The sequence below is a fragment of the Cervus elaphus genome, chromosome X (assembly GCF_910594005.1).
Source record: "Cervus elaphus chromosome X, mCerEla1.1, whole genome shotgun sequence".
NCBI lineage: Eukaryota > Metazoa > Chordata > Mammalia > Artiodactyla > Cervidae > Cervus > Cervus elaphus.
Window position 1 is genome coordinate 169,751,237 of NC_057848.1, and position 72,089 is coordinate 169,823,325.

General features: G+C 44.0%; 1 protein-coding gene, 1 long non-coding RNA gene and 1 other non-coding gene across 3 annotated transcripts; all 3 read left to right on the plus strand.

The window, feature by feature from the left end:
• Positions 1–13,241: 13,241 nt before the first annotated feature.
• Positions 13,242–29,313, plus strand: LOC122689626. The gene is made up of 3 exons (XR_006339863.1): positions 13,242–13,379; positions 28,578–28,634; positions 29,271–29,313. It is a non-coding gene; the product is annotated as an uncharacterized LOC122689626 (long non-coding RNA).
• An 18-nt stretch (positions 29,314–29,331) lies between these two features.
• LOC122690599 (melanoma-associated antigen B2-like) lies at positions 29,332–31,998 on the plus strand. The gene is made up of 3 exons (XM_043897491.1): positions 29,332–29,635; positions 29,696–30,436; positions 31,985–31,998. The coding sequence occupies exons 1-3, from the start codon at positions 29,332–29,334 to the stop codon at positions 31,996–31,998; spliced, it is 1,059 nt and encodes a 352-aa protein (XP_043753426.1).
• A 20,652-nt stretch (positions 31,999–52,650) lies between these two features.
• Positions 52,651–52,757, plus strand: LOC122690959. Its single transcript, XR_006340212.1, has one exon. It is a non-coding gene; the product is annotated as a U6 spliceosomal RNA (small nuclear RNA).
• Positions 52,758–72,089: the final 19,332 nt, after the last annotated feature.

Sequence of the window (72,089 nt, forward strand, 5' to 3'; positions counted from 1 at the left end):
GATGTCAGGGCTAGAGCGTGTGATCTGTCGCTACTGGTTACAAAGTGTAAATTAATGACCTTTTGCTCTGCAGAGTGGCCCGCCTTCCAGGTTGGATGGCCTCCAGAGGGAACTTTTCAACCTTCTATTATTCGGGCGGTAAAAGAGAAAATTATGGCTCCTGATCCCTGGGGCCACCCGGGCCAAGTCCCATATGTTATGGTCTGGCAAGATCTAGTAGAAAATCCGCCCGAATGGTCAAAACATTTTGTTCACAAACTCCCTGATTCTTCTAATGTACAAGCCCTGGTTATGGAAACCCCCACTCCCCCAGAAGAAGCCGAGAAGAACAAGGGCCCAAAACCGGTCTTGCAGGAATCCTCATACCCGAACATGATTGACTTAGAGACGGAAATTAGGCCCCCGCCATATGGCCCTCCTCTGTTGCAGGTTCCCCCGGGGGGAAGAGCCCTCCCCTCCGATGAATCAGAAGGGATAAGGGAACGCTGACCCCAGAGAAGAAATAGAGGAAATATGGGTGAGCAAGATCATGGGGACCCAGAGTTACCTTCATCTACTGTACAGGCACTCCCCGTCTGAGTGGGACCAGCTAACCCAGACAGAAAGTGAACCTATCAATACTGGCCCTTTTCCACGAGTGATCTGTATAATTGGAAAACCCAAAATCCTCCTTTTTCAGAGAAACCCCAAGGCCTCATTGACTTCTTCGATTCCATTTTGTTCACTCATAACCCCACCTGAGATGGTTGCCAGCAGCTGTTGCAGGTGCTCTTCACCACGGAAGAACGGGAGCGAATCCTGGCAGAGGCACGGAAACGGGTCCCGGGGGTCGACGGGAGACCAACCGTCCAGCCTCATCTCGTGGACGAGGGGTTTCCTCTGTTGCGGCCTAACGGGGATTTTGAGCGAGTGCAAGGTAGGGAGCGTCTCCAAGTATACTGCCAGACTCTATTGGCTGTCCTGAGGGCCGCAGCTGGGAAGCTGATAAATTTGGTGAAGGTAAATTTAGTAAGGCAAGAGCCCACTGAGAGCCCGTCAGCCTTCCTAAAGAGGCTAATGGAAGCCTTTAGGCAATATACACCTATAGACCCCCAGGCTGAGGAATCACGCCCTGCAGTTCTACTAGCATTTGTGAATCAGGCAGCCCCAGATATTAAGAGAAAATTCCAAAAGATAGAGGGGTTAAGAGAACAGACATTACAAGACTTACTGAAAGCAGCTGAAAAGGTTTTTAATAATAGGGAGTCCCTAGAAGAAAGGGAGGAATGACTTCGTCGGGAGGAAAGGGAACTAGCTGAGAAGATCAGGAAAGAAGATAGGGAACATAGGACGAAGGACAACCGGAAGAACCAGAGAGAGCTAGCCAAGATTCTTTATGCAGGGATGATCGCCGGAACAGAATTGAGGGAGCCTTGAGGCCCCCAGTCAGGAGAAAAAAAAGAGAGACCAAAAAGGCAGGCCCTAGAGAAAGAACAGTGCACTTACTGCAAAGAACAGGGGCACTGGAAAAATGAGTGCCCTAAGAGGGACCCGAAGAGAGGAACAACCCAGAGAGAGAGAATTTCCCATGGAACTCGAGTTCTATATGCGGGGGAAGACAGTGACTAGGGGAGTCAAGACTCGGCATCCCTCCCCTAGTCCTGGGTAACCATACATGTGGAGGGGAAACCCGTTGGCCTCATGGTGGACACTGGCACCCAACACTCTGTTTTAAATCAAAAACTGGGACCAATGTCTAAGAAAACCAGCTTGGTGCAGGGAGCCATGGGGAAAAAAAGATATTGTTGGACCATGGAACGGAAAGTAAATCTGGGGACCCATCAGGTGTCCCATTCGTTTTTGGTGATACAAGAATGCCTAGCCCCTCTACTTGGATGGGACTTGTTGACTAAAGTTAATGCTAAGATCCATTTTGACCCTGGGGCAATGTCAGTCACGGATGGACTTGGAGAGCCGATACATGTCTTGTCTCTAGCTTTAAGAGATGAATACAGACTTTTTGTGCCTAAGCCCTCAGAGGTTATAGCACCAGATATACAACCGTGGGTCCACAAATACCCGTTGGCATGGGCAGAAACAGCAGGAATGGGACTGGCTAAACAGAGACATCCGGTTGTCATTGAACTAAAAGCCGAGGCAACTCCTGTGAGGGTGAGGCAATACCCTATGAGCCAGGAGGCTCGGCGGGGGATCACTCCCCACATTTGATGGCTTGTGGATGCCGGAATTCTCAAGTGGTGCCAATCCCCTTGGAACACCTCCTTACTACCGGTGAAGAAGCCAGGGAGTACGGATTACAGACCTGTCCAGGACCTACGAGAAGTCAACAAGCTAGTGAGTGACATACACCCTACTGTCCCCAACCCGTACACCCTCCTGAGCTGTCTGCTGCCTGAGTACACTTGGTACACTGTGTTGGACTTGAAAGATGCTTTTTTCAGCCTACCTCTGGTCGCCCAGAGCCAGGAGACATTTGCCTTTGAGTGGACTGAGGTGGAAGGCCAACCGGTAGTACAACTAACTTGGACCCACCTCCCACAATTGTTCAAAAACTCCCCTACCTTGTTTAATGAGGCTTTGAGTGAGGACCTCTATGAATATCGGACTTGCCACCCAGAGGACATCCTGCTGCAATATGTGGATGACCTTATGTTGGCTGGAACCACAGAGGAGGCATGCAGCCATGCCACCAGTGACCTCTTACAGACTTTAGGCACCTTGGGATATCGTGCTAGCTTAAAGAAGGTGCAAATATCCTGGCAAGAGGTCACCTATTTGGGGTATAAGATCAGGCAGGGGCAAAGGTGGCTAACTCAGGCCATGAAGGAAACAAAATTTCAGATACCAGAGCCCAAGACCCCCTGCCAGGTGAGACTTTTTGGGGACTGTTGGATATTGTAGACTGTGGATCATGGGGTTTGCTGAGAAGAACTGACCCCTGTATGAGGGAAGTAAAGAGACCCCAAACTGGACTTGGACTGATCCAATGAAACAGGCTTTCCAGACACTCAGACGGGCCCTACTAGAAACCCCAGCCCTTGCCCTGCCTCACCCAAATAAGCCATTCCAGCTGTTTGTAGATGAAAAGCAAGGAATAGGAAAGGGGTTCTTGACGCAACAATGGGGACCATGGAAGCAGCCGGTGGCAAACCTTTCAAAGCGATTGGACCCAGTGGCCTCTGGGTGGCCCCCTTGCCTCCGCATCATTGCAGCCACTACCCTCCTCGTCCACGATGCCGACAAGTTGACATATGGACAGCAACTCTGGGTTTACACCTCCCAAGCCATCGAAGGAGTTTTAAAGCAGCCGCCGAGTAAGTGGATCTCCAATGCCCGTTTGACACATTACCAGGCCCTGCTGCTTGAGGCCCCACGGGTGCGTTTTCAGACCCCTTGCTTCCTGAATCCAGCCACGCTTCTACCTAGCCCAGAGAAGGACCGCCCTCTCCATAATTGCAGTGAGATACTGGCTGAGGCCCTGGCGGCTTGAAAAGACTTAACTGATGTGCCGCTAAACAACAGTGAGCTAGTATGGTTCACTGATGGGAGCAGCTATGTAAAAGATGGACAAAGGAAGGCAGGAGCTGCTCTAGTTGATGATTCAGGACAGACAATATGGGCTGAGACACTTCCCCCAAACACGTCTGCACAAAAAGCAGAGTTGATTGCCCTAATACAGGCTCTGGAGCAAGCAAAAGGGAAGAGAGTCACCATTTTTATGGACAGTTGATATGCTTTTAGCACTGTCCATATTCAAGGTCTGATAGAGCAGGAAAGGGGATTTAGAACAGCGGAGGGAAAAAAAGTCAAGAATTTGCCCAAGATCCACAGGCTCCTGAAAGCTGTTCAACTGCCCTGGGCAGTAGGAATTGTACATGTCCCCGGTCACCAGAAAGGAGAGGACCCTAGGGCATGGGACAATCGGGCTGCTGATGTGGATGCTCAAGAAGTGGCCAGCCGGGACTACGCTGCCCCCATATTAGCCGTGGGACTTCCACCTCCTGGTATGGAAACTCTGCCACCAGTCCCTGACTATTCCCTCCCTGACCTCGTTTGGATCAACGAGGATACCACCCTCCAGAAGGATGACAAAGATGGATGGTACCGAGATCAAAACAACAACCTGATATTGCCTGCCATCCTGGGTCGTCACCTATGTGAACACCTGCACACAACTACACACTTGGGGGAGAAAAAGACCTTGACACTTCTCCAGACAGCCTGCCTGAGTTTCCCTCGACAAAATGCAACTCTACGAGAGATAATCCAGGCTTGCAAAGTGTGCCAGCTGATGAGGACAGGGAAAAGGCAGCACACTGGAACAAGGTACCGAGGGGAAGAGCCAGGGCAACACTGGGAGATAGATTTCACTGAGGTAAGACCAGGCAAGTACGGGTATCGATATCTGTTTGTTCTGGTGGATACCTTCTGGGGGTGGGTAGAAGACTTCCCCACTAAGGGAGAGACAGCAACAGTGGTTGCTAAAAAGATCTTAGAGGAGATAGTGCCTAGGTACGGGTTGCCAGTGACTATGGGCTCTGATAATGGACCTGCCTTTGTGAGCCAGATTGTACAAGGGCTGGCCCAAGCTCTGGGGACAAAATGGAAGTTACATTCTGAATATAATCCCCAGAGCTCAGGACAGGTTGAAAGAATGAATCGGACCCTAAAAGAGACTTTGACAAAGTTGGCAATAGAGACTGGCGGGGACTGGGTGACCCTCCTTCCCTTCGTGCTCTTTTGAGCACATAACACCCCCTATAAGCTGAATCTTACCCCTTTTGAGATTCTGTATGGAAGACCCCCTCCTGTGTGTCCTATGTTCGAGAAAAAGTGCCTACCACCCCATACCTTGGGACAATTCCAGCAAACACTGATGGCATTAAGTAAGGTGCATAGCCATGTTTGGAAATTAATTCGAGAGATACACGATGGAACAAGCAAGGTGACAATCCCCTCACATAATATTGGCCCGGGTGATTGGGTTTGGGTAAAACGACACCAATCTAAAGCATTAGAACCTAGATGGAAAAGCCCTTATGTTGTTCCCCTTACCACTCCTACTGCTGTTAAGGTCGACGGGATTGGGCCCTGGGTTCACTGCAATCACGTGCGGCAAGCCGCCCCTGAAGAACAAGAGAAGGCGCAAGCAGAATGGGAGGCAAGACCTCACTCGTCAAATCCTTTGAAACTGAAACTCGTGCGACAGGAGCCCTCTTAATTCTCCTGCTGATAACAGTATTCATCGGCCCAGGAGCAATCAGCCACAACCCCCATCAGCCAGCTAACCTGACTTGGGCTATCTACAATCCTGAGACTGGAGAAGTGCTTAATTCGAGCTCCAACGTGGCCCCCAAAGGGACATGGTGGCCAGTACTGACCTTTGATTTGTTCATGCTGGTGGCTGACGGTAGTGGATTTTGTCCCCACCAACTGACCAAGTTCTTTGCCCACGGCTCTTTTGGTCTGTTCACCCGTAACTGTGAGCGAAAAGGCCCACAGTACTACAAACAGGTGCCTGTCTACGTCTGCCCGGGGGGAGGAAGGGCTCAGAACCAAATTGAAAAATGTGGGGGAGTTGACTCTTTTTATTGCGCCGCTTGGGGTTGTGAAACCACGGGAACAGTCCATTGGCTCACTAACTCCGACAAGGACCTCATTCAGGTAAACTCACCCCCGAATTCCCAGAAATGTCCAACAAAGGGAGTATCATCCAAACCCGGGCAATGTTTACCATTACAGATCAAATTCACAGACAAAGGAAAGAAATTTACCAGGTGGGATGTTGGCCGAGCTTGGGGCCTCCGTCTTTACAAGACTGGCTATGACACAGGATTCCAGTTCGAGCTTAAATTAAAACTGGGACAGCTCTATTTGGCACCCAAAGTAGCCTTAGGACCAAACCAGGGAACAACCCCAAAGCCTCCCTCCCAGAACCAAAGTGAGGCTAATAGATCGACTCCACGCACCGTGGAACCCCCCAGGGTTGACATGTCCCCACCTACAGACCCCCTTATGAAAATGATCTCCTCAGCTTATCTCACCCTAAATGCCTCTCGTCCGGACTTAACAAATGGTTGCTGGCTTTGCTATATTAGGCCTCCCTATTATGAGGCGGTTGCCTTTTCTTCAAGATTCAATGTGACCTCTGATATCTCGGTCTGCAGATGGCAGCCACAACCTGGGTCAGGCCGGTTGACAGTAGGCTCCATTACGGGCATAGGCACCTGTATAGGAACTATCCCTAAGACTTATCAACACCTATGTAATAATAATTCAGTCCCTAGGACTAGCCTCCCCAATTCTACTCATCAGTGGGTACTTCCCCCAGAAAATGGGTGGTGGGCTTGCTCCGCCGGAATAACCCCATGTGTCCATAAGGCAGCACTTAATGCCTCTGTGTCCTAGTCCATCTGATCCCCCAGCTAAACTATTACTCAAAGGAAGAGCTGCAACCAAGGTTAGACCCATCGGGTCAATATAGGGTAAAACGAGAACCAGTCACTGCCCTGAATTTAGCAGTCCTATTGGGTGCTATAGGAACGGGAAGTGGGATCGCAGCCTTAATGTTGCAAGATGAACAGTATAATCAACTAAGGGCTGCAATAGATGAAGATATTGAGCAACTCGAGAAGTCCATTTCACACCTCCAAGAATCCTTGAGCTCCTTGGCTGAAGTAGTGTTACAGAATAGGAGAGGTTTAGATTTGTTGTTTCTGCAACAAGGAGGATTGTGTGCAGCACTGGGAGAAGAATGTTGTTTCTATATCGACCATTCAGGGGTGGTACAAAAATCTCTCCAGAAAGTAAAAGAGGGACTAGCCCAGCAGAAGAGAGAATGAGAAGCCCAACAAGGCTGGTTTGAATCTTGGTTTCAGCGCTCCCCCTGGTTGACCACTTTGATTTCCAACCTCCTGGGTCCACTCAGAATATTAATATTGTTACTGACCTTTGGTCCATGCATTTTAAACCGTCTGGTCTCATTTATTAGAGAGCGCCTCAATACCATCCAAATTATGGTATTGAGACAACAATATCAGTCAATTTCGCAGGGTGAAGAGAAAGATTCCTCTACAAAAGTACAAGGACAGGGGGGAAATGTGAGGCTGTAACGCCATGACAGGCAGCCTAGATTAGGAGTAGGCCTGGTTTCCTGGGGTAACATAATTATCAGGCCTCCTGGAGCTAGCCAATCAACATATGCCTAGCAAGAAAAAGGGAACCTATCAGGGGAAAGCTGAAAGCCCCACATTGGGCCAACAAAAATTGCCTTGCAACTGTGTAACCAATCCGCTTGCGCCAACTACCCGTTGTGTAACCTACCCGCTTGCGCCAACAACCTGCTGCTTTTTTTGACCTAATAAATACCAGAGAGAACTGGGGCTCGGGGCCTTTCCGTCCTCACATACTTGGTGAGGGCGAGAGACCCTGGCTCGAGTCAGTAATAAATTTCTCTATTGCAAGTTGCATTGTTTTGAGGAGTCTTCTTTTCCAACTGGAGACTCAGATTACAGGCAGAACAGAATCCATTCTAATGAGGTGGATGAAACTGGAACCTATTATACAGAGCGAAGTAAGTCAGAAAGGAAAACACCAATACACTATACTAAGGCATATATATTGAATTTAGGAAGATGGAGATGATAACACTATATGGGAGACAGCAAAAGAGACACAGATTTACAGAACAGTCTTTTGGACTCTGTGGGAGACGGCGAGGGTGGGATGATCTGAGAGAATAGCATTGAGACACGTATATTATCATATGTAAAAGGGATAGCCAGTCCATATTCGATACATAAGACACGGTGCTCATTCCTTCTGCTAACTCTGGGGTTCTTCATTTCTTCCTTCTCTAATTGCTTTAGGTGTAGAGTTAGGTTATTTATTTGGCTTTTTTCTTGTTTCTTGATGTAAGCCTGTAATGCTATGAACCTTCCCCTTAGCACTGCTTTTACAGTGTCCCATAGGTTTGGGGTTGTTGTGTTTTCATTTTCATTCATTTCTATACATATTTTGATTTCTTTTTTGATTTCTTCTATGATTTGTTGGTTATTCAGAAGCGTGTTATTTAGCCTCCATATGTTTGAATTTTTAACAATTTTTTTCCTGTAATTGAGATCTAATCTTATGGCACTGTGGTCAGAAAAGATGACTGGAATGATTTCAATTTTTTTGAATTTTCCAAGACCAGATTTATGGCCCAGGATGTGATCTATTCTGTAGAAGGTTCCGTGTGCACTTGAGAAAAAGGTGAAGTTGATTGTTTTGGGGTGAAATGTCCTATAGATGTCAATTAGGTCTAGCTGGTCCATTGTGTCATTTAAGGTTTGTGTTTCCTTGTTAATTTTCTGTTTAGTTGATCTATCCATAGTTGTGAGTGGGGTATTAAAGTCTCCCACTATTATTGTGTTACTATTAATTTCCTCTTTCATACTCGTTAGTGTTTGCCGTACATATTGCGGTGCTCCTATGTTGGGTGCATATATATTTATAATTATTATATCTTCTTCTTGGATTGATCCTTTGATCATTATGTAGTGTCCTTCTTTGTCTCTTTTCACATCCTTTATTTGAAAGTCTATTTTATCTGATATGAGTATTGTGACTCCTGCTTTCTTTTGGTCTCCGTTTGCATGAAATATTTTTTTTTTTCCAGCCCTTCACTTTTAGTCTGTATGTGTCTCTTGTTTTGAGGTGGGTGTCTTGTAGACAGCATATATAGGGGTCTTGCTTTTGTATCCATTCAGCCAATCTTTGTCTTTTGGTTGGGGCATTCAACCCATTTACATTTAAGGTAATTATTGATAGGTGTAGTCCTGTTGCCATTTACTTTGTTGTTTTGGGTTCACGTTTATACAACCTTTCTGTGTTTCCTGTCTAGAGAAGATCCTTTAGCATTTGTTGAAGAGCTGGTTTGGTGTTGCTAAATTCTCTCAGCTTTTGCTTGTCTGTAAAGCTTTTGAATTCTCCTTCATATCTGAATGAGATCCTTGCTGGGTACTGTAATCTAGGTTGTAGGTTATTCTCTTTCATTACTTTCAGTATGTCCTGCCATTCCCTTCTGGCCTGGAGGGTTTCTATTGATAGATCAGCTGTTATCCTTATGGGAATCCCTTTGTATGTTATTTGTTGTTTCTAACATCACTCATTATCAGAGAAATGCAAATCAAAACCACAATGAGGTACCATTACACACCAGTCAGGATGGCTGCTATCCAAAAGTCTACAAGCAATAAATGCTGGAGAGGGTGTGGAGAAAAGGGAACCCTCTTACACTGTTGGTGGGAATGCAAACTAGTACAGCCACTATGGAAAACAGTGTGGAGATTTCTTAAAAAACTGGAAATAGAACTTCCATATGACCCAGCAATCCCACTTTGGGGCATACACACCAAGGAAACCAGATCTGAAAGAGACACATGAACCCCAATGTTCATCACAGCACTGTCTATAATAGCCAGGACATGGAAGCAACCTAGATGCCCATCAGCAGATGAATGGATAAGGAAGCTGTGGTACATATACACCATGGAATATTACTCAGCCATTAAAAAGAATTCATTTCAGCCAGTTCTAATGAGATGGATGAAACTGGAGCCCATTATACAGAGTGAAGTAAGCCAGAAAGATAAAGACCATTACAGCATACTAACACATATATATGGAATTTAGAAAGATGGTAACGGTAACCCTATATGCAAAACAGAAAAAGAGACACAGAAGTACAGAACAGACTTTTGAACTCTGTGGGAGAAGGTGAGGGTGGGATGTTTCGAAAGAACAGCATGTATACTATCTATGGTGAAAGAGATCACCAGCCCAGGTGGGATGCAGGAGACAAGTGCTCAGGCCTGCTGCACTGGGAAGACCCAGAGGAATCGGGTGGAGAGGGAGGTGAGAGGGGGGATCGGGATGGGGAATACGTGTAAATCTATGGCTGATTCATATCAATGTATGACAAAACCCACTGAAAAAAAAAATAAAGGAAAAAAAAAAAAAGACACGGTGCTCAGGGCTGGTGCACTGGGCTGACCCAGCGGGATGGGATGGGGAGGGAGGTGGGAGGGGGGATCAAGATGGGGAACACATGTACACCCATGGCTGATTCATGTCAATGTATGGCAAAAAATACCACAATATTGTAAAGTAATTACCCACCAATTAAAATTAAAATGAAGTAAAATGCATTCCTTTGCCAAAAAGGGCCTAATCAGTATTAGCTTTTTGACCTCTATAAACGCCATTCTTTTCCTTCCTTTCTTCCCTCCTTCCTCCCCCCTCTTTCTTTCCTTTTCTTTCTGATTATACAACTGTTAAAGCTTGCTTTCCATTTATAGTTATGACAAAGTCCTGGCTCTATTCCCCATGTTGTACAATGCATACGTGAGCTCACCTTCCACCAAATTAACACTGTGTGCCTCCCACTCCCCAACCTCTGTATTGTGCCTCCTTCTTCCCCTCCATGCTGGTAACAAGTAGATGCTTCTCTATATTTGTGCACCTCCATTTTTATCATATTCTCTACTTGCAGTATGTTTAGATTCTATAACTGATATCATATAGTATTTGTCTACCTCTATCTGAGTTATTTTACTCAATATTCTACGTTCCATGTTGCTTCAAATGTCAATATTCCATTCTTTTGATGGGGCAGCTCCTTTGTATGCCTTTTGAACAAATGGCACTGCCCCCCGACACAGGACACAGCTTCCAAACTAAGTATCCATCTCTGCACTCACACAGAGAAACACCAAGTCCTCTTCTTCTTTTCCGATGGGAAGTGTGTCTTTGAAACTCAGTCTGGAACTAGATCTTCCCCCTAATTTCTGGCAAACTGGACCTTCTGGTCCCATCTCCATCTCCACAGAATCCATGTCCCTCCCTCCTCACTCACTTATCCCTTCCCTGCCCACTATGCCCCTCACTATCAGAGAACTCAGAAACAAATATAATTTCATATCAGGTTGATTTTATTTTATTTCCCTTATTAATGTATGCAGTTGCTATAACATTCATCATCTGTACTTTGGCCTGTACTCAGCGGCGAGACCCCCCGAGGATTTGTGAGGTCTCTAGCCATGCCCCAAAGTCACTGGCTGTCCACTGGTCCAGCTGGAATGGCAGGGGTCTCCATGGTCTCCAGGACCTCCTCTGGTTCATTCTGATTAACTGGAATGACTGGGGTCTCCATGGTCTCTGGGACCTCCTCTCATTCGTTCTGATTAGCTGGAATGGCAGGAGTCTCCATGGTCTCTGGGACCTCCTCTGGTTCATTCTGATTCAGCTGTTCATTCGCCTTGGAACACTGGCTACAGAGCTTTGAGCATCTGATTTTCTTAAGCTTTTTTTGGTGGGAGTTTTCTGAGAAGTTTTCTTGGGCAGCTTTGCTGGAATTGGATTATTCACCCTCATGGTTACCCTGACCTCCTGGAGAAAACAACATGTGTGCTCCTCAGTTGCTCTTTGAAAGTTAGCTCCGCCTGAATCTAAGATAGCTTCCTCTTTCACTTTCTTCAATGTCATGCAATCACTATCTCAGCCTCCTCCTCACTAGGTAAGTATCTCTACGTGGAGAGTGAGACAGAGCCTGAACTTCCATAGGACTCTCTTTGAGGACAAGCTTCTCCTCATCACATGGCAGCACAGAAATTTTGGGAGCCTCTGACCAAATGGGCTCCAGTCTTGGAACTGGTGGGACAATTCCTTGGAAGCTGTGTAGCATGTGTGCCTTTCAAGCTACAGTTTGATAACCACATGTGATGGAAAACTTTTCAGGGTTCTTTAAGTGAACCCTCAGATCCAAGCTGGTCAACTTGAGACTGTCCATTCTTCTCAGTGGTTTCTCCAGGGAATTCATACAGCCAATTCCTCCCAGAAACCAACCTAGGAGATGGAATTGGGTCCTAAATTAAGGGACAGTGCCTCTAGTTTGCCCATTTTCTTCCTAGAAAGGAACAAAGCACTCTGAGCCACAGAAAGACAAGCCCTGAAGGCCTTCCTACAGCTCCCATGAATGCAGGGGTTTTCCAGGGGAAGCCAACATTTCTGCCTCATCCAGAGACCTCAAGTTCCTGATAAGAGTGCTGGTTGATGTTGACTGCAATCCATGAAGGCTAGGAAGAGGCAGCAAGCATTGGTTAAATGCAGGTGGTCCAGGCTCTGTTTGCTGGCCAAAATGTAAACTAATTTTGAAAGAGTCCTACAGTAGAAGAAATTAATCATTCAACTGCAGAGCTCAGGTTGGGCTGATGAGTGTCCAGGAAAAGCCAAGACAGCTGACCCAGTAGTGATAAATTCCATGCAGCCACCAAAATGCCAAATTTAAAGCAATATCCTGTAAAGACACATGTGAAGGAAACAAAGCCTCTGATAATCACCTTTCTTAAATACCAATTAATCCAACGTTGTCAATGCTTATATAACACTCCAGTCCTGTTGGTACAAAATCTGTGACCTGGGATTATCATTTTCTGCACAATTTGAGATTCATTAACCAAATTGAGGATGGTTTCCCACAAGCTTGAAGAATGTACAAAGAGAAATGGGGGGATTGAAACATAAAGCACTGACCAGTTTAAACTGGTTTTTCCTCCTTAAAACAGGTTATTGATTAATCAAACCTTGAGTTATTTTTAGAGGCAGCACTATACAAGTGCAAAAAAGGAGCCCATTTCCAGGATGAGCCCTGGACCAAGAGGGTTCAGTCTGTGCAACTCTCAGAGTAGGAGTGTTGCCATGGGAGAACTGTATGAAGTCCTTCAATAGGGACAATTTGGCTTCTAGCAGCATGAATAGCTCACATGAACTAATTCAAGACTAGCCAATTAGCTTCCAAGTTTGCAGTTCCACTAAACCCTTTAATTTTACCCCAAACTCTGGATTGAGGAGACAGATTTGAGAGCCCGACTTCCTGTCTTCTTGCTACTCCACCTTGGGTTAAAGTTTTTCTCTCAAAAGCCCGTTCCATAGTCTTCACTTCCATGTGCATCAGGCAGTGAGCCCTTGCTGGGGAACACTCGTAACTGATAGGCCTGGAATTCGATTCTTCTTTGAATTACTCTAGATCCTATTCTGTTATACTCCTCTTGTCCTAAAGCAGAGCTGTGTTCCTTACCACTTAAATGTATCTTGGGATAAAAGTAAGGCCTCTGGATATATTCCAGTGCACTTCTTTTATTTTATTTTTTCCCAATGCACTTCTTTAGGCACAAAGCCTTGAAGGCTACCTCAGGAAATGACAGGAAAAAGGAAGAGAAACAGATGACAGGGACAGTCAGATCGTTTCTCTGTGCAGTGTCAGATGACCTCAATCAGAATACCACAAAACCATCTTGGATGGCTTTTTCCTTTAGAATTGTACTCATATCTCAGATATGGTGAGTTGGGTTCTAGATCACTGCAATAAAGTGAAAACTGCCATAAGGTAAACCATTAGGAATTTGGGGGATTCCCAGTGCTTATAAAAGTTGTTAATCCTATTATAGGTGTACTAGAAGATGTCTTAAAAATGCACATATCTTAATTTACAAATGTCATATTGTTACAATAGTAACAAATACAACTGATCAGAGCACCATAAGAAATAAAATAAGGAAAGAGTTTAAAATATTTAAAGAATTAGCAATATGTGGAAAAGGGACCCCAAGTGAATACATGATGCTGGGAAAATGGTGCCATAGACATGTTCAATGCATGGTTACCATAAACTTTCAGGTTGTAATGAAACACAGTATTTGTGAACCATGATTACATGCAGTACAATGTTTTAAAAGTATGCCTGTAAATCATTAAAACAAGTCATGAAAAGAGACTGACCCTGGCTTTCGAAAGGATGGGTCAGCATTTTTTTCTGGGAGCACACCCCATCCTGCCCCCTAACTTCTGTGTTATTTTCCCCATCTCAGGTCCAGTCTGGGACATGAAACTGTAAGGGTTGCATTAGGGACACTGCTCAAGAGTTTGCAGGGATGTGGTTTTCCCCAGGAATCTTTTAATCCAAGAGATAGACAAAATTTGGGCCCCCATAAGTGAGGACTGGAGAGACAACCACCCTAAAATGCAGGTCATTCAGAGACCTGCCCAAAATTGCCCTCAGGCCTAGAATGCCCAGACAGGACATTCCCTCTTAGAAGCCTTGTATTTCACTGTGAGGTCAAAATCTGAGTCTAAGAAGAATGGCCTCGGTTCAGAGGAGGGAGAATCTCAGGTTGGAAGGTCAGGTCCCAGGACTGGCCAGGATCATGGTGAGACCCCTGAGTGAAGAAAGAAGTATCACTAGACCCACAAATGAGGAGGCTTTGCAGACCCCTGCCCCTATTCTTAACCCCAGAGGTTCCAGGCAGAGTTGTAGGGATGAGAAGTCTCTTCATTTCTATCTGGTCTCAGCGAGGGAAGGACTTTTTCTATCAGGCTAGAAACCCCAGTTCTTAGGAGGGTGGCGTCTTGGCCATCACCACTGGGAAGATGAGACCCATCAGTGCTAATGAGAGGGTCTCTGCCACCAAGGAGGAAGGCTCACAGAGTGGCGCTCCTCCTGTCAGGGAGAGATGCTCAGAGCAGTGCCCTGACTCTCCACTAGGGACTTGGAGAGGTGAGGGCTTGTTTGGGGGCTGGAGGACTCAAGTCCGTAGGGCAAAGTGTACCGGGCTCTGACAGACGGCATGTTCAGGACCCTAAAGGATGACCCAGGGACCGCTGAACACTGAACGACGGGGTCCCCACAGAGCCCTGGTCCTGTCATCATCCCTAAGAGATCCTGCACAGGGCAGCCATAGCCGGAAGTGTCTCCGCAAAACTTCCAAGCTGGTGGTGAAGAGCTTGGACTGATGTTCAGTGCATTCTTGTGGCTAGGAGTGGATTCCCAGGACTGAGCTGAAGGCAAGGTGAAGACCTGAATGTAGTCTCAAGGGACCATTCCCCCGTCCTGTAACAAAGAGTATGCCCAAAGTCTCAACTCTGTGATCAGCAGGGGACGGTTCCTACAATTCTCTTAGGTTGATTTCTTGCATATACCTTGATCTAAGGCATTCTGTAAGATAAGTGATTACTTGATTCTGTAAATGAAGGAAACCTACGCCCTAAGTCCAGTCCCGGGAGAGTGCCGAGTGCTAACGAGGCATGGGGCAGTGAAGATGGTGACACAAAGCGGCACCCATGTGCTCAATTCCCGCACTTCTCCCCTGCCAAACTGTAAGAGGTGAAACTTTGTTTGGAGGCTTGTGGATACAGTCCAGTAAAGGGAGGACTGTCAGGCTCTGATAGATATGAAGATGGGGACTGTGAATGAGGACTGTAGAACACCCCATCAGGCTTCTCCCCACACCCACTCCCAGCCCACCCACCCCAGCGGACCCACCCCCACCCCAGCCCACCCAGTCCCACCCCCGCCCACCCAGCCCCACCCCCACCCCTTCTGTGAGCTATCGGAGATCCTGGGTATCACAGCTTTGAAAGATGAGGAAGAGAGGGCCCAAGCCAGTGATGTCCCAGTGTTCCTCCACCAATTCTTCCCAGGCCTAATGAAGCTTAGGCAAGTTCCTTATTTATTTGGCTATTCTTGGCCTTGTCTTTGGCATCCAGGATCCTTGAATTTCCATGCAGTCTGAGAGTTCTTTAGTTACAGCATGAGGAATGTTATAGTTGTGGCATATAGGATCTTTTACCTGTGGTGTGTGGAGTGGGGTCTAGTTCCCTGATCAGGGATGGGACCCAGGCCCACTGCATTTGGAGCACAGATTCTCAGCCACATAGCTACTGGGCCAGTAGGCAAGTCTCTTCTGCTGCTGCTGCTGCTGCTGCTAAGTCACTTCAGTCATGTCCGACTCTGTGCGATCCCATAGATGGCAGCCCATCAGGATCCGCCGTCCCTGGGATTCTCCAGGAAAGAACACTGGAGTGGGTTGCAATTTCCTTATCCAAGGCAAAACAAATGTAGGAGTTGTTTAAATGAAAGAGCAGTTTGGAAAGAAGGAAGCATTAGTCTCAGAACCAAATTCTAGACTATGTGAATTTCATTCAGCTAAAAAAAAAAAAAAAAAAAAAAACTACCACCACACTCAAAATATGATTTAGTAGTGGAAATGAAAGATTCTTTCTAAACAGCATTTTGGACTGATTTGGTGTTTGATGTCTAAGAATGCCACAGATTCTCTGACATCTCCTGGATTTAAAACTTCTTCAGGGTAGGTGGTATCCTCTGGGAACAAAATAATCATAATCATAGTAAAAACAGATATTGTGTAAAGTTTCAGTGTGGTCCAGGCACTGTGCCAGGTGCTTCATGCCACTAGCCCCTACAAAAGCCACTTCACCTGAGGCTCCCAGAGTTTGGGGATGGACCCAAGTCCACACAACTGACAAGAGACAGAGCTGGGACAGGAGCGCTGGTCTGAACTTGTCCAGAGCACATTGCTTCCATTTGCCCCGGCCTGAGGTGCTCATGAGGCAGTTAATTCACTGTCTTCTAGCACTCCAAAAGATATCTTGAGTGATAGAAAGAAGAACTCTGTGACCAAAACACTGGGTTGGGATACATAGCCAAGGCAATACAAACACCAAAATAATTAAGAGGTATGAATAAAGGAGAGAAGGAGATGATGCTCAGCAACCACATGATCATCTTCATGTGCAAATTCAGACACCCTCAAGTGATCGAGGCTTACAAGACTATGTGGCACTATCCTTCTATGTAAAAAGTAAACATTTTATTTTTCAATGAAAAATAGTTATTTTTTGGCTGCGCTGCATTTAGTTGTGACACTCGGAATCTTTGGTGCCACATGCAGGCTCTTTAGCTGCAGCATGTGATGCTTTTTGTTGTGGCACGTGAACTTTTAGTTCTGGCCTGTGTAATCCAGTTACCTGACCAGGGATCGAACCCAGGCCCTATGCATTGGGAGTGCAGAGTCTTAACCACTGGACCAACAGGGAGGTGCCGAGACTAAATACTTAAGAACTACCCTAAATCTACTGGCTCAGAAAGTAAAGAATCCATCTGCAATATGGGAGTCCTGGGTTCGATTCCTGAATTTGGTAAATCCCCTGGAGGAGGGTATGGCCAGACACTGCAGTATTCTTGCCTTGAGAATTCCCATGGACAGAAGAGCCCAGCAGGCTACAGTCCATGGGGTCACAAAGAGTCAGACACAGCTGAGCGACTAAGCAGACCCCCTAAATCTGGCTGAAGAGAAAGAATATATCAGCTCTTTTTCTCTGACAGCATAACATATGTCCTGAGTTCCCAGATTTCTGCTCTGATTTCCTAATTTTACATCACTTTTGGGCCCAGGTCCCCTTTTCTCCAAGATTTTCTAGAGGGTATCTGCTCAATGTGTGTAGGAATATGCATTTCCCAGGAAGCCTTTAATCAAGGGACAGAAGCTGATATGGGAACCTCCATTAAGGAGCGCTGAGGAGACAATCACCCCTGAATACAGGGGTCACCCAAAGACTAAGAAGAGGAATCTTAGATCAGTAGAGGGAGCAGTCCCTGGCTGTGGTAGATGTAGTGAGGATGCTGAGCAGGAGGAATCTGGAAGGACTCAAGTTGCATCCGCACTGTCTGTTCTCAGAGGCCCTGATGGACTAGGATCACAAGAGGATCACCCTGACTTCCAACGTGGCATTCTCAGGAGACTAGGACCTTGATGTAAGACAAGAAGCTTCATCAAGTAGAGAGTGGAGTTACAGGATTTATCATGTGTCAATATGAGGACCTGAAAGTGGACTCATGGTAGCATACACCATAAAAGGAGGCCCTGGAAAATATCTGATGCTGGGCTCCCTGGGAAGCTCTGGGGACAGATGTCAGGTTGATTTCAGTCTGGCAAGCCTCAGTGAGGTGAGATCTCTGTCTAATATGATCAGCTTCTGTTTCACAGAGGAATGGACCTGAGCCCAAGCAGGACCTCAGATGACAATGCTGACTGTTAGAGGGGACCCCTGGAGAGGGAGCCAGACAGAATTCTGTAAATTCTCAGCCGTGAGAGATGAGAAGAGCTACTTCTAAGTGGTCCCCTCATTCCACCTGTGTGATCTCGGGGAAGGCAGGGCCTCCTCTAGCAGAATTAGGCCCCAGATCTGCAGAGGGGGACATCTTGACCATAACCGGACTTAAAGTGAGGACCATCAGTGCTAGTGAGAGGGTCTCCCCCAACGAGGGAGGCTCACAGAGTGGCGCCCCTCCTGACAAGCAGAGATGCTCAGAGCAGCGCCCTGACTCCTCCCACTAGGGACTCAGGGAGACGAGGGCTTTGTTTGGGTGCTGGAGGACTTGGATTCATAGCTGGAGACGTCCAGGGCTCTAACACACTGCACAAGGAGGACCCGGGGACGGATGAATTCTGAGCTACTGGGGTTCCCGTAGTGCCTTGCCCCTCCCGTCATCCCCAGGAGACCCCGCGTAGGACCGTACGCAGCTCCCGTCCACTTCCGCTTCAAAGGCGAGGAGATTGACCGGGAGTCGTGGCGTCTCTTTGGTGGCGTTTCAGTGTCTAGGACTTGTCCAGAACCAAGGTGAGGACCAGAATGTAACTGAAGGGACTTTGGGAACCCACTCTTAAGAAAAGTGACCCAGCCCGCATCCCAACCCTGTGGTCTGGCTCTTTTGAGTCCCTCACAGCTATTGGCTGAATGCGGTCTAGCGTGTCTCAGGTGAAGGCGTTGGTCTGTGGGGGTAGGCCCGGATTCTACCCTCGAAGGAACTCTTGGTCCTAGATAACGGCCCTGAGGGCCAGTTATCAGACTTCAAAACCGCATGGGGGCCACACTGAGCGGCCCCCCTGCACTCAGCTCTAGGAGGCCCCACGTGGAGCTGGCCGACAGTGGTGCTCCCTATCGTTTGCTGGAGGTGGGATCAGGGAGGTGAGAAGCTTGCTCTAAAGGAATAAACTTAATTCAACAAAGGGACCTAGTCCCCAACACATTCATGGTTGTGACGCTGAGTGAGGATGGGGGCTCCTCCCATAAAAAATGGAGTCACAATCGGGCATTTTGACATGACACTTCCCAGATCATCTCAGGGAAGTGAGAGACCATGTCAAAGCGGGGAGCGTCAGGTTGGGAAGGGAGAGTTTCGGGTTCCCTGGTGGGATGGTGAGAACCTCGGGGGCTGTGGGGATGTTCCACACCACATCATTCAGACCAAATCCTCCCTGTCATCATCCCTTTGAGACCTCAAAAATACATGGCGGTTCCCACTGCAGCCTAAAGGGGAAGCAAGTCCCCTCTGAGCACTCTGCCCCGGTCTGAGGGGCGTGGTCAGCACACTGAGAAATCTTAGATCCTATCATAAATCAAATGTAGGCCTTGGTTGCTTCTATGCCCCAGCTATTGTAAAGAGTGCTGCAACGAACTTTGGAGTAGAAGTGTTTTTTAAGTTACTGTTTCCTCAGGGGACATGCCTAGTATGGGATTGTTGGCTCATGTGGTAATTTATTTTTTAATTTTTTTTCATTTATTTTTATTAGTTGGAGGCTAATTACTTTACAATAATGTAGTGGTTTTTGCCATACGTTGAAATGAATCAGCCATGGATTTACATGTGTTCCCCATCCCGATCCCCCCTCCCACCTCCCTCCCCATCCCATCCCTCTGGGTCATCCCAGTGCACCAGCCCCAAGCACTAGTCTCATGCATCCAACCTGTGCTGGTGATCTGTTTCACCCTTGATAATATGCATGTTTTGATGCTGTTCTCTCGAAACTTCCCACCCTTGCCGTCTCCCACAGAGTCCAATATTCTGTTCTGTACATCTGTGTCTCTTTTTCTGTTTTGCATATAGGGTTATCGTTACCATCTTTCTAAATTCCATATATATGCGTTAGTATACTGTAATGGTCTTTATCTTTCTGGCTTACTTCACTCTGTATAAGGGGCTCCAGGTTCATCCATCTCATTAGAACTGACTCCAATCAATTCTTTTTAATGGCTGAGTAATAGTCCATGGTGTATATGTACCAGAGCTTCCTTATCCATTTGTCTGCTGATGGGCATCTAGGTTGCTTCCATGTCCTGGCTATTATAAACAGTGCTGCGATGAACATTGGGGTGCACGTGTCTCTTTCAGATCTGGTATCCTCGGTGTGTATGCCCAGGAGTGGGATTGCTGGGTCATATGACAGTTCTATTTCCAGTTTTTTAAGAAATCTCCATGCTGTTCTCCATAGCAGTTGTACTAGTTTGCATTCCCACCAACAGTGTAAAAAAGTTCCCTTTTCTCCACACCCTCTCCACCATTTATTGCTTGTAGACTTTTGGATAGCAGCCATCCTCACTGGCGTGTAATGGTACCTCATTGTGGTTTTGATTTGCATTTCTCTGATAATGAGTCATGTTGAGCATCTTTTCATGCGTTTCTTATCCATCTGTGTCTTCTTTGGAGAAATGTCTGTTTAGATCTTTGGCCCATTTTTTGATTGGGTCATTTATTTTTCTGGAATTGAGTTTCAGGAGTTGCTTGTATATTTTTGAGATTAATCCTTTGTCTGTTGCTTCGTTTGCTATTATTTTCTCCCAATCTGAGGGCTGTCTTTTCACAATGCTTTTAGTTTCCTTTGTTGTGCAAAAGCTTTTAAGTTTCATTAGGTCCCATTTGTTTATTTTTGCTTTTATTTCCAATATTCTGGGAGGTGGGTCATAGAGGATCCTTCTGTGATTTATGTCAGAAAATGTTTTGCCTATGTTCTCCTCTAGGAATTTTATAGTTTCTGGTCTTACATTTAGATCTTTAATCCATTTTGATTTTTTTTGTTTGTATGGTGTTAGAAAGTGTTCTAGTTTCCTTCTTTGCCATAAAGGTATAGTGGTTAGTACTCTGCGTTATGTGCCACAGCTTTCTTATCCATGTCTGCTGATGGGCATCTAGGTTGCTTCCATGTGCTGGCTATTATAAACAGTGCTGCGATGAACATTGGGGTGCACGTGTCTCTTTCAGATCTGGTTTCCTCGGTGCGTATGCCCAGGAGTGGGATTGATGGGTCATATGGCAGTTCTACTTCCAGTTTTTAAGGAATCTCCACACTGTACTAGTGGCTATCCTAGTTTGCATTCCCACCAACAGTGTAAGAGGGCTCCCTTTTCTCCACACCCTCTCCACCATTTATTGCTTGTAGACTTTTGGATAGCAGCCATTCTGACTGGCGTGTAATGGTATCTCATGGAGGTTTTGATTTGCATTTCACTGATAATGAGTGATGTTGAGCATCTTTTCATGTGTTTGTTAGCCATCTGTATGTCTTCTTTGGAGAAATGTCTGTTTAGATCTTTGGCCCATTTTTTGATTGGGTCATTTATTTTTCTGGAATTGAGTTTCAGGAGTTGCTTGTATATTTTTGAGATTAATCCTTTGTCTGTTGCTTCGTTTGCTATTATTTTCTCCCAATCTGAGGGCTGTCTTTTCACAATGCTTTTAGTTTCCTTTGTTGTGCAAAAGCTTTTAAGTTTCATTAGGTCCCATTTGTTTATTTTTGCTTTTATTTCCAATATTCTGGGAGGTGGGTCATAGAGGATCCTTCTGTGATTTATGTCAGAAAATGTTTTGCCTATGTTCTCCTCTAGGAATTTTATAGTTTCTGGTCTTACATTTAGATCTTTAATCCATTTTGATTTTTTTTGTTTGTATGGTGTTAGAAAGTGTTCTAGTTTCCTTCTTTGCCATAAAGGTATAGTGGTTAGTACTCTGCGTTATGTGCCACAGCTTTCTTATCCATGTCTGCTGATGGGCATCTAGGTTGCTTCCATGTGCTGGCTATTATAAACAGTGCTGCGATGAACATTGGGGTGCACGTGTCTCTTTCAGATCTGGTTTCCTCGGTGCGTATGCCCAGGAGTGGGATTGATGGGTCATATGGCAGTTCTACTTCCAGTTTTTAAGGAATCTCCACACTGTACTAGTGGCTATCCTAGTTTGCATTCCCACCAACAGTGTAAGAGGGCTCCCTTTTCTCCACACCCTCTCCACCATTTATTGCTTGTAGACTTTTGGATAGCAGCCATTCTGACTGGCGTGTAATGGTATCTCATGGAGGTTTTGATTTGCATTTCACTGATAATGAGTGATGTTGAGCATCTTTTCATGTGTTTGTTAGCCATCTGTATGTCTTCTTTGGAGAAATGTCTGTTTAGATCTTTGGCCCATTTTTTGATTGGGTCATATATTTTTCTGGAATTGAGCTGCAGGAGTTGCTTGCATATTTTTTAGATTAATCCTTTGTCTGTTTTTTCATTTGCTATTATTTTCTCCCATTCTGAATGCTGTCTTTTCACTTTGCTTATAGTTTCCTTTGTCGTGCAAAAGCTCTTAAGTTTCATTAGGTCCCATTTGTTTATTTTTGCTTTTATTTCCAATATTCTGGGAGGTGGTTCATAGAGGATTTTGCAGTGACTTATGTCAGAGAGTGTTTTGCCTATGTTCTCCTCTAGGAGTTTTATAGTTTCTGGTCTTACATTTAGATCTTTATCCATTTTGAGTTTATTTTTGTGTATGGTGTTAGAAGGTGTATTAGCTTCATTCTTTTACAAGTGGTTGACCAGTTTTCCCAGCAACACTTGTTAAAGAGGTTGTCTTTTTTCCATTGTATATCCTTGCCTGCTTTGTCAAAGATAAGGTGTCCATAGGTACGTGGATTTATCTCTGGGCTTTCTATTTTGTTCCATTGATCTATATTTCTGTCTTTGTGCCAGTACCATACTGTCTTGATGACTGTGGCTTTGTAGTAGAGCCTGAAGTCAGGCAGGTTGATTCCTCTAGTTCCATTCTTCTTTCTCAAGATTGCTTTGGCTATTCAAGGTTTTTTGTATTTCCATACAAATTGTGAAATTATTTGTTCTAGTTCTGTGAAGAACTACCAATACCATTGGTAGCTTGATAGGGATTGCATTGAATCTATAGTTTGCTTTGGGTTCAGTTCAGTTCAGTTCAGTCACTCAGTCGTGTCCGACTCTTTGTGACCCCATGAATCGCAGCACGCCAGGACTCCCTGTCCATCACCAACTCCCGCAGTCTACTCAAACTCATGCCCATCGAGTCGGCGATGCGATCCAGCCATCTCATCCTCTGTCATCCCCTTCTCCTCCTGCCCCCAATCCCTCCCAGCATCAGGGTCTTTTCCAATGAGTCAACTCTTCGCATGAGGTTGCCAAAGTATTGGGAGTTTCAGCTTCAGCATCAGTCTTTCCAATGAACACCCAGGACTGATCTCCTTTAGGATGGACTGGTTGGATCTCCTTGCAGTCCAAGGGACTCTCAAGAGTCTTCTCCAACACCACAGTTCAAAAGCATCAATTTTTCGGTGCTCAGCTTTCTTCACAGTCCAACTCTCACATCCGTACATGGCCACTGGAAAAACCATAACCTTGACCAGACGGACTTTGTTGGAAAAGTAATGTAGTATACTCATTTTCACAATATTGATTCTTCCAATCCTTGAACATGGTATATTTCTCCATCTCTTTGTGTCCTCTTTGATTTTTTTCATCAGTGTTTTATAGTTTTCTATGTATAGGTCTTCAGTTTCTTTAGGTAGATAGAGTCCTAAATATTTTATTCTTTTTTTGCAGTGGTGAATGGTATTGTTTCCTTAATTTCTCTTTCTGTTTTCTCGTTGTTAGTGTATAGGAATGCAAGGGATTTCTGTGTGTTAATTTTATACCCTGCAGCTTTACTATATGCATTGATTAGCTCTAGTTATTTTCTGGTAGAGTCTTTAGGGTTTGCTATGTAGAGGATCATGTCATCTGCAAACAGTGATAGTTTCACTTCTTCTTTTCCTGTCTGGATTCCATTAATTTATTTTTCTTCTCTGATTGCTGTGGCCAAAAGTTCCAAAACTATGTTGAATAGTAGTGGTGAGAGTGGGCACCCTTGTCTTGTTCCTGATTTCAGGGGAAATGCTTTCAATTTTTCACCATGGAGGATAATGTTGCCTGTGGATTTGTCATATATAGCTTTTATTATGTTGAGGTATGTTCCTTCTATTCTTGCTTTCTGGAGAGTTTTAATCATAAATGGATGTTGAATTTGTCAAAGGCTTTTTCTACATCTATTGAGATAATCATATGGTTTTTATCTTTGAATTTGTTAATGTGGTGTATTACATTGATTGATTTGAGGATATTAAAGAATCCTTGCACTCCTGGGATAAAGCCCACTTGGTCATGATGTATGATATTTTTAATATGTTGTTGGATTCTGTTTGCTAGAGTTTTGTTAAGGATTTTTGCACCTATGTTCATCAATGATATTGGCCTGTAGTTTTCTTTTCGTGTGGCATGTTTGGTTTTGGAATTAGGGTGATGGTGGCCTCATAGAATGAGCTTGGAAGTTTACCTTCTTCTGCGATTTTCTGCAAGTGTTGGAGTGAGATAGGTGTTAGCTCTTCGCTAAATTTTTGGTAGAATTCAGCTGTGAAGCCATCTGGTCCTGGGCTTTTGTTTGCTTGAAGATTTCTGATTACAGTTTTGATTCCATGCTTGTGATGGGTCTGTTAAGATCTTCTATTTCTTCCTGGTTTAGTTTTGGAAAGTTATACTTTTCTAAGAATGTATCCATTTCTTTCATGTTGTCAATTTATTGGCATAGAGCTGCTGGTAGTAGTCTCTTATGATCCTTTGTATTTCAGTGTTGTCTGTTGTGATCTCTCCATTTTCATTACTAACTTTGTTGATTTGGTTCTTCTCCCTTCGTTTCTTAATGGGTCTTGATAATGGTTTGTCAATTTTGTTTATCTTTTCAAAAAACCAGCTTTTAGATTTGTTGATTTTTGCTATGGTCTCTAGTTTCTTTGCATTTATTTCTGCCCTGATTTTTAAGATTTCTATCCTACTAACCCTGGGGTTCTTCATTTCTTCCTTCTCTAGTTGCTTTAGGTGTAGACATAGGTTGTTTATTTAACTTTTTTCTTGTTTCTTGAGGTAAGCCTGTATTGCTGTGAACCTTCCCCATATCACTCCTTTGACAGTGTCCCATAGGTTTTGGGTTGTTATGTTTTCATTTTCATTCGTTTCTATGCATATTCTGATTTGCTTTTTGATTTCTTCTAAGATTTGTTGGTTATTCAGAAGCATGTTATTTAGCCTCCATATGTCTGAATATTTAATTTTTTTTCCCTGTAATTGAGATCTAATCTTACTGCACTTTGGTCAGAAACGATGACTGGAATGATTTCAATTTTTTTGAATTTACCAAGGCTAGATTTATGGCCCAGGATGTGATCTGTTCTGGAGAAGGTTCCGTGTGGCCTTTCTGTATTCTGGTGGTCTGTGGTTCTTTTTTATTGTGGAGTTTTCTCCCAGTGGGTGTGGTTGGACGATTGGCTTGTCAAGGTTTCCTATTTAGGGATGCTTGCGTCGGTGTTCTGGTATGTGGAGCTGGATTTCTTCTCTCTGGAGTGCCATGGAGTGTCGAGTAGAGAGTTTTGAGATGGGTCTATGGGTTTGGTGTGACTTTGGGCAGCCTGTATGTCGACACTCAGGGCTATGTTCCTGTGTTGCTGGAGAATTTGTGTGGTATGTCTTGCTCTGGAACTTATTGGCTCTTGGGTGGTGGTTGGTTTCAGTGTAGGTCTGGAGACTTTTGGATGATCTCTTATTACTTAATATTCCCTGTAGTCAGGAGTTCTCTGGTGTTCTCAGGTTTTGGGTTTAAGTCTCCTGTCTCTGGATTTCAGTCTTATTCTTCCAGTAGCCTCAAGACTTCTCCAACTATACAGCACTGATAATAAAACTTCTATGTTAATGGTGAAAAGATTCTCCACCGTGAGGGACACCTGAGAGGTTCACAGAGTTACAATAAGAAGAGGAGAGGGAGGAAGGAGATAGAGATGAGCAGGAGGAGAAAAAGGGGGACTCAAGAGGAGAGAGACAGATCTACACAGTACTATGTTCCCTAAGTGTTCTCCATAGCCCAGAACACCCACAGAGATTCACAGAATTGGATTGAGAAGAGAAGGGGGATGGAGGAAATAGAGGTGATCTGGGGGAGAAAAAGGAGAGTCAAAAGGGGGAGAGAGCAATCATCACACTCCTGAGTAAAAATGGGTACTGAATATTGGATTCTTCAATGTCCAAAATTGATATCAAATACTGGAAAACAAAGATTAAAAATCTAGAGTAGAGGTTAGACTCTTAAAAACACAATATTAAAAACAAAAACACACAAAAAATAAGAAATATATATGAAGTTTGCTTTAAAAAAAGGGTCTTTTATTTTTGAAAGGTTATAGTGGGTTATGAAAATGAAAATTAAGGAGTAATAGAGGAGTAATAGAAAGTGAAAGCGAAAGTGAAGTTGCTCAGTCATGTCCAACTCTTTGCAACCCCATGGACTGTAGCCTATCAGGCTACTCCCCCCATGGGATTCTCCAGGCAAGAATACTGGAGTGGGTTGCCATTTCCAAAAAAAGAAAAGAAAAACATTAAAAAAATTTTTTTTAATTAAAAAAAAATAGTAAAATTACATCTAGGCTTTTCTTTTCAGCTGTTGCGGGCAGTGTGGGTTTGGTTCAGTTTCAGATAGCTCCTTTTTCAAGCTTACACTTCTCAATATCTATAGACTCCTTCCAGTATAGTCAGTGTTAACTACAGGGATTTTAATCTGTTGCACCTGTCACTTCTGAAGCGGTTCCTTTTGTTTATTTGGCTTCTGTTTGCAGGTCTCTTCAGTTTCTAATTTCCGCCCTGACACATACGGGCGGAGGTGGTCTCTTGTTTAGGTTCGCTTGTTCAGTCGTGCTGTGGGGAGGGGATGGCACTGCAAACATATCACTGGTGTGTATGGGGAGCACTCGCAGTGTTCCAGCCACACTGGGTTTGTCCCCGCTCACGGCGTGTGTGCTTTCCCCATCTACAGTGCCAAGGCTCCAGGTTGCTCTACAGGGAGCGGGCCCTGAGGTGCGTGCACTTCTGAGGCCTAAGCCACTCAGGTTCCAGTTTTCGGGTCCTCCACAAAAGTGTGGACTCAGTTGTGCCTGCGTTTTGTGCCTTCCCCAGCCTGAGCAGCTCAGGCAGCCAGGAGCTTGACGAACTCACTCTCCCTGGGTGCGGTGCACCTTCTCCCCTCCGTGGTCCCAGCCTCAGATTCTGCCTGTCTGGCACACCTTGTGTCTCTTCTGGGGAGCTGGTCTCTAGCTGCGACCCTCCCGGCAGATGTCAATCCTCCAGAATCTCAGAAAGTCTTTGGTTAGAGACTGGAAACCTATTTGCAGTTGTTAGGGGATGCTGTCTCTGGGGCCAGGTTTGCCCCTTTCCCCTCCCCCCTGCCTCCTGCCACTGGCGGGGGACAGGCCAGTCCACAGCTGGTTAGCTCTTCTCCGGAATTGCTCAGTCCTTCCTTTGTTCTGCCAACAGCCGGCAGTGTCTTCAGTTACGGCTTTTCGCAGGTTAATTTTCTCTCTCTCTCTTGCTATCCCACAGTTTAAGTTGCCATCTCCGGTTAGCTCCTTCCGATTGCCCACAGGGCATTCAGGCCAGGTTTTTACCATAAGCAATGCTTCCCGCTCCTCTCCGTTCAGCCCCCACTAGCTGGTGGCGGATGCAAGCGTCTGGGGTACTTTTCTGCTGAAAGTTGCTTTTAGGCATGTAATCCGTGGGTTTTATTTATTTTTCCTCCCAGTTAGGTTGCTCTCTGAGACTCCAAAACTTCCCCCATACCTGTAAGTGAGAGGGTTTCCTGGAGTTTAGAACTTCCTCTATTAAGACTTCCTTCCCGAGACGGGTCTCCGTCCCTAACTCTTTTGTCTCTCCTTTTATCTTTTCTATTATGGCCAACCTCCTTTCGAAGACAATGGGCTGCTTTTCTGGGCGCCTGATGTCCTCTGCTAGTGATCAGAAGTTATCATGGAGTTTGCTCATCATTCAAATGTACTTTCGATGAATTTGTAGGTGAGAAAGTGGTCTCCCCGTCCTATTCCTCTGCCATCTTAGCTCCACTTTCCATGTGGTAATTTTAGTCCTAATTTTCTATGTAGAGTGAATTAAGGCAGAAAAAGGAAAGCCAATATTGTATATTAACACATATACATGGATTTCAGAAAGATGGTACTGATGAACCTATTTGCAGGGCAGCAGTGGATTTGCAGACCTAGAGAACAGGCTTGTGGACACGGGGGGAAAGAGAGGGAGGGACAGAATGAGAGAGTAACATTGAAAACACACACATTACAATATGTAAAATAGATAACCAGTGGGAATATTCATATGATACAGAGAGCTCCAACCCGGTGCTCTGTGATAGCTTAGAGGTGTGGGATGGGCTGGGAGGTAGGAGGAAACTTCAAGAGGGAGGGGACATACAGTATACCTATGGCTGATTCATATTGATGTGTGGCTGAAACAAAAACAATACTGTAAAGCAATTATCCTCCAATTAATAGTAAATAAATTTAATTATGAAAAGAGAGAGAGAAGAAAAGAGAAGCAAAAAGATATTGTAGACCTTGAATTGGGATCCTGTGTGGGAGCACAGGGACATCAACCTGCCTGTAATAGCACCTGTTCTTAGAAGACCGTGTTTGGTAAGATAAGGTCACCTTACTTCCTCCTGTTGGGACACAGGCTGATTGACATTTACTATCTCACAGGCATCAATTCAGGAGAAACAGGAGCTTCTCTGCCAGGAGCCCAATTGAGGAACCTGAGTGACTACTCAGTTCATTTATCCCATCCCTTGGATTTGAGCCCAGGAAATCTCAGGGAAGGGCTGTGAGGTTGAGCATCTACTTCACCGCTTTATACCAAGTCTAGGGGAGGGGAAATGTCTAGTCTGAAGGTGCAGCCACCAGTCAGCAAATGGAGAATGGTGTCCAGTGCTTTAAGGAGCCAAGGTAAAGACCATGAATGGTGATCCCAGTGAACTCAGGATGGAAAAAAGCCTACTGAGCCCTCAGCACTGGGTATCCCATGGGAGAGAGGTGGCCTGAGATATCCCTTCACTTGGCTTCTGGATGATGTGGAGGTCTAAAGTTGTCTGCATCAGAGTAGCAGAAGGGAGGGTGCCCAGGCTCTGCCAAGACTTGACATGGTAATAAACGATGAGCTGAGAGGACCCCAATGCTGGTAAATCCAAAGCAGGGCTGAGAGGATGCAGAGGGAAAATCGAAGGCCTCTGTTCCTCCTCTGTGGGATTCTGTGGGTACAGGTGAGCATGAAACAGGAGCCTTGTGGGTTCCTTGGGCAGTGTCCTCAAGGACACCTGCAGAGGCGGCCTTTGATAAAGTCAAGGTGGAATCTCCCCATTTTAAGTTGCTCACATCGCCTCATTCTCCATCCTCCAGGTGCACCAATCTCCTGTCCTTTGACCCAGACTCCTGCCTGTAGTTCCTGTCCACGGCCATCATGCCCTGTATGCAGAAGAGTAAGGTCCGTGGTCACAAGAAACATCACCAGGCCTGGGCTGAGACCCAGGGTCTTCATGGTCAAGCCACCACATCTAGGGGAGAAGAGACCACCTCCTCCTCCCCTCCTGATTTAGAGAGTGCTCCCTCAAGCTCCTCAGCTGCTGGCACCCTGAAGGAGCCTCAGGGAGCCCAAGGCACCACCAGTGCTGCTGCAGGTGCTATACCCAAAAGATTTGGTGTCGGTGCTGCAGCACGCTCAAGATCTGATGTCAGTGGTGCAGCATGCTCAAGAGCTGGTGTCGGTGCCACAGCATGTGCAAGAGCTGGTGTCAGTGCCACAGCATGCTCAAGAGCTGGTGTAGGTGCCGAGGGCCAAGGTCAGGGAGGTGAAAATTCCTCCCAGGCCTCAGCTGCTGCTGAGAGCTCTCACACAGATCCTCTGACCAAGAACGTCGAGGTGTTGGTGCAGAAGATGCTGTATAAGTATAAGGTGAGGGAGCTCATTAAGAGGTCAGAAATGCTGAAGACTATCAATAAAAGGTATAGGGGCCAGTTCCCTGAGATCCTCAAGAGAGCCTCTGAGCACATAGAGATGGTGGTTGGCCTGGTCCTGAAGGAAGTCAGGCCCAATGGTCACTCCTATATCCTGGTGAGCAACCTAGATCTCAGCGACAGTGAGTCTATGAGAGGTGACCAGGGGCTGCCAAAGAATGGTCTTCTGATGCCTCTTCTGGGTGTCATCTACCTGAATGGCCACCGCCTCTCCGAGGAGAAGATCTGGAAGATCCTGAATTTTCTGGGCATCTATGATGGAAGAAGGCACTTCATCTTTGGAGATACCAGGAAGTTCCTCACAGAAGATCTGGTGTGGGAAGAGTACGTGGAGTACCGCCAGGTGCCCAGCAGTGATCCCCCTCTCTATGAGTTCCCGTTGGGTCCGAGAGCACTCATGGAATCCAACAAGAAGAAAGTCCTGGAGTTTCTGGCCAAGGTCAATGATACGGTCCCTGCTACCTTCCTGGAGCATTTTGAGGAGTCTTCCAGAGAGGAAGTAGAGAGCACCAGCGATGACCTTTTGCTCTGCATAGTGGCCCGCATTCCAAGTTGGATGGCCTCCAGAGGGAACTTTTCAACCTTCTATTATTCGGGCAGTAAAAGAGAAAATTATGGCTCCTGATCCCTGGGGCCACCCGGGCCAAGTCCCATATGTTATGGTCTGGCAAGATCTAGTAGAAAATCCGCCCAAATGGTTAAAACCTTTTGTTCACAAATTCCTGATTATCCTAATGTACAAGCCCTGGTTATGGAAATCCCCACTCCCCCAGAAGAAGCCGAGAAGAACAAGGGCCCAAAACCGGTCTTGCAGGAATCCTCATACCTGAACATGATTGACTTAGAGACAGAAATTAGGCCCCCGCCATATGCCCCTCCTCCGTTGCAGGTTCCCCCAGGGGAAGAGCCCCCCCCCCCCCCGATGAATCAGAAAGGATAAGGGAACCCCGACCCTGGAGAAGAAATAGAGGGAATAGGGATGAGCAAGATCATGGGGACCGAGAGTTACCTTCATCTACTGTACAGGCACTCCGCATCCGAGTGGGACCAGCTAACCCGGACAGAGAGCGAACCTATCAGTACTGGCCCTTTTCCACGAGTGATCTGTATAATTGGAAAGCCCAAAATCCTCCATTTTTGGAGAAACCCCAAGGCCTCATTGACCTCTTACATTCCATTTTGTTCACTCATAACCCCACCTGGGATGATTGCCAGCAGCTGTTGCAGGTGCTCTTCACCACGGAAGAATGAGAGCAAATCCTGGCAGAGGAGCGGAAACGGGTCCCGGGGGTCTACGGGAGACCAACAGCCCAGCCACATCTCGTGGATGAGGGGTTTCCTCTGTTGCGGGCTAACTGGGATTTTGAGTGAGTGGAAGGTAGGGAGCGTCTCTGATTGTACCGCCAGACTCTAATGGCTGGCCTGCGGGCTGCAGCTAGGAAGCCGACAAATTTGGTGAAGGTAAATTTAGTAAGGCAAGAGCCCACTGAGAGCCCGTCAGCCTTCCTAGAGAGGCTAATGGAAGCCTTTAGGCAACATACACCTATAGACACCCAGGCTGAGGAATCACGCGCTGCAGTTCTACTAGCGTTTGTGAATCAGGCATCCCCAGATAGTAAGAGAAAATTACAAAAGATAGAGGGGTTAAGAGAACAGACAATACAAGACTTACTGAACGCAGCTGAAAAGTTATTTAATAATAGAGAGACCCCAGACTGGACTTGGACTGAGCCAATGAAACAGGCTTTCCAGACACTCAGACGGGCCCTACTAAAACCCCAGCCCTTACCCTGCCTCACCCAAATAAGCCATTCCAGCTGCTTGTAAATGAAAAGCAAAAAATAAGAAAGGGGGTCTTGACGCAACAATGGGGACCATGGAAGTGGCCGGTGGCATACCTTTCAATGCGATTAGACCCGGTGGCCTCTGGGTGGCCCCCTTGCCTCCGCATCATTGCAGCCACTACCCTCCTCATCTGCGACGCCAACAAGTTGACATATGGACAGCAACTCTGGGTTTACACCCCCCACGCCATCGAAGGGGTTTTAAAGCAGCTGCCGGGTAAGTGAATCTCCCATGCCCATTTGACACATTACCAGGCCCTGCTGCTTGAGGCCCCAAGGGTGCATTTTCAGACCTCTTGCTTCCTGAATCCAGCCACACTTCTACCTAGCCCAGAGAAAGACTGCCCTCTCCATAATTCCAGTGAGATACTGGCTGAGGCCCTGGCAGCTAGAAAAGACTTAACTGATGTGTCGCTAAACAACAGTGAGCTAGTATGGTTCACTGATGGGAGCAGCTATGTAAAAGATGGACAAAGGAAGGCAGGAGCTGCTCTAGTTGATGATTCAGGACAGACAATATGGGCTGAGACACTTCCCCCAAACACGTCTGCACAAAAAGCAGAGTTGATTGCCCTAATACAGGCTCTGGAGCAAGCAAAAGGGAAGAGAGTCACCATTTTTATGGACAGTTGATATGCTTTTAGCACTGTCCATATTCAAGGTCCGATAGAGCAGGAAAGGGGATTTAGAACAGCGGAGGGAAAAAAAGTCAAGAATTTGCCTAAGATCCGCAGGCTCCTGAAATCTGTTCAACTGCCCCGGGCAGTAGGAATTGTACATGTCCCCAGTCACCAGGAAGGAGAGGACCCTAGGGCATGGGACAAACGGGCTGCTGATGTGGATGCTCAAGAAGTGGCCAGCCGGGACTACGCTGCCCCCATATTAGCTGTGGGGCTTCCACCTCTTGGTATGGGAACTCTGCCACCAGTCCCTGACTATTCCCTCCCTGACCTCGTTTGGATCAACGAGGATACCACCCTCCAGAAGGATGACAAAGATGGATGGTACTGAGATCAAAACAACAACCTGATATTGCCTGCCATCCTGGGTCGTCACCTATGTGAACACCTGCACACAACTACACACGTGGGGGACAAAAAGACCTTGACACTCTCCAGACGGCCTGCCTGAGGTTCCCTCGACAAAATGCAACTGTAAGAGAGATTATCCAGGCTTGCAAAGCATGCCAGCTGATGAAGACCGAGAAAAGGCAGCACACTGGAACAAGTTACTGAGGGAAAGAGCCAGGGCAACACTGAGAGATAGATTTCACTGAAGTAAGGCCAGGCAAGTACGGGTATCGCTATCCGTTGGTTCTGGTAGATACCTTCTCGGGGTGGGTAAAAGCCTTCCCCACTAAGGGAGAGACAGCAACAGTGGTTGCTAAAAAGATCTTAGGAGAGATAGTGCCTAGGCACGGGCTGCCAGTGACTATGGGCTCTGATAACGGACCTGCCTTTGTGAGCCAGATTGTACAAGGGGGGACAAAATGGAAGTTACATTGTGAATATAATCCCCAGAGCTCAGGACAGGTTGAGAGAATGAATCAGACCCTAAAAAAAACTTAGACAAAGTTGGCAATAGAGACTGGCGGGGACTGGGTGACCCTCCTTCCCTTCGTGCACTTTCGAGCGTGTAACACCCCTTATAAGCTGAATCTTACCCCTTTTGAGATTCTGTATAGAAGACCCCCTCCTGTGTGTCCTATATTCGAGGAAAAATGCCTACCACCCCCTACCTTGGGACAATTCCAGCAAACACTGATGGCATTAAGTAAGGTGCATAGCCATGTTTGGAAATTAATTCGAGAGATACACGAGGGTCCAAGCAAGGGGACCATCCCCTCACGTAATATTGGCCCAGGTGATTGGGTTTGGGTAAAACGACACCAATCTAAAGCATTAGAACCTAGATGAAAAGGCCCTTATGTTGTTCTCCTTACCACTCCTACTGCTGTTAAGGTCGACGGGATCCGGCCCTGGGTTCACTGCAATCACGTGCAGCAAGCCATCCCGGAAAAACAAGAGAAGGCACAAGCAGAAAGGGAGGCAAGACCTCACCAGTCAAATCCTTTGAAACTGAAACTCGTGCGAAGGGAGCCCCCTTAACTCTCCTCCTGATAACAGTTTTCATCAGGCCAGGAGCAACCAGCCACAACCCCCATCAGCCAGCTAACCTGACTTGAGTGATCTACAATCCTGAGACTGGAGAAGTGCTTAATTCGAACTCCAACGTGGCCCCCAAAGGGACATGGTGGCCAGTACTGACCTTTGATTTGTGCGTGCTGGCAGCTGACGGTAATGGGTTTGGTTCCCACCAACTCACCAAGTTCTTTGCCCATGGCTCTTTCAGTCTGTTCACCCGTAACTGTGTAAAAAGGCCCACAGTACTACGAACAGGTGCCTGTCTATGTCTGCCCAGGGGGAGGAAGGGATCAGAACCAAATTGAAAAATGTGGTGGAGTTGACTCTTTTTATTGTGCCACTTGGGTTTGTGAAACCACGGGAACAGTCCATTGGCTCACTAACTCCGACAAGGACCTCATTCAGGTAAAATCACCCCTGAATTCCCAGAAATGTCCAACTAAGAGAGTCCTGGGCAATGTTTCCCATTACAGATCAAATTCACAGACAAAGGAAAAAAATTTACCAGGTGGGATGTTGGCCGACCTTGGGGCCTCCGTCTTTACAAGACTGGCTATGACACAGGATTCTGGTTTGAGCTTACATTAAAAAAGGGACCACTCTATTTGGCACCCAAAGTAGCCTTAGGACCAAACCAGGTGACAGAGCAACGCCAAAGACTCCCTAATAGATCGACTCCACGCACCGTGGGACCCCCCAGGGTTAACATGTCCCCACCAACAGACCCCCTTATGAAAATGAACTCCTCGGCCTATCTCACCCTAAATGCCTCTTGTCCAGACTTAACAAATGGTTGCTGGCTTTGCTATAATATGTCTCGGCCTGCAGACGGCAGCAACAACCTGGGTCAGGCCGGTTGACAGTAGGCTCCATTACGGGCATAGGCACCTGTATAGGAACTATCCCTAAGACTTATCAACACCTAGGTGATAATAATTCAGTCCCTAGGACTAGCCTCCCCAATTCTACTCACCAGTGGGTACTTCCGCCAGAAAACGGGTGGTAGACTTGCTCCGCCAGACTAACCCCGTGTGTCCATAAGGCAGCACTTGATGCCTCCCAAGATTTCTGTGTCCTAGTCCACCTGATCCCCCAGCTAAACTATTACTCAAAGGAAGAGCTGCAACCTAGGTTAGACCCATCGCGTCAATATAGGGTAAAATGAGAACCAATCACTGCCCTGACTTTGGCAGTCCTATTGGGTCCTTAAAAACGGGAAGTGAGATTGCAGCCTTAACGTTGCAAGATAAACAGTATAATCAACTAAGGGCTGCAATAGATGGAGATATTGAGCTCCTTGGCTGAAGTAGTGTTACAGAATAAGAGAGGATTCGATTTGTTGTTTCTGCAACAAAGAGGATTATGTGCAGCACTGGGAGAAGAATGCTGTTTCTCTATCGCCCATTCAGGGGTGGTACAAAAATCTTTCCAGAAAGTAAGAGAGAGACTAGCCCAGCGGAAGAGAGAAGGAAAAGCCCAACAAGGCTGGTTTGAATCTTGGTTTCAGCGCTTCCCCTGGTTGACCACTTTGATTTCCACCCTCCTGGGGCCACTCATAATATTAACATTGTTACTGACCTTTGGTCCATTCATTTTAACCTGTCTGGTCTCATTTATTAGAGAGCGCCTCAATACCATTCAAATTATGGTATTGAGACAACAATATCAGCCAATTTCACAGGGTAGAGAGAAAGATTCCTCTACAAAATGTACAAAGACAGGGGGTAAATGTGAGCCTGTCACGGCTTTCGACATGACAGGCAGCCTAGATTAGGAGTAGGCCTGGCTTCCTGGAGTAACATAATTAACAGGCCACCTAGAGCCAGCCAATCAACATGTGCCTAGCAAGAAAAAGGGAACCTATCAGGGGAAAGCTGAAACCCACAAGGATTGGGCCAACAAAAATTGCCTTGCAACTGTGTAACCAATCCGCTTGTGCCAACTACCCGATGGTACCCAATAAAGACCTGAGAGAACTGGGGCTCAGGGCCTTTTTGTCCTCACATCCTTGGTGAGGGCGGGAGGCCCTGGTTCGAGTCAGTAGTAAATTCCCCTACTGAAAGTTGCGTTGTCTCGAGGAGTCTCCTTTGCCGATCGGGGATCTGGACTACAGGCAGAACATCTATAAGTGACATCATACAGTATTTGTCAATCTCTCTCTGAGTTATTTTACTCAATATTCTACCATCCATCTTGCTGCAAATGTCAATATTCCATTCTTTTGATGGGGCAGCTCCTTTGTATGCCTTTTGAACAAATGGCCCTGACCCACCACACACGACACAGCTCCCAAGCTAAGTGTTCATCTCTGCACTCGCACAGAGAAACTCCAAGTCCTCTTCCTCTTCTCCCATGGGAAGTGTGTCTTTGAAGCTCAGTCTGGAACAAGTTCTTCCCCCTACTTTCTGGCAAACTGGACCTTCTGGTCCCATCTCCCACTCCACAGAATCCATCTCCCTCCCTCCTCACACACTTATCCCTTCCCTGCCCTCTCTGCCCCCCACTATCAGAGAACTCAGAGAGAAACATAATTTCACATCAGCTTGATATTATTTTATTTTCGTTATTAGTGTCTGCAGTTGCTATAATATTCAGCATCTGTACTTTTGGCCAGTACTCAGCGGCCAGACCCCCAAGCGTTTCTGAGGTGTCTAGCCATGCCCTGAAATCACTGGCTGTCCACTGGTCCAGCTGGAATGGCAGGGGTCTCCATTTTCTCTGGAACCTCCTCTGGTTCATTCTCATTAACTGGAAATGCAGGGTTCTCCATGGTTTCTGGGACCTCCTCTGATTCATTCTGATTAGCTGGAATGGCTGGTGTCTCCATGGTCTCTGGGACTTCCTCTGGTTCCTTCTGATTACCTGGAATGGCAGGGGTCTCCATGGTCTCTGGAACCTCCTCTGGTTCCTTCTGATTCAGCTGTTAATTCGCCTTGGAACTCTGGCTACAGAGCTTTGAGCATCTGATTTTCTTAAGCTTTTTTTTGGTGGGAGTTTTCAGAGAAGTTTTCTTGGGCAGCTTTGCCGGAATGGGAATATTCACCCTCGTGGTTACCCTGGCCACGTGGAGAAAACAAGACAGGGAGCAAGAATGGCACTGGTTTAGGGAAGAGTGTGAAGAGAGGTGGGAACGATGGCTTCAGGAGAAGGGGTGTGGGCAGAGAAGGGTTATGTGCCAGGCATCGACAGGAGAGGGTGTCTTCTTGAGTGGGGTCGATGGGCAAGAGGAGTTTGGCTTGGTGCAGTTCACCTTGACATTTTTTTCTGGACCTCAATTGATAGGAGGTCTTCATCTTCTCCTGTGTAACAGGAGGTGGGTGTTCCATAACTACTCTGGAGCCTTGTGGCTTCCCAGTCACCTCAGTCATTTGGAGGACTCACAGTGGTCTGCTCAGAGCCCCTGAGCATCCCTATATACACCCATCCCCAGGGAGCCTCACCGTCATGCTTTATGAGGTCAGCAAGTCTCTTCCCCCGCCAATGGTGGCCCTGGGTGACCTTAGACATCACAAAGCCCCATCCTGACATGTCTAGCGGAGGAAGGGGAGCAATTCAGATGATTTCTTGGGAGAAATGTGGCATTACTAATGCCCTAAAGAGGCCTCCAAACTCACCTGCCACCCTGACCCCTATGTCAACTCTGTTGGGTCACACAGCAGGCAGAGTGCATCTCCTCCCAACCTTGCTCCACAGCCACACACCTCAGGCATTCATTCTGTTCTCTCTCAGCTTTCACCATTATCTAGCTCTTCAAATCTTGCCTAAACTCCCTCCATGACAACAAGGTTGTGTTTAAGTGTCTGTGGAATCGAGAATCATTGCTTGTTCATCCTGCAATGTGGTCTTAATGCACCTTGAAGCCCATTGAATTCTGGGCCAGCCGACAGAAACCTTTCCATCCCGCTTCCTTGTCCCAGTGTTATCAGAGCTTGTTTCCGTTTTCTGGTCTCCAGTCGCAAACCCTTGTCTTCAGGCTTTGAGAATGCAGTGAATACACTTGCCCTTGCTCCACACGGAGCTGTCTCGTTTCAAATCTAGGACACAGGGTCACATCACTAGGAGTAGTTCCCAGGCTTGGCTTTGAATAGGGTGATGCGGATTGGGCAGAAAAATGCATGTTTCAGTTTGTGCTGTGGGATCCCATGCAGAAATGACCACCTGCAGCTGATTAGTATTCCCATCAAGGGGTGGAGCTTGCCCAGAGCTGTGTGAGCCTTGTGTGCAAAGGTCTTCTCAACACGTGCCCTCACATATCTTTTTTCTCATCTTGTTTTCTTGCTGGAAGCTCCCTTGGAGCTTACCTCACAGCCAAAACCATGGTGGAATTCATTTCCATGAGCAGCTGCCACAAGCTTCCAGCTTCTTGGTCGAAACTCTGAGTCCTCCTGTCCTGTGTATCTAGTTCCCATGGTCTCTCATTGAGCTGGTTCGCTCTGGAGGAAAGGGGAATGGATTGTGTGCTCCACCTCAGTCCTCGTTTGTCCATTGACTCGTAGGCTCCACCAGCCTGAGGTGTACACCTGGGGACAGTTTGTGGGCTTAGTGGGTCTTCCTGGGTTTCCTGTGAAGTGTTAACATCCTGGTGTCCACTTGTTGCTTACTCACCCAGGGTACATAACACTGCTGAACATTTTAAGAGGTAGAAAATGCACGCTGTAGAGAAACCCAAAATATGTCTCTTAGAATTTTTAGAAGATCTTAAAACCTTATAGAAAAATGGACAAGAGGCACGAGCCATCACTTTATAAGAAAGATGTATCACTTGCCTTTACTGAAGTTTATTTAGGTCATTATATGGACGACATTTTACTTGCTCATTGTGTAGAGGGTATTCTTTTGCAAGCGTATGACCTGCTATTGCTTCAATTAACTAAATTTGAATTATAAATTGCTTCTGAAAAAATACAACAGTCCCCGCCGTTTTCTTATTTCAGGTTTAGACTAGAGAGAGAGAGACCTTTCAGGCGCAGAAACTTCAGATTCGAAAAGATAATCTGAAGACTTTAAATGACTTTCAGAAATTATTAGGGGACATAAATTGGATCCGTCCCTATCTAAAATTGACTACTGGAGAATTGAAACCTTTGTTTGATATTTTGAAGGGATCCACTCACCCTTCCTCCCCTAAAATACTAAACGATGTGGGGCGAGCTGCTCTGGCCCTAGTTTAACAGGCCCTCTCTCAGCATTTTGCTACCTACTGTGATTTTTCTCAACTGTGGGGACTATATGTGTTTCCCTCTAAACATACCCCGACGGCAGTGTTATATCAAAATGCTCCCTTACAGTGGATCCTTTTACCTGTATTGCCTTCAAAAGTTCTTACTCCTTTTTTTGATTTCATTAGCCTCCTCGTTGCCAAAGGAAGGCGTCTTTCCGGAGAAATGTTGGGAGCCGATCCTGCTTACATTTATGTGCCTTATACCAAAGAACAGCATGAATGGCCTTTTCAGTTTAATGACTCGTAGTCTTTGGCCTTTTCCTCCTTTACAGGTCAAATTATTAATCATTTACCTTCTGATAAACTTTTGCATTTTGCCAGCCAGCATTCATTTATTTTTCCAAAGAATGTTTCTAATGTTCCTATTCAAGATGCACTTATGATCTTTACTGACGTTTCCTCCAACGGAACCGCTGCCTTTGTGGTTAGTGATACCCCTTTCTCCTGGCAGACGAACTATACATTGGCTCAAGAAGTAGAGCTTTCAGCCGTTCATAAAGTATGCTCACAATATTCCTCACAGTCTTTTAATTTGTTTACTGATAGCAAATACATTGCTCATGCTTTGCAATATATAGAAACCGTTCCCTTTATTTCTACTGTGAATTCTAACATTCAACATTTGTTACGTTCATTTCAGTCTCTGCTGCAACAGCGCACCTTACCTTGCTTTTTTGGACATTTACTTGCCCACACTGGGCTTCCTGCACCTCTATCTATGGGAAATCAAATAGTTGATTCTCACACTAGAGTTTTTCTTTCACAGGTGGAAGCAGCACAACAGTCACATGCGCTACCTCACCAAAATAGTAATACTCTTCGTCTGCAGTTTCAAATCTCTGGAGAGACTGCACGACAAATTGTTAAATCCTGTTTTGTTTGCCCTAAGTTTCTCCCAGTTCCACACCTTGGCCTTAATCCTCGTGGGCTTCTACCGAATCATCTTTGGCAAATGGATGTCACTCATGTCCCTTCCTTTGGTCGTTTAAAGTACATTCATGTATCTATTGACACCTTTTCAGGATATATTGTGGCATCCTTACAGACTGGTGAAGTGGCAAAACATTCTATCTCGCATTGTCTTTATGCTTTTTCCATTTTAGGCACGCCAAAGATTATAAAACCTGATAATGGCCCCAGCTATGTTTCCTCTGCCTTCAAAATTTTTTGTTCCTCTTTTTCTATCACCCTAAAAACAGGCATTCCTTATAATCCACAGGGTCAAGGCATCGTGGAACGTGCTAATCAAACTTTGAAACTACAGCTTCAAAAAATACAGAGGGGGGAGCTCTACCCCCTTCTACCCAGTAATTACCTTAATCACACTTTACATATTTTAAATTTTTAAATTTTAGATAAAGAAGGACATTCAGCCGCACAGAGATTTTGGGACCCTCAGATTTTCAGCAAAAGGCCGATGGTCTTGTGGAAGGACCCGCTAAATAATAACTGGCATGGCCCAGATCCAGTGTTAATTTGGGGGAGGGGTCATGTATGTGTTTTTCCACAGGATGCCGAAGCACCGTGCTGGCTCCCGGAAAGGCTGGTATGCCAGACGGAGGAGATAACTGAATCAGCAATTAGGTCGGCTGACTTTACAGCAGAGGAATCTTCTCCCAACAAATCAGCAGAGGCATGAGTTTATTCTTCAAGCAAGGAGGATGGCTGCAGAGACAGCTCAACCTAGATACGCACTGGCTTACATTGCCCTCGCTTTGGCTTGTGCAATAAAGAATCAAGCCTTCCCTCAGGCTGAAGCCAATGCTTTCGTTTCCTGGGCTCATTTTTTTTTTTTTTTTTTTTTAATTAATTAATTTATTTATTTTTTCAGTGGGTTTTGTCATACATTGACATGAATCAGCAATAGATTCTTATGCTGATTTTTACAATTAAACAGCCTGCTGGGTCTGCACAAGCACACCTTTATCAGTTACCGAAGGAATGCCTTGGTGGGTGCTTCCCTTTCCAAAAAATGAAACTTCGGCTTTATGTGATTTTTTAAAAGAATATCAGAAGAAACATTGAAGCTTAATTACAGTTAATTTTGATATAGATTCTCCATGCTCTGATCCTTTACACGCTTCTTCTTTGTATTTTAATGTAACACAAAGTTATCAGAAAATTGTTAATGTGTACTTATATTACGAAAATAGATCTGTTTCTTCTCCTAATGATTTTAATCGATTTGAGGATGACTACTACCAAGTTTGGGATGAATATTTCTGGATGACCCCTGAAAAAGGACAGCTACTGACCCCTGCTGACATTTTCTGGGAGCAACAGACTCATGTACCAACATTTGGAGGTCGGGAATTTCCAAGATATCACATGAAACATATGGGACTATTGCCTACCCACAAATGTAAGACTGTAATGGATGTAACGTTTATTTTCAACAAGTTCTGTTATATGGCCAGGGACAGATTGGGAAAATAGCCCTGGTATAAGATGGGTAGCTCCAAATAACACTCGATGGATTTGTGGATACAACCTTTGGCCCTGGCTCCCTGTAGGATGGGTGGGGAGATGTACCCTAGGGTTTGTGTTTGCCCCTTGGAGAATTCATAAGCAAAAAATTAGTCAACCTGTTAATTTACCTTATGTTAAAGCTCGGTGGTCATGCTCTGTTTTTCATTGGTATGATTATTTAGCCTCAATTTTTCTGCCCTCTTTAGGAGCCACTGATATTATGCTCAGGGTAGAGGCTTTCAACAATTTTAGAAAACAAGCTTTGACAGAGACTAGAAGAGCTTTAGAGGCTCTTAATGAAGAACAAAAACAGATGAGAAAAGCCATTGTACAGAATCCTATGGCTCTGGATATTCTAAAAGCCTCTCAAGGGGGAACATGTGCCTTAATAAAAATGAAGTGTTGTGCATATATTCTGATTATTCCTCAAATGTTTCTGATGCTTTAGAAGATATGAAACAACAAGTAGCCACTATAGATTTTTCTGACTCCAGCATTTGGAGTCAGATATCTGCCTGGTTTCACGGTGGTTGGTGGAAATCTATAATTTTTATCATTATATGCATATTGTTATTGCTGTGTTTTGGCCCTTGCATTTGTCAATGCATATCTGAGATGATAAATAAAAGATTGCTGATGTTTTCCCGTTTGCAAACGTGGCCATTTCCCTTGAGGGAGATATAATGGCCATTAGTCAAAAGAAAAGGGGGAGATGCGGGGAGCCGGACTAACAGCTCAGGCACTTTCTTGGCTCTGAGAAGGATCAAAAGGACCCTCTCTGTCCCTCCACCCCTGACTTATTTAAGTGCAAATTGGCCTTTCTCACCTCCCTCAAGGAAATTGCTGCAGCCACGATTTGCCCATTCTCCTGACTCTGATAAGATTATCAGACTCCTGTGAATGGTTTATGTCTAGGTAGTCATTAACTGATTATAAGACGCTGGTGTCATACTCTGCTAGAGTTGAGATAAAACTCCTGAGCTAAAATTAGTGTCTGCAGTTCTGCACGTACGCATGTCTTTGATCTCTGATTTGTTCTGATTAGCTGGAATGGCAGGGGTCTCCATGGTCTCTGGGAACTCCTCTGGTTCCTTCCGATTGCCTGGATTGCAGGGGTGTCCATGGTCTCTGGGACCTCCTCTGGTTCCTTCTGATTCAGCTGTTCATTCGGCTTGGAACTCTGGCTACAGAGCTTTGAGCATCTGATTTTCTTAAGCATTTTTGAGGTGGGAGTTTTCAGAGAAGTTTTCTTGGGCAGCTTTGCCGGAATGGGATTATTCACCCTCATGGTTACCCTGGCCACCTGGAGAAAAAAAGACAGGGAGCAAGAATGGCACTGGTTTAGGGAAGAGTGTGAAGACAGGTGGGAACTATGGCTTCAGGAGAAGGGGTGCGGGCAGAGAAGGGTTATGTGCCAGGCAAGGACAGGGAAGGGTGTCTTCTGGGGTGGGGTCGATGGGCAAGAGGAGTTTGCCTGGGTTCAGTTCACCATGACATTTTTTTCTGGACCTCAATTGAAAGGAGGTCTTCATCTTCTCCTGGGTAACAGGAGGTGGGTGTTCCATAACTACTCTGGAGCCTTGTGGCTTCCCAGTCACCTCAGTCATTTGGAATACTCACAGTGGTCTGCTCAGAGCCCCTGAGCACTCCTATATATTCCCGTCCCCATGGAGCCTCACCCTCATGCTTTATGAGGTCAGCAAGTCTCTTCCCCAGCCAATGGTGGCCCTGGGTGAGCTTTGACATCACAAAGCCCCATCCTGACATGCCGAGGGGAGGATGGGGAGCAATTCAGATGTTTTGCTGGGAGATATGAGGAATTAGTAAATGCCCTAAAGAGGCCTCCAAACTCATCTGCCACCATCACTTCTATGACAACTCTGATGGGTCACACAGCAGGCAGAGTGCATCTCCTCCAAACCTTGCCCTACGGCCACACTCCTCGGACATTCATTCTGTTCTCTCTCAGCTTTCACCATTATCTAGCTTTTCATATCTTGCCTAAACTCCCCCCATGACAACTAGGTTGTGTTTAAGTGTCTGTGGAAGCGAGAATCATTCCACGTACCTCCTCCAATGTGGTCTTAATGCACCTTGAAGCCCATTGAATTCTGGGCCAGCCGACAGAAACCTTTCCATCCCGCCTCCTTGTCTCAGTGTTCCCGGAGCTCGCCTCCATTTTCTGGTCTCCAGTCGGAAACCCTTGTCTTCAGGCTGTGAGAATGCAGTGAATACACTTGCCCTGGCTCCACATGGAGCTGTCTCGTTTCAAGTCTAGGACTCAGGGTCACCTCACTAGGAGTACTACCCAGGCTTGTGTTTGAACAGGGTGATGTGGAAGGGTCAGAGAAATGCATATTTCCGGTTGTGCTGGGGGATTCAATGCAGGAAATGCCCACCTGCGGCTGATTAGTATTCCCAGCAAGGGGTGGAGCTTGCCCAGAGCTCTGTGAGCCTTGTGTGCAAAGGTCTTCTCAAGACGTGCCCTCACAAATGTCTTTTCTCATCCTGTTTTCTTGCTGGAAGCTCCCTTGGAGCTTACCTCACAGCCAAAACCAAGGTGGAATTCATTTCCATGAGCAGCTGCCACAAGCTTCCAGCTTCTTGGACGAAACACTGAGTCATCGTGTCCTGTGCATCTAGTTCCCATGGTCTCTCATTTAGCTGGTTGGCTCTGGAGGAAAGGGGAATGGATTGTGTGCTCCACCTCAGTCCTCGTTTTTCCAATTGACTCGTAGGGTCAACCAGCCCGAGTTGCACCCTTGGGGACAGTTTGTTGGCTTAGTGGGTCTTCCGGGGATTCCTGTGAAGGGTTCACATCGTGGTGTACACTTGTTGCATGGTCACCCAGAGTCCATCACACTGCTGAACATTTTAAGAGGTAGAAAAGGCACGCCAGAAAGAAACCCTAAAGATGACTCTTAGAATTTTGAGAAGATCTTAAAACCTGATAGGAAAATGGGCAAGAGGCACGAGCCAGCACTTTATAGGAACGATGCATCACTGGCCTTTAAATTTATGAAGACACGTTTAAAGTCAGGAGCAGCCAATTCACAAGAAGAATATGGAACTAGCCCATAACCACGTTAAAATATATTAAATCTCAGAAAGGTAAGAAAAATCCTACTACAGTTCCCTTGAGAACTGAAACGCAGGCAGAAGTGGAATAGATTTTAGTAATTGCAGACAGATACATTAAGATACTTGGAATAACTGTGTTTTGTGTGTTCTAAAAGTAAGGAGAGACATGGAAATCCTAAAATAGACCCCAACTGATCTTACTGATATGAAAAACATAGTGTCAGATGAAGCCCATTATAAGGGTTTCCTGATGGCTCAGACAGTAAAAAAAAACAAAAACAAACAAAAAAAAAAAAAAACCCACCTGCAACATGGGAGTCCAGGATTCAATCACTGTGTTGGGAAGATCCCCTGGAGGGCGGAATGGCAGTCTGCTCCAGAATGCTTGCCTGGAGAATCTCCATGGACAAAGAAGCCTGGCGGGCTACAGACTATGGGGTCAAAAAGAGTTGGAGCCGGCTGAGTAAGGAAGCACAGCACAGCACAGCACAATGAATATTTGTGAAAGAAAGGCAGGTAGTGAGGAAAGAGGGAGAAAGGGAAATAAGGGTATTGAAAGGAAGGAAAGAAAATCCTCTGTTGCTGGTGAGAATAGAGCAACCAGAGATGTCCCCCAGCAGGACAGCACCACACATGTCCATCTCAGCAGTGTCAGACGGTTTGAAACAACTATCTCCAACTTTGGTCCCACTCCTTCAACCAAACTCATGTGCAGGGCTTACCATTAACAGGCTAACAGTCATCATGGTTTCTCCTCAGTCAAATCGTGATTCACCCAGAAGTGAAAAAGACACGTGTGCCCCAATGTTCATCACAGCACTGTTTATAGTAGCCAGGGCATGGAAGCAACCTAGATGTCCATCCGCAGACAAATGGGTAAGAAAACTGTGGTACATAGACACAATGGAATATTTCTCAGCCATTAAACAGAACACATTTGAATCCATTCTAATGAGGTGGATTAAAGTGGAGCCTATTATACAGAGCGAAGTAAGTCAGAAAGAAAAGCACCAGTACACTATACTAAGGCATATATATTGAATTTCGGAAGATGGAGATGATAACCCTATATGGGAGACAGCAAAAGAGACACAGATTCACAGAACAGTCTTTTGGACTCTGTGGGACACGGCGAGGGTGGGATGATCTGAGAGAACTGCACTGAAACATGTATATTATCATATGTGAAAGGGATAGCCAGTCCATTTTCGATGCATAAGACAGGGTGCACAGGGCTGGTGCACTGGGCTGACCCAGAGGGATGGGATGGGGAGGGAGGTGAGAGGGGGGATCAGGATGGGGAACACATGTACACCGATGGCTGATTCCTGTCAATATGTGGCAAAAACAACCACAATATTGTAGAGTAATTACCCACCAATTAAAATAAATAAAATAAAATAAAATAAAATACATTCCTTTGCCCAAAAGGGCCTAATCAGTATTGGCTTTTTGAGCTCTGAAAACGACATTCTTTTCCTTCCTTTCTTCCCTCCTTCCTCCCCCCTCTTTCTTTCCTTTTCTTTCTTATTATATAAAAGTTAAAGCTTGCTTTCCATTTATAGTTATGACAAAGTCCTGGCTCTATTCCCCATGTTGTACAATGCATCCCTGAACTCATCTTCCACCTAACTAACACTGCGTGCCTCCCACTTCCCCACCTCGGTATTGCCCCTTCCTCTTCCCCTCCCCGCTGGTAACCAGTAAATGCTTCTCTATATCTGTTTGCCTCCATTTTTATCATATACTCTACTTTGCGGTATCTTTAGATTTTATAAGTAATATCATACAGTATTTGTCTACCTCTGTCTGAGTTATTTTACTCAATATTCTACCTTCCATGTGGCTGCAAGTGTCAATATTCCATTCTTTGGATGGGGCATCACTTTTTTATGCCTCTTTAACAAATGGCACTGCCCCCCCACACACGACACAGCTCCCCAGCTAAGTGTCCATCTCTGCACTCACACAGAGAAACACCAAGTCTTCTTCCTCTCTTCCCATGGGAACTGTGTCTTTGAAGCTCAGTCTGGAACCAGTTCTTCCCCCTACTTTCTGGAAACCTGGACCTTCTGGTCCCATCTCCAACTCCACAGAAGCCATCTCCCTCCCTCCTTACACATTTATCCCTTCCCTGCCCTCTCTGCCACCCAGTATCAGGGAACTGAGAGACAAACATAATTTCACATCAGGTTTATTTTATTTTATTTTTCTTATTACTGTACGCAGTTGTTGTAATATTCAGCATCGGTACTGTAGGCCAGTACTCAGCGGAGAGACCCCCGAGAATTTCTGACAGCCATGCCCCGAAGTCACTGGCTGTCCACTGGTCCAGCTGGAATGGCAGGGGTCTCCATGGTCTCTGGGAACTCCTCTGGTTCGTTCTGATTAACTGGAATGGCAGGGGTCTCCATGGTCTCTGGAACCTCCTCTGATTCATTCTGATTAGCTGGAATTGCAGGGTTCTCCATGGTCCCTAGGACCTCCTCTGGTTCTTCTGATTAGCTTGAATGGCAGGGGTCTCCATGGTGTCTGGGACCTCCTCTGGTTACTTCTGATTAACTGGAATGGCAGGGGTCTCCATGGTCTCTGGGACCTTCTCTGGTTCATTCTGATTAGCTGGAAATGCAGGTGTCTGCATGGTCCCTAGGACCTCCTCTGGTTCTTCTGATTAGCTCGAATGGCAGGGGTCTCCATGGTCTCTGGCACCTCCTCTGGTTCCTTCTGATTCAGCTGTTCATTCACCTTAGAACTCTGGCTACAGAGCTTTGAGCATCTGATTTTCTTAAGCATTTTTGTGGTGGGAGGTTTCTGAGAAGTTCTCTTGGGAATCTTTCCGGAATGGGATTATTCACCCTCACGGTTACCCTGCCCACATGGAGAAGCATGTCATGTGGATTTCCCTGCCAGGACTGTGGCATTTATTGTTCCTTCTGCTTGGGATGCTCTTCCCTTAGGTACCAATACGGCCTGCTCCCTCACTTCCTCCAGATCTCTGCTTAATTGCCATCTTTCAGGGAGACTTTCCCTCATTTTCTTGAGTAAAAGAATGACATCATACCTACACACACCCTTTCCGTGATCTAGCAACTCATGTCCATTGATTCTGTGATGCCATCCAACCGTCTCATCCTCTGTCATCCCTTCTCCCCCATCTTTGATGTGCATTTCTCTAATAATTACTGATGTTGAGCATTTTTCATCTGTTTTTTAGCCACTTGTATGTCTTCTTTGGAGAAATATCTGTTTAGATCTGCCCATTTTTCATTGAGTTTTTTTTTTTTCTTTTTTGGATACTGGCCTACATAAGCCCTTTGTATATTTTGGAGAATAATGCCTTGGCAACTAATGAGGTTTGTGACATTACACAGGAGGTAGTGATCAAGACCATACCCAAGGAAAACAAATGCAAAAAGGCAAAATGGTTCTCTGGGGAGGCCTTACAAATAGCAGAGCAAAGAAGGGAAGCTAAAGTCAAAGGAGAAAAGGAAAGGTATACCCATTTGAATGCAGAATTCCAAAGAATAGCAGGGAGAGATAAGAAGCCCTTCCTCAGCGATCAATGCAAAGAAATAGAGGGAAAAATAGAATGGGAAAGACTAGAGATCTCTTCAAGAAAATTCGAGATACCAAGGGAACATTTCATGCAAAGATGAGCACAATAAAAAACAGAAAAGGGATGGACTAACAGAAGCAGAAGATATTAAGAAGAGGTGGCAGAAATAAACAGAAGAACTCTACAAAAAAGATCTTCATGACCCAGATAATAATAATGGTGTGATCACTCACCTAGAGTCAGGCATCCTGGAATCTAAAATCGAGTGGGCCTTAGGAACCATCACCACGAACAAAGTTAGTGGAGGTGAAGGAATTCCAGTTGAACTATTTCAAATCGTAAAAGATGATGCTGTGAAAGTGTTGCACTCAATATGTCAGCAATTTAGAAAACTCAGCAGTGGCCAGAGGACTGGAAAAGGCCAGTTTTCATTCCAATCCCAAAGAAAGGCAATGCCAAAGAATGCTTAAACTACCACACAATTGCACTCATCTCACATGCTCGTAAAGTAATGCTCAAAGTTCTCCAAGTCAGGCTTGAGCATTACGTGAAGCGTGAACTTCCAGATGTCCAAGCTGGTTTTAGAAAAGGCAGAGAAACCAGAGATCACATTGCCAATACCCACTGGATCCTCGAAAAAGCAAGAGAGTTCCAGAAAAACATCTATTTCTGCTTTATTTACTATGCCAAAGGCTTTGACTATGTGGATGACAATAAACTGTGGAAATTCTGAAAGAGATGGGTACCAGACCACAAGACCTGCCTCTTGAGAAACCTGTATGCAGGTCAGGAAGCAACAGGTAGAACTGGACATGGAACAACAGACTGGTTCCAAATAGGGAAAAGAGTACGTCAAGGTTGTATATTGTCACTCTGGTTATTTAACTTATATGCAGAGTACATCATGAGAAACGCTAGGCTGGAATGAGCACAATCTGGAATCAAGACTGCTGGGAGAAATATCAATGAACTCAGATATGCAGAAGACACCACCCTCATGGCAGAACATGAAGAAGAACTAAAGAGCCTCTTGATGAAACTGAAAGAGGAGAGTGAAAAGTTGGCCGAAAGCTCAACATTCAGAAAACTAAGATCATGGCATCTGGTCCCATCACTTCATGGCAAATAGATGGGGAAACAGTGGCTAACTCTATTTTTGGGGGCTCCAAAATCACTGCATGTGGTCACTGCAGCCATGAAATTAAAAGACACCTACTCCTTGGAAGAAAGGTTATGACCAACCTTGACAGCATATTAAAAAGCAGAGACATTACATTGTCAACAAAGGTCCATCTAGTCAAGGCTATGTTTTTACTGGTAGTCATGTATGGATGTGAGATTTGGACTATAAAGAAAGGCGAGCCCTGAAGAATTGGTGCTTTTTGAACTGTGGTGTTGGAGAAGACTCTTGAGAGTCCCTTGGACTGCAAGGAGATCCAACCAGTCCATCCTAAGGGAGATCAGTTCTTGGTGTTCATCAGAAGGACTGATGTTGAAACTGAAACTCCAGTGCTTTGGCCACCTGATGTGTAGAGCTGACTCCTTTGTAAAGACACTGATGCTGGGAAAGATTGAGGGCAGGAGGAGAAGCGGATGACAGAGGATGAGATGGTTGGATGGCATCTCCAACTCAGTGGACATGAGTTTGGGTAAACTCTGGGAGTTGGTGATGGACAGGGAGGCCTGGCATGCTGTGGTTCACAGCGTCGCAGAGACAGTCATGACTGAGTGACTGAACTGAACTGAACTGAACTGAACACAACATTGTAAATCAACTATACTTCAATTAAAAAGTAGCATGACTGAAAAAAAAGACTGGTATATTTCATTGTGTCCTCTGCATCAGCAGGCAGATTCTCATTCACTGTGCCACCATCTATTCCCTTAGGTTATTAAAACTAGTGTAAGAGACATCAAAACCATAGGTTTTGACATGAAGAGAGATACTTCATAGGGAATACATGCCCCATGGTTCACCATGCCTCTACAGAACTTTACTGACCTTCTTAACAATTTCTGAGTGTAGAGTACACTCTTGCTAACTATGTACACATTGCTCTACAACAAATCTGTAGAAAATTTTCATCTTGCATGATTGAAGCCCTATACCCATTGAGCAACAATTCTCCAATCCTTCCTCCTCACAGACCTTGGCAACCAGAATTATATTTTCTGTTTCCATGGATTTGATTACTGTAGATACTTTATAAAAGTGGAATCATGCAATGTTTGTCATTTTTAATGGGTTCATTTCACTTAGCATAATATCATCAAGGCCCATCCTTGATGTAGCATATGACAAAATTCTTTTTTAGGGCTTCAATACATTCCATTGTGTGCATGTGTATATAATATATATATATATATATATAATAAGGTATATATAATCTTTATCTGTTTATCCACCAATGAACATTTAGACTGCTTTCACTTCTTGCCAATTGGGAATAATGCTGCAATGACCATAGATGTGCACACTATATATTCAAGATCTCACTTTCAATTTTTATGGAAAAATACTCTAGAGTTGGATTGCTAGATCATACAGCAGTTCCAATTTTCTGAGGAAACTCCATACTCTTTTCTATAAAGGTTGCAACATTTTAAATTTCCAACAAAAGTGTATAAGTGTTCCGATTTCTCCATATCCTTACCAAACTTGCTATTGTCTTTTTATGCATATTTGGCCATCACAGAAGATATGAGATAATTTATGGTGTGGTTTAAATTTGTATTTCCCTATTGATTAGTAATATTGAGCATCGTTTCATATGTTTGTTGGCCATTTGTGTATCTTCTTTGGAGAAAAGTCTGTTCAGTTCCTTCTCCCACTGGGTTAGTCAGCTCAGGCTGCCATAACAAAACAGACTGCATGGCTTAAACCACAGAATTTGTTTTCTTCCAATGCTGGAGCATGGAAGTTTGACATCAGGGTGCCATCGTGATCAATCTGGTTCTTTTCCTGGCTTATAGGTAGCCTTCATATTGGTGTATGCTTATCAACCCCTTATCAGATACATATTGTACAAATATTTTCTGCAGTCCTGTAGGTGGTCTGTTCACTCCTTTCCTTTGTTTCACTCTGTTCCTCTTGTTTCACTCTGTGTCTTTTGCTGCACAGAGGTTTTAAGGTTAATGAAGTCTCATTTGTCTATTTTTACTTTGTTACTACTTGTGCACTTGGTGCCAGATCTAAGGAATCGTTGCTGATTCAATATCATGAAGCTTCATCTTTATTTTCTTCTAAGAGTCTTATCAAGTCTTACATTTAGGTCTTTAATCCAGTCTGAATTGATTTTTCTTCATGATATAAAATCTTCATTATTTTGCATATGGATAGTTTGTTTCCCCAAGACCATTCATTACAGGGATTAAACTTTCCCGGATGTCTTGACACCTCTGATGAAGATCATTAGACCATGTATCCAAGAGTTTACTTCTGGCTGTCTATTCTGTTCCACTGATTGGTATATCTGTCTTTATGCCAGTGGGCTTCCTCCGTGGCTCAGCAGGTGAAGAATCTGCCTTCAATGCAGGAGACACAGGAGATGTGGGCTCAATCCATGAGTTAAGACGATCCCCTGGAGAAGGAAATGGCAACCCCCTCCAGTATTCTTGCCTGAGAAATCCCCTGGACAGAGGAGCCTGGTGGGCTACAGTCAAAAAGGTTGCAAGGAGTCAACACGACTGAGTGACTAAGCATGCACTTTATGCCGAAACTACACTCTTTTGGTTACTGTACCTTTGTAATATGTTCTGAAATCAGAGGCCTCCAGCTTTGCTGTTCTAAGTTTGTTTTGCCTATTTGGAGTTCTCTGAGATTCCGTATTAACTGTAGGATAGATTTTCTATATCTGAAAAAAATTCCATTTGGATTTTAATAGGAACTGTATTGAAGCTTTAAATTGCTTTGGGTAGTATGAACAGCTTAATAACATTGTCTCCAAATCCATAACTGTGAGACACCTTTCTACTTAACTTGTGTCAGATTCCTTTCAGTAATACTTTGTAGTTTTCAGTGTATAAGTCTTTTATCTCCAGAAGGTCACTCCCGATTATTTCATTCTTTTTGATACTATTATAAATAAGGTTATCAGGGTTTCTCTGGTGGTCCAGTGGCTCAGACTCCACAGTCCCCATGCAGAGAACTTGGGTTTAATCCCTGGTCTGGGAACTAGATCCCACATGCTGCATCAAAGACCTGGCACCAATAAATAAACAAAAATAATTTTTTAAAAATTTAAACTCAGCTCCTGACTATAGCTTTAAAAAATAAAAAGAATTATTTTCTTATTTTCCTTTTTGGAATGGTCATTGTTCATGCATGGAAAGATATTTGCATGTTGATTTTGTATTGTGCAACTTTCTGTGCAGGTTTTTTTTGTGTGTGTGTGTGTGTGTGTGTGTGTGGAATTGTAAAGATTTTCTGCACATAAAATCTTGCCCTCTGGTGCTCGCTTCGGCAGCACATATACTAAAATTGGAACGATACAGAGAAGATTAGCATGGCCCCTGTGCAAGGATGACACGCAAGTTCGTGAAGCGTTCCATATTTTTTAGAAAAAAAAAGAAAAAAAAAATCATGCCCTCTGTGAACAGACATAATTTTACTTCTTTCTTTCCAAATGGAAGCCTTTGGTTTCCTTTTCTAATCTAATGCCCTGGCTAGGACTTCTAATATTATGTTGAATAGAAGTGTTGAGAGTGGGCATCCTTGCCTTTTTTTTCTTGATCTTAGACGTTTTCAGCTTTTCACTGATGACTATGATGTTAGAGATAGACTTTTCATATATGATCTTTATTATATTGCAGTCATTTCCTTCTGTTTCTACTTTGTTGAGTATTTTTGTCATGAAAGGCTAGTAAATTTGTTAGATACTTTATTGACATAAGATGGAGCACAGATGAAGTTTCATTTTTTTTTTTTAATTTTGAGATAATTATGTAATGCTCCCATTGAAAGCATAGGAGTTGATGATACAGAAATCACTTTCCATTCCTCCTTTGGTAATCCTTGTCCTTGTCACTCTCTGGCTTAGAATCCTGTGTCCTTAATTAGAATGTCCAGCCAAAACACTGATTCTCATCATTTTTTAGGTAAATGTTCTTGGATGCCCTTCAGAGTGGAGCACAGCAAACACCAGAAGGTGAGGATTTCCCAGATCCTGTTGACAAAAATCCTCCTCATGGATCCAGTCCCAGGTGAGGATAGGAGAAAACACAGAGATCCTGGAGACTGCTGCCTTCCTGTCCTGAATCTTGAGCACAATGTCTGATATCATCACCATCTTTATAGTTAGTAAGAACAGCAACGATAGTAGGCTGTTCTATTGTTATGTTATTTTCACAATATTTCAGACTTTAAGTATTTTATGTGAATAAACTTACTTAAAAATTAAAACAATCCTACAGTACCTCTAAATAGGTATATAGCTATCACCATTATAGATCATGAAATTGAGGTAAAAAAATGTTTAATTATGTATCACTGGTAGTGCAATCTAATCCAAAGCCCCTTCTCCTAACTGGTTGACACTTCCACAGTTCTATAAAGTTTATTCATATATCTTATTTATACATCTGTATATCATTCATCTGAGAGATGTTTTCAACCTCAGTTCTTTTGTGCTGTGCTAGTGAGGGATATGCTAAGACATCTGACTAAGGGAAGCTTAAGGACGTGTTGGGCCATTTGTAAAGTGGACGGTCCAAGATGAAGAAGCTTAAGGACATGCTGGACAGTTTGTAGAGTGGATGGTCCAAGATAAAGAAGGTGACATGATCCCTACCTCACAGCCTCCCACTCCAATAAGAGGAAGCAACTCGCAGCTCTGACAAGCCTCAGGTTTATGACTAAAAACAACAAATAAGAAAATAACTGAAGGACTTCACATAGGTTACCTGCTTTTGAGTAGAAACTCATCATCTGGACATGAATTTAAATGCTCATTCTTATGGGAGGAAGTAACAAGTCCTTCCTCTGAGCTCTGATTAGACAACTCTCCTGTTTGGAATCATCTGTTTAGCCTGCCCCTGTGTTGTGAGCTTTGAGAGCTAGCCCATATCCATTAATTCTCAGAAGTCCAGGTCCAGCTCAAAGTCCCTGAGGGCCCCCTAAATGTTTTGTGAATGAGTGACTCCACATTTAAACATTCATCTAGGAATAAGAAGGTCAAGGAATGCTGAAGATAGTATTTAGAACAGTTTTAGTATATATGTATATATTCATTTAATTAATTATTAAATTATATTTAATTATTAAATTATTATAAATTAATTATTTAAATTATAATGGTTAATTATTACAATTAACAATTAATATTAACTTTAAAATAATGTGACTATAATTAAAAATAATTATATACTATAATATAATATACTTAATTATAAGTATACTTAATATTAATTAATAAATACAATCAATTATTATAATTAATAACCACTAATTATTAAATTATATTGTTAATTACATTTATTAATATATAATATATATGTTTTTATTTTAGTATATATTTATATTTAGTATATATTCAATATAGAGGCAGTTGAGGGGAAATATTGATGGGAAGGGCGTAGGCTCAAATTCACACTGTATTAAATAGCTCACACAACAATTTGTTAAATGTTATTACATTTCATGTTCACTATAACATTAAGAATTAGAATATATACCAACTTATGGATCAGAAAACTGAGGAGAACCAACTAGTCGTAAAGCCTTGTTCAAGCAGATTTGATGAGGCCAGCTACTTTAATTCCAAACATTGTCTCTAAGAGGACATAGCAACCTGCAACCTTCAGCTCCTTTTCTTTATTGTCTAAATGAGTTTCTGCTGATTGTCTTTTCTCTTCTCAATCTCACTGCTTTGTCACCTTATTTTCCAGATGTGTTTTGTCCCCTCTGTAATTATCCATAGTTCCTGTTCCATCAAAGCTCCAATAATTAATAGAAAATCCACCAGATTTCTCTATAAACCCTTACCTCCAGCTATTCTCCCTGCCTTGCTCTCATTTTTATGCAGAAAGTTGAAGGGAAAGAACCTTAAGATATGAATTCTTGTTTTGATTCACTACCCACTTAGGTCCTTGTTTTACACTCTAGTCTTCAGACCACACCCTCCACCAGCTATTTCCAAGAATTTTCAAAGTATTAACTAAAGTCATGCATGTGAAAACACTTCACACAGTCCTAAAGAACTAAAGAAATGCATGTTGTCTTTTACTCACACAGAAGGCAATGTCCAGAGGACCATTAAATAAGGTTTCTAGTTTGAAAGAATTGCCGGGAGCAGCAAAATTGCTGAAGACGAGTAGCTCCAAGCAGGCTCAGAAACCAGTACCCCCTCCCAGAGAAGCAAGGATCCCTGGACAGCACCCCAGACAAAAAGTCGGTAAGAGAAAATTTGGGGAGTTCCTCTAATTAGTTCCTCTAATCCCTGTAGAAAAGCTAATAAGTATGGCCTAGGTGTGTGGCATGGACTTTGGGTAGGCGTGGCTTTAAGCTGGACTGATCTGAGACGTGAAGTTAGCACTGGGGCCTTGGGAAAATCTTATACATTTTCTGCAGTCCTGACTGCTTCTCTGTAAAATGAAGATAAGAATACATAGCTCATACAGTGTTTGAAAGCATTATATTAAATGCAAAAGTGCTGACACCTACAAGTAGTTCAATAAATCCAGTTGTGATAATAGGGACCATAGTGTGTTAGTGTTTATGTCCAGACGTCTGCTTAATCCCTCACGTGTCATGTGCCCTTAACGTTTATTTTCTGAGTAGATGTTTCAGTGAACTATTTTCTAAGTAAGAAGGTTGGGGAATTAAACCTACTAACAGGAAGTGCAGGAAGCTAACACTGAACTGGGCAACTGTGGTCAGTGTGGAGCCTCAGTCTCCTGAACCAGTAGTTAAAGACAGAACAAAGTATAAAGAAGGGACTTCCTGGTGGGTAAGTGGTTAAGGCTCCATGCTTCCACTGCAGGAGGTGTGGGTTCCATCCCTGGTCAGGAAACTAAGATCCCACAAGCCATGCAGTGTGGCCAATAGATAAATAAGGTAAAACTAAAACATAAAAATACAAAAGTAAAAGTTTGAAAAATAAATGTGAAAAAAGTTTTAACAGTGTATAGATGGACAAGTACGAGATCTCACACTTTCTGATAAAACAAGTACTAACTCTCCAGACCCCACCAGCCTTGCTTTGCTTCTGTTCTCCATTGTAGAACTCAGAAGAAAGGAGACTGGAGTAAAGAGGTACAGTCTACAAAAAAGGGCCATGTGTACCAAGAGGTCAGCGAGCCCCAGGATGACAACTACCTCTGTGAGTGACCCCTGTGGCCCACTCACAGAGAAGGGGTTATGAGGGCTTGGTACAAGAACCTCACCTCACCAATCATCCCCTTCCTCTATGATTTCAGGTACAGGAACGAGGCCAAATGCTGTGAGTACCCCAGGTCGTTCAGAAGGTCTTTACGACCAGCAACATCTCATACATATACTGGGTGTGATGTCATACATACAATCATTGTGATATCATCAATACAGTGAGTGTGATGACAAAGATACAGTGGATGCGATGTTATATAGAGTGAGTATAATGTCATGAATAGAGTGGATGCCATGTCATAATTATTGTGGTTTGATGCCATAAAAACTGGATGTGATGCTTGTAAAGTTCATATGCTTTAATATATATGCACAGTGTGATGTCACATATACAGAGGGCGTGATATTATTAATAGAGTGGGAGTGATGACACAGATACAGTGGATATGATGTCATACACAGTGGCTGTGATGTCATAAATACTGAGGAATGATGCCATAAAGGGTGGATGTGATGTCTTTTATAGTGCATATGATCTCATACATACACAGTTGATGTCTTACATACTTGGTGTGATGTCATCAATACAGTGGGTGTGATGAGACAGATTCAGTGGAGGCAATGTCAGATATAGTGGGTAATATGTGAGATATAGTGGTTTTGATATCATAGACTGGTGTGATATCATAAATAGAGGATGTGATATCATATGTAGTGCATATGATGTCATACATATAGTGGCTGTGATGTCATACATACACTGGGTTTGATAAAATTGACACATTGGGTGTGATGACACAGATACAGTGGATGTGATGTCAGACATAGTGGCTGTGATATTACACAATGGTTGTGTTGTCATAACACTGTGTGATGCCATATAAAGTGGATATGTCATAAACATAGAGTGTGTGATGTCATAGATACAGTCATTGTGCGATGTCACACATATAGTGAATGTGATATCATACACAGTAGATGATATGTCATATATAGTGTGTGTGATGTCATGAATACAGTGCATGTGATGTCATAAATACTAAGGATTGTCATAAAGTGTGGATATGATGTCATGTATAGTGCATATGATGGCATACATATGCCAACTGTGATGTCTTACATAATTGGTGTGATGTCTTCAACACAGTGGGTGTGATGACATATACAGTGGATGTGACGGCAGATATAAAGGGTTTCAAGTCAGATATAGAGCTTGTGTTGTCATACACACACTGTGTGTGACATCATATATAGTGGATATGATGTCATAAACATAGTTGGTGTCATGACATACAAACAATGGTATGATGTCATCAAGAGTGGATGTGATGTCATATACAGTGCCTATGGTGTCATACATGCAGTGGGTGTGATTTCATACATACATACATAGGGTGTGATATCATCAATCAAGTGGGTGTGATTACACAGATACAGTGGGTGTGATGTCAGATACAGTGGTTGTGTTGTCATTCATACACCATGTGAGATGTCATATATACTGAATATGATGTCATAAACATAGTAGGTGTCCTGTCATAGATACAGTGGCTGTGATGTCACAAGTATAGTTTATGTGATGTCATATACAGTGGATGTGATGTCATGAATAGAGCAGACGTGATGTCATGAATACAGTCTTGTGATGTCATAAAGAGTGGGTGTGATGTCATATAGAATTCATATGATGTCATACATATAGTAGGTTTGATGTCACACATATAGTAGGTGTGGTATAATCAATACACTGTAAGTAATGACACAGCTACAGTGGATCGATGTCAGATATACTGTGTGTGATGACATGAATACAGTGGGTGTGATGTCATAGAGTGGTGTGATATCATAAAGAGTGGATGTGGTGTCATATGTAGTTCATATGATGTCATACATATTGTGGCTGTGATATCATACATACAATGGGGGTTATATGATCAATAATCTGGGTGTGATGACACAGATACAGTGGATGTGCTGTCAGATATACTGGGTGTGATGTGAGATATAGTAGCTTTGATGTCATGAATAGAGTGTTGTGATGTCATAAAGCGTGGATGTGATGTCATATATAGTGCATATTGTGCCATACATATAGTATGTGTGATGTCATACACACCGTGTGTGTTATATCATTGATACAGTGGGTGTGATCACACAGATACAGATATGGAGGGTGTGATGTCAGATATAGTGGTTGTATTGTCTTAACACAGTGCATTTGATGTCAAATATAGTGGATATGAATTCACAAACATAGTGTATGTGATGTTACAGATATAGTGGCTGTGATGTCACAGGTATAGGGGATGAGATGTCATAAACTGTGGATGTAAAAAAAAAAAACTGTGGATGTGATGTCATATATAGGAGATCTGATGTCATGAATACAGTGGCTGTGATGTCATAAATACTGAGGATTGATGTCATAAAGTGTGAATGTGATGTCATGTAGAGTGTGTATGATGTCATACATATGCCAAGTGTGATGACTTACATACTTGTTGTGATGTCATCGATACAGTGGGTGTGATGACACAGATACAGTGGATATGATGTCAAATATAGTGGGTGTGATGTCATAAAAATGGTGGTTTGATGTCATAAAGTGAGGATGTGATGTCTTATATAGTGCAAAAGATGTCGTACATATGCTGAGTGTGATGTCATACAAAGAGTGAGTGTGATGTTGTCAATACAGTGGGTGTGATGACACAGATTAGTGGCTGTGATGTCACATATATAGTGTATATGTTGCCCTACATACTGGATGTGGTTTCATATATAGAGGTTGTGATGTCATAAGTACAGTAGTGTGATGACATAAGGAGTGGATGTGATGTTATATATAGTGCATAATATGTCACACATATAGTGGGTGTGATGTCATACAAAAGTGGGTGTGATATCAGTGGAGAGGTTGTGATGACAAAGATACAGTGGGTGTGATGTCTGATACAGTGGGTGTGATGTCATGCCTGAAGTGGATGTGACATCATAAATACTGTGGTTTGGTACATATGCCAAGTGTGGTGTCATCAACACACAGTGTTGTGATGTCATACGTAGTGGATATGATGTCATAAATATAGTGATATGATGTTACACGTATACTGGATGTGATATACATATAGTGGCTGTGATATCATCGATAGAGTGAGTGTGATGACACAGATACGGTGGACGTGAGGTCAGATATAGTGGATGTGATGTCAGATATAGTGGACTTGATGTCATAAAGAGTGGATGTGATGTCACATGTAGTGCATATGAAGTCATACATATAGTGGATGTGATATTATAAATAGTGAGTGAGTTATCATCGATACAATGGGTGTGATGACACAGATACAGTGGATGAGATGTTGATATAGTGGATGTGAAGTCAGATATATTGGATGTGTTGCCATTAATATAGCGAGTGTGACGTCATATATACAGTGTGTGTGATATCATCGATAAAGTGGGTGTGATGACACAGATACAGTGGCTGTGAAGTCACATGTGTACTGGACGTGATGTCATAAATACAGTGGTGTGATGTCATACAGAGTGGATGCGCTGGCATGTGTAGTGCATATGATGTCATACATATAGTTGGTGTGATGTCATACATACAGTGGGTGTGATATCATCAATACTGTGGGTGTGATGACACAGATACAGTAGATATGATCTCAGATATAGTGGGTCTGATGTCATGAGTACAGTGGATATGGTGTCATAAATAGTGCTGTTTGATGTCATAAAGAGTGCATATGATGCCCTGTGTAGTGCAAACGACGTCATACATATGCCAAGTGTGATGTCAAAAATAGTGTGTGTGATGTCATCAATAGAGTGGGTGTGATGACACAGATACATTGGCTGTGATATCACATGTATAGTGTACGTGATGTCCTATATAGTGAGTGTAAAGTCATTAATACAGTGTATGTGATGTCAAGAAACAGTGGTTGATGTCATAAAAAGTGGATGTGATGTCATATACAGTGCACATATTGTCATACATATACTGGGTGTGATGTCATACATACAGTGAGTGAGATAATATTGATACAGTGGGTGTGATGACACAGGTACAGTAGATGTGATGTCAGAATTAGCAGGTGTGATGTCAGACATAGTGGTTGTGATGTCACAAACACAGTGTGTGTGATGTCATATATAGTGGATACGATGTCATAAACCTAGTGGTGTGATGTCATAGATACAGTGACTGTGATGTCACAAGTATACTGACTATGATGTCATATATACTGGCTGTGATGTCATGAATACAGTGGATGTGATGTCCTAAATAGAGTGGTGTGATGTCATAAAGAGTGGATTTGATGTCTTATATAGGCCATAGGATGTCACACACCTAGTGGGTATGATGTCATACATACAGTGGGTGTGATATCAATACAGTGGGTGTGATGACACAGATAAAGTGGATGTGATGTCAGATATAGTGGGTGTGATGTCAGATATAGTGGTTGTGTTGTCATTAACATAGCGGGTTTGATGTCATATATAGTGGATATGATTGCCTTTCAATAAAGTTTCCTGAAAGTTTGAGCTGAGTCTCGTCTCTGCTCTGGACAGTGGAGGGGAGGGGTTCCGGGGTTAAGGGGAGTGACAGTGGACTGGTACCCTGAGTCGGTGCTGTGGTGCGGTCCTGGCAGGGTCTGAGAACAGTCTGTGTGGCCCCCTGGGCTGGATGGAGCTGGGAGACAGGGACTGTGGCTGGTTGGTGCCTCCAGGAACCTCCGGGAGCCCCCAGGAACAAGTGGATTTGATGTGTCAGAAGAATAGGTTTAGCAGGAAGGACACCAGGCTCCAGGATCCCTGGCAGCTCTATGGAGGCTCCAGGCACCCAGATGGTTCAGAGATCATGTGTGCCATCCCAAGGACCAGCCAGCCACAGAAAGGTCGTGTCATGAGGTCAAAGGCCGCTGTCAGGATTGTGGTGCAGGATTTCAGGGCTCGGGTGTTTGCCCACCTTCCAGAGATCAGTCTACCCCTGCTGGCCAATGGCAGCCAGCCCAGGTCTGGGCACCCAGGGGTGGTGGGGGCGGTGGTGTGATGTCCAAGGAAAGGAGGGTGGGCCAGCAAGAGTTCCACAGCCCCCTATCCTCAGAGGCGGGGAAAGGCTGGCAGCCCTGTCCTCCACCTTGAGTCCAGGGCAGGGTGGCCTGCTGAGAGTCACGGGCACCCCTCTCCCTGTCCTCCTCTTCGCACTAGTCCTGTGTTCTGGGAGCAGGCAGGAGGCAGGGTGCGGGGCTGTGAGAAGGTGGCTGCAGACAGGGGCCCGGAGATGGCCCCTTCCTGCCCAGAGGCTAATTCTGGGTCCGCAGCTCCCCCAGAGACCTCGTTGAACAGTGCATTCACCAGGGTGGAGGCGCTACTGATCCAGGAGACACATTCTCGAGCGTGAGGCCGTCCTGCATGTGCCTGCATGTGTGTGTCCCGAGAGGTTGTGCTTTTACGTCCAGCGCCTGTGCGCTTGTGAGTGCCGCAATTTCCTGCAGCCAAGAGCTTGCCTTGTGGTGCTTATCAGGAAATTCCACAATCCACACTTCAAAATGGCTACCCTGAGCATGAGAAGCCTCAGCGGCAGTTCCCACGATGGCCGCCAGAAGGCACACGAGGACCACAACTGGGCCTGGCCGCCTATCTTGGGTGCCCTGGGCTCTTGCTGCCCAATCCCCGATGGCCTGGAGGAGCTGGATGGTCCCACCGGCCTCCAGCTGACACAGGCCCCATGAACCCCAGTGTACCATCACCATAGTGCAGGTGGAGGCGGGAGAGAGGAAGGGAGCTGGGTGCCCACAGAGATCCAAAGGGGCTGTTTGGCGAGCTGCTCTGGTGGTCTCTGGACACAGGACGCAGGTCTTCAGAGCTGGCCATGGCCAGGACCCATGGACACACAGGGAGGACAGCAGGAACCCTCAACCTCAAGGGTCCCTGGGCGGACATGCCTGCTTTGGGCGCCGGGGCTCCATGCAGAGGGAGCAACTTCATCAAGAGGTGGAGAAGAGAGATGGACTGGTTGGGTGGTCCAAGCTGCAGAGCAGTGGCGCCTTTCCTTTTTCAGTGGTATAAAGTGAGTAGAAGAGAACTGAGAGGATTACCCTGGTTACAAAATTGTAGACCTATGCTTAAGCCTGTGACCAGTGTTACATTGATCACAATATATACTGCTTCCAGTTTGTGGGTAGTTACTACTGCTAAGGCCTTGGTGAACCAGGTGGACATGGCTCTCAGGCAGTCGGTTCAGACATGAGGGAGGGGTGCTCTTTAATTGTCCTATTTGTTATCTAACATCCTGCCTCCCAGATGCTTATGTGAGTGCACCAACAGTACTTGTAGACATCACAGCCACAATATATGACATCACATCCACTGTATCTGTGTCATCACACCCACTGTATTGATATCACACCCACTATATGTATGACAACATATGCACTATATATGGTATCATATTCATTCTCTATGATATCACACCACTCTATTTGTGACATCATGAGAGAGTCGATTCCTAGGCAGATTGATAAGAAGTCCAGGGGTCCCCAAGGAGAGCCAAGGAGAGAGACGTCTGGAATTCTCAAGGAGGAAGAAAGGACAGACCTTTCTTGTTTTTTTCCCCCTCTTTCCCTCTACATTCCTTAGGATGATATAACAATAATGTATGCTGCTTGAGGACAGTCTCTGGAAAAAACTTTCTGACTAATCCTGTTATCTTCAAATGTTAATTATGGGGGTAGGTCTAGTGAGGTCTTTAAAACCTCCAGACATTCTTTTGATTCATTTTAATAACTAACTTGAGAGTATGTAACTTCGTTGCTAACAGTAGCAAGGGGGTACTCTTTCTGCCCCCTTCTGATGCCTATATCAGAAGCTTTCTCTATCTCCTTTATACTTTAATAAAACTTTATTACACAAAAACTCTGAGCGATCAAGCCTCATCTCTGGAGGCTTAGAATCCCGGCATCTTTTCGTGGTTCAGCAACAAACATTCTATCGCTTCCACTGTATTCATGACATCACACCCTCAATATATGACATCAAGTCCAATGTATGATATCACACACACTATACATGTCACATCACAGCCACTGCATCTATGACTTCACAACCACTATGTTTAGGACATGATGTCCACTATATGTGCCGTCTCACACACTGTGAGTATGACAACACAACCACTATGTGTGACATCTCACCCACTGTATCTGACACCAATCCATTGTATCTTTCTCATCATACCCATTCTGTTGATGACGTCAAACCCACTCTATATATGGAATCAGTCTGGTGTATGCATGACACCACATGCACTATACATGACATCACATTCAATCTTGACAACATCAAAACACAGTATTTATGACATCACACCCACTATATAGCACATCAGATACACTGTACCTGTGTCATCACGCCAACTGTATCGATGTCACACCCACTGGATGTATGACATCACACCCACTATTGTATGGCATCATATGCACTATATATGACATCCCATCCACACTATGTGACAGCAAACTACTGTAGTTAGGACATCAAATCCACTGTATTCATGACATGACATCCACTACAGGTGACATCACATCCACTGTATATGAAAGAAAGTGAATTTGGTCAGTCACGTCCGAATCTTTGAGACCCCATGGACTGTATCCTACCAGGCTCTTCCGTCCGTGGGATTTTCCAGGCAAGAATACTGGAGTGGGTTGCCATTTCCTCCTCCGGGAGGTCTTCCTGACCCAGGGATTGAACCCGAGTCTCCCGCATTGTAGGCAAACGCTTTATCATCTGAGCCACCAGGAAAGTCTAGACACTGTGTATATGACATCATATCAAACATACATGTGACATCATAGCCACTGTATCTATGACATCACACACACTCTATTTATGACATCATATCCACTGTATATACCATCACACTCACTGTGTTTATGACAACAAAACCACTGGATCTGACACCATTCTATATGTCATCACACACACAACATATGATATACACAGCGTATGAAACCATGCCCAGGATAACTATGATATAACACCCTCTGTATTTATGATATCACACCCACTGTTTTAATCACCTCTAACCCAGTATATTTATGACAAAATAGCCACTATGTGGCAACACTTCCATTGTATATGACATCACAACCACTATACATGTGACATCACATGCACTGTATCAATAACATCACACCCACTGCATATATGACATCGCACAAAGCATACCTATGACATCACTTTCACTATACATGACATCACATCAACTGTTTATGACATCAAGCAACTGTATTTATCACATCACATTCACTGTATTTATACCACGTCCACTATATATGACGTCATATCCAGTGGATCTGTGTCATCACACCCACTGTATTGATAATATCACACCCACTGTATGGGTGACATCTTATGCACTATATATGGCATCACATCCACTTTTTATGTTCTCACACCGCTGTATTGATGACATCACACCTCCTGTATTTAGGACAAAAGACCACTATAAATGATATCACATGCATTGTATATAACATCACATCCACTCTACATGTGACATCACAGCCACTGTATATGTAACATCACACCCACTGTGTTTATGACATCACAACCATTATATCTGACATCACACACACTATATCTGACACCACATCAACTGTATGTGTCATCACACCCACTCTTTGTATGACATCATATGCTCTATATATGAAATCACACCCACTATCTTTATGACAACACAACCACTATATTTGACATCACATCCACTCTATCTGCTACTTCACACACACCATATCTATGATCACAGACACTGTACTGATGACATCACAACCACAGTATTTATGACATCTTGTCCACTGTATGACATCACACACATTTGTAACATCATACTCACTATATATTTCCCATCCACTCCATCTGTGACATCACACCCACCATATCTATGATCAAACCCACTGCATCAATGACATCCAATCCACTCGATGTGACATCAATTCCAATGTATATGACATAACATTGTGTATATATGTGACATCACACCCACCATGTCTATGAGATCACAACCACTGTAACTGTGGAGTCATACCCACTGTTATTAGGACGTCACACCCAGCATATTTGTGATGTTGCACCCACCAACACTATGATGTCACACACTCTATGTCATCACACCCACTGCATTGATGACATCATACCCACTCTATCTGCCATCACACCCACTCTATCTGTGACATCACAGCCACTCTATCAATGACATCACACCCAATGTATGTGACATCATATCCACTGGATCTGATATCACTTCCACTCTACCTATGACATCACACCCCTGTGTTTATGACAAGACACCCACTACATGTGACATCACACTGACTCTAAGTGACATCACAGATACAACATATGATATCCTATCCACTACATATGAAATCAAGCCCAGTATATTTATGATATCACCCTAATGTATTTATGATACCACACCCACTGTATTTATGATGCCACACCCAGTATATGACATCATACATTCTGTATATTCCATCACATCCACTGTATAAGGCATATCACCCACTCTTCTTGTGACATCACTCCCACTACATCTGACATCACATCCTGCCTGTCTTTGACTTCAAAACCAAAATATCTATGAACACAACCACTATATCTGTGACATCACACCCACTCTCTTTGTGACATCACACCCACAACATTTGACATCGCTCCCACTCTATATGACATCACACACCAAACACAGGCTACCTTATCCACTACATATAACATCATGAGCAGTCAATCTATGATATCCCACAAATTATATCTATGACATCACACAGACTGTATTGATGACAAAATATCCACTATATGTGATATTCCATCCACTGTATCTATGATTTCATCCACTATATATGACATCACACCCACTATGTTTATGGCATCATATCCACTATATATGACATCACACACACTATATGTATGAGAACAGAACCTCTTTATCTAACATCACATCTACTGTATCTCTGTCATCACACCCACTGAATCGATGATATCATACCCACTCTACATATGACATCACAGCCACATATATATGACATCACATGCAGTATATATGACATAACATCCATTCTGTATGAAATCATGCCTGTGTTTATGACTTCATATCCACGCTATTCATGACTTCACATCCACGCTATTCATGACATCAGATCCACTATACCTGGGAATCACAGACATTATTTGTGTGTCATCACAACAACTATTTTAGGTCATCATATTCATTATATCTGACATCACACACAATGTGTCTATGACAACACAGCCACTATGTGTGACATCTCACCCACTGTATCTGACACCAATCCATTGTATCTTTCTCATCATACCCATTCTGTTGATGACGTCAAACCCACTCTATATATGACATCAGTCTGGTGTATGCATGACACCACATGCACTATACATGACATCACATTCAATCTTGACAACATCAAAACACAGTATTTATGACATCACACCCACTATATAGCACATCACATCCACTGTGCTTGTGTCATCATGCCAACTGTATCGATGTCACACCCACTGGATGTATGACATCATACCCACTATTGTATGGCATCATATGCACTATATATGACATCCCATCCACACTTTGTGACAGCAAACTACTGTAGTTAGAACATCAAATCCACTGTATTCATGACATCACATCCACTACAGGTGACATCACATCCACTGTATATGAAAGAAAGTGAATTTGGTCAGTCACGTCCGAATCTTTGAGACCCCATGGACTGTATCCTACCAGGCTCTTCCGTCCGTGGGATTTTCCAGGCAAGAATACTGGAGTGGGTTGCCATTTCCTCCTCCGGGAGGTCTTCCTGACCCAGGGATTGAACCCGAGTCTCCCGCATTGTAGGCAAACGCTTTATCATCTGAGCCACCAGGAAAGTCTAGACACTGTGTATATGACATCATATCAAACATACATGTGACATCATAGCCACTGTATCTATGACATCACACACACTCTATTTATGACATCATATCCACTGTATATACCATCACACTCACTGTGTTTATGACAACAAAACCACTGGATCTGACACCATTCTATATGTCATCACACACACAACATATGATATACACAGCGTATGAAACCATGCCCAGGATAACTATGATATAACACCCTCTCTATTTATGATATCACACCCACTGATTTAATCACCTCTAACCCAGTATATTTATGACAAAATAGCCACTATGTGGTAACACTTCCATTGTATATGACATCACAACCACTATACATGTGACATCACATGCACTGTATCAATGACATCACACCCACTGCATATATGACATCACACTAAGCATACCTATGACATCACTTTCACTATACATGGCATCACATCAACTGTTTATGACATCAAGCAACTGTATTTATTACATCACATTCACTGTATTTATACCACGTCCATGATATATGACATCATATCCAGTGGATCTGTGTCATCACAGCCACTGTATTGATAATATCACACCCACTGTATGGGTGACATCTTATGCACTATATTTGGAATCACATCCACTTTTCATGTTCTCACACCGCTGTATTATGACATCACACCTCCTGTATTTAGGACAAAAGGCCACTATAAATGACATCACATGCATTGTATATGACATCACATCCACTATACATGTGACATCACAGCCACTGTATCTGTAACATCACATCCACTGTGTTTATGACATCACAACCATTATATCTAACATCACACACACTATACCTGACACCACATCAACTGTATGTGTCATCACACCCACTCTTTGTATGACATCATATGCTCTATATATGACATCACACCCACTATCTTTATGACAACACAACCACTATATTTGACATCACATCCACTCTATCTGCTACTTCACGCACACCATATCTATGATCACAGACACTGTACTGATGACATCACAACCACAGTATTTATGACATCTCGTCCACTGTATGACATCACACACATTTATAACATCACACTCACTATATTTTTCCCATCCACTCCATCTGTGTCATCATACCCACCATATCTATGATCAAACCCACTGCATCAATGACATCCCATCCACTCGATGTGACATCAATTCCAATGTATATGACATAACATTGTGTATATATGTGACATCACACCCACCATGTCTATGAGATCACAACCACTGTAACTATGGCGTCATACCCACTGTTATTAGGACGTCACACCCAGCATATTTGTGATGTTGCACCCACCATAACTATGATGTCACACACTCTATGTCATCACACCCACTCTATCTGTGACATCACAGCCACTCGATCAATGGCATCACACCCACTGTATGTGACATCATATCCACTGGATCTGATATCTCTTCCACTCTACCTATGACATCACACCCCTGTGTTTATGACAAGACACCCACTACATGTGACATCACACTGACTCTAAATGACATCACACATACAACATATGATATCCTATCCACTACATATGAAATCAAGCCAGGTATATTTATGATACCACCCTAATGTATTTATGATACCAAACCCACTGTATTTATGATGTCACACCCACTATATGACATCATATATTCTATATGTACCATCACATCCACTGTATAAGGCATAACCCCCACTCTTCTTGGAACATCACTCCCACTATATCTGACATCACATCCTGTCTGTCTTTGACTTCAAAACCACAATATCTATGAACACAACCACTATATCTGTGACATCACACCCACTCTATTTGTGACATCACACCCACAACATTTGACATCGCTCCCACTCTATATGACATCACACACCAAATACATGCTACCTTATCCACTACATATAACATCATGAACAGTCAATCTATGATAGCCCACAAATTATATCTATGACATCACAAAGACTGTTTTGATGACAAATCATCAACTATATCTGATATTGCCTCCACTGTATCTATGATTTCATCCACTATATGTGACATCACACCCACTATGTTTATGGCATCATATCCATGATATATGACATCACACACACTATGTGTATGTGAACAGAACCTCTTTATCTAACATCACATCTACTGTATCTCTGTCATCACACCCACTGAATCGATTCTATCATACCCACTGTACATATGACATCACAGCCACATATATATGACATCACATGCAGTATATATGACATAACATCCATTCTTTATGAAATCATGCCTGTGTTTATGACTTCATATTCACGCTATTCATGACTTCACATCCACGCTCTTCATGACATCAGATCCACTATACCTGTGAATCACAGCCATTATATGTGTGTCATCACAACAACTATTGTAGGACATCATATTCATTATATCTGACATAACACACAATGTGTCTATGACAACACAGCCACTAATCTGACATCACATCCACTATATCTGACATCATATTGACTATATCTCTGTCATCACACCCACTGTATAAATGACATCACACCACTCTATTCATGACATCACACCCTTGTATATGATATCACTTCCACTGATTATGACATCACATCGACTATATATGTGACAGCCACTGTAACTGTGACATCACTCCCATGATTATCACATCATATCCTCTATGTATGACACCACACACACTGTGTGTATGAGAACACAACTATATCTGACATCACACCTACTATATCTGATATCACATCCTCTGTATCTGTGTCATCACACGCACTGTATTGATATCACACCCACTATATGTATGACAACATATGCACTATATATGGTATCATATTCATTCTCTATGATATCACACCACTGTATTTGTGACATCATGAGAGAGTCGATTCCTAGGCATATTGATAAGAAGTCCAGGGGTCCCCAAGGAGAGCCAAGGAGAGAGAGGTCTGGAATTCTCAAGGAGGAAGAAAGGACAGAACTATTTTTTTCTTTTTCCCCTCTTTCCCTCTACATTCCTTAGGATTATATAACAATAATGTATGCTGTTTGAGGACAGCCTCTGGAAAAAACCTTCTGACTAATCCTGTTATCTTCAAATGTTAATTATGGGGGTAGGACTAGTGAGGTCTTTAAAACTTCCAGACATTCTTTTGATTCATTTTAATAACTAATTTGAGAGTATATAACTTCGTTGCTAACAGTAGCAAGGGGGAACTCTTTCTGCCCCCTTCTGAGGCCTATGTCAGAAGCTTTCTCTATCTCCTCTATACTTTAATAAAACTTTATTACACAAAACCTCTGAGCGATCAAGCCTCACCTCTGGAGGCTTAGAATCCCGGCATCATTTCGTGGTTCAGCAACAACCATTCTATCGCATCCACTGTATTCATGACATCACACCCTCAATATATGACATCAAGTCCATTGTATGATATCACACCCACTATACATGTCACATCACAGCCACTGCATCTATGACTTCACAACCACTATGTTTAGGACATGATGTCCACTATATGTGCCGTCTCACACACTTTGACTATGACAACACAGCCACTGTGTGTGACATCTCACCCACTGTATCTGACACCAATCCATGGTATCTTTGTCATCATACCCATTCTGTTGATGACGTCAAACCCACTCTATATATGACATCAGTATGGTGTATGCATGACACCACATGCACTATACATGACATCACATTCAATCTTGACAACATCAAAACACAGTATTTATGACATCACACCCACTATATAGCACATCAGATCCACTGTACCTGTGTCATCACGCCAACTGTATCGATGTCACACCCACTGGATGTATGACATCACACCCACTATTGTATGGCATCGTATGCATTATATATGTCATCGCATCCACACTTTGTGACAGCAAACTACTGTAGTTAGGACATCAAATCCACTGTATTCATGACATCACATCCACTACAGGTGACATCACATCCACTGTATATGAAAGAAAGTGAATTTGGTCAGTCCCGTCCGAATCTTTGAGACCCCATGGACTGTATCCTACCAGGCTCTTCCGTCCCTGGGATTTTCCAGGCAAGAATACTGGAGTGGGTTGCCATTTCCTCCTCCGGGAGGTCTTCCTGACCCAGGGATTGAACCCGAGTCTCCCGCATTGTAGGCAAACGCTTTATCATCTGAGCCACCAGGAAAGTATAGACACTGTGTATATGACATCATATCAAACATACATGTGACATCATAGCCACTGTATCTATGACATCACACACACTATATTTATGACATCATATCCACTTTATATACCATCACACTCACTGTTTATGACAACAAAAGCACTGGATCTGACACCATTCTATATGTCATCACACACACAACATATGATATACACAGCGTATGAAATCATGTCCAGGATAACGATGATATAACACCCTCTGTATTTATGATATCACACCCACTGTTTTAATCACCTCTAACCCACTCTATTTATGACAAAATAGCCACTATGTGGCAACACTTCCATTGTATATGACATCACAACCACTATACATGTGACATCACATGCAGTGTATCAATAACATCACACCAACTGCATATATGACAT

Bases quoted from the DNA above. Each gene is read 5' to 3' on its own strand.
- LOC122690599 (XM_043897491.1), top strand. From the start codon at position 29,332: ATGCCCTGTATGCAGAAGAGTAAGGTCCGTGGTCACAAGAAACATCAC. The intron at 29,636-29,695 runs GTGCCACAGCAT...GAGCTGGTGTAG, and splicing joins ATGCTCAAGAGCTGGTGTCG to GTGCCGAGGGCCAAGGTCAG.